Genomic DNA, 72,089 nt, shown 5'->3' with positions numbered 1-72,089 from the left:
AGTCCTGCGTTAATTTGTCACAAATGTATGCCAAAAGTATTGATTTATCATATCAGTGAAAAGAGAAAAACTTACAAACCGACAGAATTGTATTTATCTTAAAAATAAATCTAAAACATACTATCAACAAATGAGAAATGTGTAGGAATATAAATTAAAAAAAGATGATATCTTTCATCTGTTTCAATAACAGGAATAAAATAGAAATAAAGATAACAAAACTGAGGACAGATTGATATGTGATCATATATCCATCTTTCTTTTTTTCGCAAATACCAAAATCTCAAACGTGTTATAATGATATAGAACTGCAAAGATGTTTCGTGAAGTACTATAGCAACACTACCTTTGAATAAAGAATCTTCCACCAGTACTGTCGTACAACCGACGGAATGGAACCAGATTTCACACTTTTAAGTACCGATTCATAATTTCGCAATAGATTTGTTCCAAAATGTCTGTTTTTTCGTGACACGCTGTCAACAGCAGGCAAAAACATGGTTTCCAGGTGGGACTAAATCGGCCATACTGACTCTGGCTTGATGAAGGTCCCATTGAGTTATTTGCCACGCACTGGAAGCATAGTGATGCAGAAACATAGATGTATGTAAAACAAAATAAAAAGAGATATCGATCTTTGCTTAGATATCAGTCCTACATATTCATATCAGGAGCTCAAACAATGGCAGGTGACAAGTCTACAGGTATATACCTGCCAGTAGAAACCATCGATCACCCAGTTGAAGTATACCGCTTCTGCTAATAGACGCACTGGCGGCGAAGCTCACTCACAAATTGTGCTTTAATAGTTGTCATAGAGTAAATTGTTGGCGTCTGCAATTTGGATGGTATACATCCGTCAGTTAATCTCTACAGGATATTCTTGGAGAATGAATAGAAATAATGACGTAAACGCCTTCTTCAATTATCAAACTAGCTAAGTGCAAAGCTTGCTAAACTGGATACCGACACAACAGCAATACAGGAAATGACGTGTACCTAGCAAATCTATAGCTTAACAATGGAGTATTTTATCAATAAAACAATACATATGATGAAAACTCATTACATCTCGTCATGGTCTCGAGTCATATGGATATACACAAGTATTGATATGAATTACCTTTATCGGCAACTATATTGTTGTTTTGCTATAGTCACACATCAATTATTGAGAAATTGCTTGGTTGTGGTGTGCCATAGTATTGACAAATTAAGCATGCATCATTTACGGCCAGTTATCGAGATTCTTCCTTTGGCTCAGTAACATTGTTTCTAATAAGGCAGTCACCGTGTTGAAATGAAGATTACCTGTGCTTGTGACGCAAGATGCATAGGAATTCTAAACCCTAATGTCAAATGCCAAGACCAACTAACCGCCAAGCATGTAAATGTCTTTGAAAGTTTGAAGGAATAGGTATGCAATCATTGCATTTAAGTACGCCACAAAATCTGAGATGTATGCTTTAAATAGATATTTAAACACATTGCTCATAAAACGCGCCATTATATATTTGAAATATGGATAAATCCGAACCAATTTGAATTGAACAAAAAAGTGATGGCTTCAATGTATCGTAACAACCATTGGCGATATAGCATAATATAAGGATAACAACATAAGGTCAAGACTGTATCAGAATATTAACTGAGATAAAAACGAATGACGTGTTTTTTGGCATTCGTCATAAATACATCTTATATTCTGTTAGTTTGTCTATGTAATTGATAATTTCAGATGACAGTTACTTGCTTTGGAAAGTATAAGCGTAGCTACTCGCTCTATCTTATAGTAATAGAATGACAGTTGTATGCATGGTTGAGCAATAAAACAAGCGTCACTACCGATGCCGTCTGGTTGTAATAGAATGACGGCTGTACGCATGGTTGAGCAAGGCAACAAGCGTCACTACCCATGCTGTCCGGTGGTAATATAACGATTGCTATATGTATGAATGAGCAAGGCGACAAGCGTCACTACACATGCTATTCGGTGGTAATAGAATGACGATTATACGCATGGTTGAGCAAGGCAACAAGCGTCACTACCCATGCTGTCCGGTGGTAATATAACGATTGCTATCCGCATGGATGAGCAAGGCGACAAGCGTCACTACCCATGCTATCCGGTGGTAATAGAATGACGATTATACGCATGGTTGAGCAAGGCAACAAGCGTCACTACCCTGCTGTCCGGTGGTAATATAACGATTGCTATACGCATGGATGAGCAAGGCGACAAGCGTCACTACCCATGCTGTCCGGTGGTAATATAACGATTGCTATACGCATGGATGAGCAAGGCGACAAGCGTCACTACCCATGCTGTCTGGTGGAAATAGAATGACGGTTGTACGCATGGTTGAGCAAGGCAACAAGCGCCACTACCCATGCTGTCTGGTGGAAATAGAATGACGGTTGTACGCATGGTTGAGCAAGGCAACAAGCGCCACTACCCATGCTGTCGGGTGATAATAGAATGACGGTTATACGCATGGTTGAGTAAGGCGACAAGTGTCACTACCCATGCTGTCTGGTGGTAATAGAATGGTTGCTATACACATGATTGAGCAAAGAAGCAAACGTCGCTTAATATCCCACCTTATGTTTACAAACTGATGAATATATATTGAGCAAGGCAACCAAAATCGCTGCTCGTCTTGTCTGATGTTTATAAGCACGGTTGAGCAAGGGAATAATCGTCGCAATTCACCTGGTATTATGCTTATGATGGATATATATATAGGCATGGTTGAGCAAGGCAACAAGCATCGACACTCATCCGGGCTGAGGGTAATAGAATGGTGGATATAGGCACGGTTTAGTACGGCCAAAAACGTCGCTACTCATAGTCTGGACGTAGTAGAATAATGGATAACGACTTTGTAAATCGAACCAGTGGACCACGAGTATCCGAAATTGATAAAAAAAAAAAAATATGTATATCAACAATTTTCCCAAAGTTATATTTAATTTTACTTCGTAAATCTATCGATTGGCATTTCACATTAAAGGGTAGTAAGTATAGGATATAGCGTTATATCACTCTGTAATGAATAATACGGAATGAATCATCATTTCGTCGAGGAAAACCTTACTTCGAAGTATGCCTCTAACAGCTCATTATAGTATTTCACTGTTTAAGAACAACGTCCATGCTAACACCGTAAAATGTTTCTCTGTACACAAACGACTGAAGTACAATGATATAATAACTAGCGACAATCTAATGTAAGGTAATATTCATTGCTCACATGAACTTTTGGTTCAGCTGACATGAAAGAAATATCAATCGAATTGTAAAAATAATTCATGTATCGCAAGCTGCACATGATATACATCATCATTAATAAATTGCAATTTTAATATTCTTCTTTGTAATGAAAAATGACTTCATTATCAGAACAATATGTCCTGGTGGATGTCTGTCATTACAGCGAACAGGCAATCATACTCAAGTGACTTATCTCGTAACATATAAAAAAGAATATAGCAAAGGCAGTTAAAATCTACACATTAAGCAATTGTGTCTTTTTTATCTTTTGTGACTGCGCGAAATTTCAGCTCGACCTAAAAACTACAATGTTAACGGAAATTCTTAATTAGTTAAAATACTCTTATCTCAACTCTTTTCTTGCTATATTATCGCACTAGATTATTAAAGTGCTAAACCATAAAGTTTCCTTGATCATAGTTGCATTAGTTTTTTTCCAGGATCGCACGATTGATTTATTATACTAATAAAAGGAGCGCATGACTGATATATCATATGTAAATTAGAGAAGCGCAAAGTTGACCTATCACACTGTAAGATGGGCGCACAACTGACCTATTATGAACAGATTATGCAGGCGCACGCCTGACATTTCATATATAGATTTATAAATCAGAGAAGCGCAAGGTTGACTTATCCTATGTAGATTTATAGATGAGAGAATCGCATATCTGACCTATCATATGTAACGTACGCGCACGATTGACCTATTATATAGATAAGATAGGCGCACGACTGACGTCCTAAATATAAATTAGAGAAACATACAATCGACCAATCATATAAAGATTTATATATTAAAGAGAGGCACAACTGACCTATCATATATGATTATAGGTGAGAGAATCTCGCGACTGACCGATCATATATAACTAAAAGAAGCACAAGGTTAACCTTAATCACTTATAGATTTATAAATTAGAGAAGCGCAAGACTGGCTTATCTATCATATATCGATCAGACAAGCGCACGAATGATGCTCTACGGTAGATTAAACATTCACACTTTTATCGATTTTTAAAAGACTAATAATGCTTGCACTTGAACTTTTTCTTAGAATTTTTCAATGAATAGGAAACGAGAAAGAATAATGAAAGAGTGTTTTACTTTCATAAATACTCAAATTCATTAGATAAAACTGCATATTATAATTCTGTTGGACCTTTAGTGAAGATGCACGAACGACCATTATTGTCCTCATAAATATTCCTTAACCCATTCTGTCTGTATGTTCATGACACATTTAGTGTAACTGTTAGGGTAGTGCTGAAATCGTTCTTAAACAGGAAAACAAGTGGAATTATCAACATGGATCCGCCATAACAATACACGAGTTCGACTTTAAAAATGTCCATATTGCAAAAAAAATCTTATAACGACGGTAATATACAAGTGCCCTACACAAAGTGTATATATTCAAGAGATCCCAAACGGATCTTGACACCTAAAATGTATGATCTTAGTTGGTTCTTTATTTGTGGAATGTTTACCTTCTCTTTCCATTTCTCTTATTTGTTGGTAACATGTTCTATTGACAAGTGAATTCGTCACAAGGTAACATCAACAAACAATAAACCTACATATCAAATTTGAGAAACATTAATCTAGTATTTCTCCAGGAAAAATCAACGACAGATTTGCAGTGGTAAAATCAAAGATGGCAAGCATGTACAGTGTACATTGTACCTGATTGTATGAAACATAATTCAGTTTATTTTTAAGATTATTCGTTTACGTTTGTTTGGTTAGGTTGAGGATCAACACTTATTCAAACCACATGTGCTGTTTGAATAAAGACATTAGCATTGAAGCGTTTCTGATATTTCTGTTCTTGGTTATAGAAATAAAACTGAACTTAGTATTTGGTGCTATAGTACGCAGTCCATTCAACATAAGGTGAGCAGTCGTTAGTCCATGTAAAATGCATGGTTCTTTCTCCACCCGATTTTGATGATTCGTGTTCACTTTCAGAATAGCAGAAGGTGGTGTACGCAGCATCGCAAACGTGCTTTTGAGAAGTAGATTAAATAGAATCACCTGTATATAACCAAAATAACGAGATCACTGATACATCAGAAGAGGGTTCCACAATTTCTGAGTCTAATTGTGAAGTACATGGTTGAAGTGTATTAATCCATGATAAGGCCGTTTTGATTCTTCGATAATGTAACCGCACGGCAGATATTTGGTTAGCTAACCCTTGATTAAATTCCGATATATTCCACTACATACAGAGAACAATTTTTACCATTTACGAGACACAATATTGGAACTTCCTCATTGACCCGATGATACTGACATTTGACCACTTCTTTGATTATTTAACATTTTGCTTCCTCATATACTAAATGTTTACCAGATAAAAGATAAATATCAAGACAATGACCCATTGACCATTAAATTGATCAGCTGCCTCGTTGATGTCCAATCAATTGACTAAGAAAAGACTTCCTAAAAAAACCAAAGGCAACCGTTAATGTAAAAATTTGGATCCTTTTATCAACATTACGCAGGAAACGCAAAAAATGGTTTTGAATTTTAAATGATAAGAATAGAAATTCGACTATTACAGGACTACCGCATCTCAATGCGGGACCATCAATAATCCCAATCATCCCGTATCTGTAGTTATTTATTGGCTTATTCGTTTTTTGAACTGGCATTTTTTTACACACGAAAAGAATATATATGAGCTAAGATGAACAAGGGCGTTTACCTGATATTGACACAACTGATCAGAAATTTCCTGGTAAATGTAACACATTATCAAGAATCATCAAAGGGACAATATCGGAACGCAAGGGCGACAAAATCTTTTAAGAAATAACATTTCAATAATTTCAATAACAGTGAAGAATTTCATATGTTGTTTTCTAATATACAACGATTTTATAGCCTGAAGACTCGTTCAATGATAAGTACATCCGAATGGCAAACGTCATTTCGTATTGCTTTTTTCTGTTCTCTTGATTCACCTCCATTACCAAGGTTGGCAGACAAAATCGGTATATGTTCATACAGGGTGTATATGACTTGTCCTTGTGTATAGTAGATAAGAAATAATCAATATCAACAAACTATGTAGATATAAGCAAATCGTGACATTTCTAAAGATATAAAACTACCCTGAATACGTAAAATATTATGAATAAAGTAAACAGGGGCATTTTGTACCACAGATTTATATAAAGGGATATTATCTTCGCTTATAAAGGTTTAAACTCCTGTCTTGAAAAGTTTTCGCGCAATGTTAAAAAAAAATATTTAAAATGCAATCATTTGTTAAAGAAAGCATAGGAAAACACGTATAAAGCTGTTCAAATATATAATTATTATGAAATACACAAATAACGCCATAACGTCGAATGCAATGACATAGCGTATTAAGTTTCACGAAAACATTTAAAAGTACAGTGTACTGTTGGTAAAAACCACAAGCATATTTCACATCCTTGATTTTGGTCATATTAAAGGTGTGACTACCATGCCACAATCATATAATCAAGAAATATTAACAGTTCAAATCAAAACATTGATTTGTAACAATCTTAATATCAAGCTAATTTTACGATAGCTTTTAAGGCAAGACATCGGTTAACAATACAAAACACGAGAAATTTACAGCAAGACATTATCTTATTTCCACAAAGAGTAATTGTATCGATGAAGGTGATCTACCCCACAGCTCTAACATTCTAAATAATAGAATAATTAGTATGACTTGGAAGGAACCGAATCAATAATATGAAATATACTATATAGCAGTACCAATACGGATGTCAATACACAAGAGTAAATCAATAAAGAAGAGGAAAGCAGTCACATATTCATCACAACTGACTCATTAATATTATTATGTAGAAGTTTTGCTGATGGTGAAGCCAATGCAACCGAGATCTAATTACCTATGCTCATCTTTTTGTAGCCATTATTCGAAATTCAATTAAGGCACCACCGAATCTGCAGGGAACTGGTGAATCATTTTCACATAGAATAATACGGGGAAAATCTAAGTCATTGAATGACTAGACTAAACAAATTTTAACCATACAACTGGGAGATTATAACAATGATGCTATACTATACCAAGTAAAAATATCAGTGTATTGTCAAATCAACTTAAATCCCCGAGACAGCTTCCAACCATGGTACATGTAACACTTCATTATGAATCTGACATTAACAATAGGGTAGCTTCTTTCCTTGACGCAAAATACAGCTTTCGTGCAATTTTTCATCAATGCTTCAATAATGATACTGCTTTAGCCGTAAAATTTGCAACCATTCAACCATGTTCAATCTTTATACAGATGGAACCGTGCTGCTGCATGACAGAAACGTTCGTACAGCCCTGATACTGCTAGTTAAGAATCCAGATACATTTAATAGTCTGGGAACTTCTGACTTGGATATTACCTTCTAGCGACTTCTTGCTTGTCAACTAAAACGATAATATCAAATTCAATTAATAACCTTCGTAAATGTAAACTTGTCGTCTTCGGAGGTCATTCAAACACATTTTAATCATGAATCAAACTGAATAGGCAGAAGCCATTTTGTTCATAACATTTTAACACTAGTCAAGTCATAATTTGTGCATGCGTACTTATGTTTTGTATGCAAAGGAATTCATTGTTTTGCCATCCTTTATAATCAGTCTTTCAGACCATCGTGAATGCCAAACTACAGTGTTTTCATGTGGTAGCTAATACGATACGATGTTCGCGGAAGCAAGCTTTCATCCTTGTATGTTTTCAACATTCCCAATTCATTTACTTTGAAACTTCTTAGGTAATTGAAAAACACTTAAATTTGGATTTCTGCCTTTCAGTAATTACATGTTCAAGATTGGACAAGACACATAAAAGAATACCACTTTTTGAAATAAATTTAGACAGAGTAGAGCCAAACAATGAGTTAAAATGCATTATACATTATTTCGTCCTAGAAATCGTCAGTTTGAAGTAAATGTTGAAACATGTGCGGCGAGAGAAGAAAATCTAAATTATTACAAAAACCATTTCAAATCTGGATGTGGATGTACACAAGCCACATAAATCAATAGAAGAAAGTAGAAAAAATACCTTCTATTCGTCGTGTAACAGACGCTGACAGTATATAATCAATGTATCTATTTCACATGGATCCACTAAACATTAGATGTTATGCAATGTACATGACAACCATTGTTGGAAAGTAGACCAAGTAATATCAGATACAATAACAAAAAACAGTTGGTGACTTTCTTATGATCAATGTAGGATGTTTGCGATGACGTCGGAACTCGTATTTATTATCCTGAAGAGGTATGCATTTATAAATTGAATCTGAAATTTTATATGAAAGCAATCGTGTTTGTCCCATAGTATGTGTTTTTATGCTACCATACATCAACAAAAAGTGTTAGTTCAAAATCAAAATTAAACATAATGGAAAAAAGTTTTAAATTGAATCCATATAACAAGTAGGTAAATAGCGTCTATAAAAATCGTTATTCCCCTATGCACACCGATACTCTGTCACTGAAGCAGCCTCAGTTCTTGGGCTCGATAATCAATCGCTATGTATTATTAAAAAGGAATACGTGTGTAACAACTGGTATACAACAGTGGCCTCTTGGTGTCTTGTGCAACTGTATATATTAAGCAAACGACATTCAATATATCGATTCAGTTCACATAGTAACTCGAATAACATGTTTAATTATATGCTTATGAATATAATATAATCTTTTATCAATGATCTGCATAATGATCGGCATGTTACTTAGGACTCACAGAAAATTACGGACACAGTATATTTATTTACTCTAATTACGGACGCAGTATTTTTATTTACTCTATCATAACTAAGGCCGGTAAAGTGAAAAGGATTAATTATGAAATGCGGATATTTGCATATTCAATGTTTCTATGGCAAAATAAACGCAAAATTTTGTATAATCCTAAATTCATCGGAATATAACTTCTCGCAGTAACCTCTCTTACGCTAAAACTGGGTCCAAAAAACATTTCATAATGAAAGCTTGAACTTGATGAAATAAAAAACACACGATACGACTGTATGTGAGTAAATCAGAGGACTCTTAGTCTTCGTATCTTCTTTCAATGTAATCCTTGATTTATTCAGTTTGAGTACGATTTATTGTACGATGTGGTATCCATGGCTGCAAACATCGTTTGGTATGTTAAGAAGCTTTGTGTTATTTTTCAATATTAAAGAATTTGTACATCTGCACACTGTCAGTTATTATCAATGTTTGTAATTTTAGAGAATAAAATCATGGAGGTATAAAAAGCAGCATATACTTAAGTTACAATGTGTATGCCAGGTGAGTGCGTGTATTGGGTGCGTGTGTATTTTGGAGACTGCAATATGGTTGCAAACAACTCCTTGTAATAGAGCGTGACTGAAACCGAACCAATCGTGCTGTTACACAGGACAATCCAAGCGGTCACATGCAATACCACCAGAATGATGAACGTTTTATAGGCTGGTATGTCCCAGCTAGGGGACAGAACCCAATGCCTTCTGACAGAGGTGAAAGCTTAACTAAATGCCAAAAGTGGGTAAGTGTAAAGGGAGGCTATAGGAAATGGATCTTTTAAAAAAAAACACGGAAAAGGGCATTTAGTCATCTATCACTACCATGCAATGTGGACATCTGGTACCATTCTAACACTAGAAATCTTTAGTGGGAATACAAATTAGGGATGATATATAATTGCATAACCTGCGAGCACGTTTTAGATTTCTTCTGCAAACTGTCTTCTGTCCCTCGTACTTTAAAAACTAATTAATGCATCTCTATACTTGTTCACATACAACAATCTTAATGCGGTAATGGAGACACCGAGACGTAAATATATTACTTACATATACTACATTATATTCTACACTCACGCAGAAAGTCCTACCTTTCAATTTACTTAGGCATAGGTATCTCTGTTTAACTGTGATGCCGATGAATTATTTTTCCATGGCCATTCACATCACACCCTATCAACTTGCTCTAGAGGGTATATAGGGTAAACGCGAGTGAAAATTTACTACATTCTCAGTGCAGTGAAGAATAACGATCAATACAAATCTATTTGTTGAGATCCACCTTCCCAGTTCACTATCCATGTGAAATACAAACTTAGTTATTGGAGATTGGGCCTGTATACCGTTAACTATGTGTGAAGTCTTTGTCCAGTGTAGACATTTTATTTGATTTTAATGTACAGACGAACAAAGTACAGTCGTAAACCTGGACAGTATGACACCTTTAATAACTCCAGGGAGCACTATTACTGCGTTCCTCCTTAGGAGAGATTTAATACACTTTCTAATTTACCTATGTCCCTTCCAAGTCACCGATTCACACTTTAAAAAATTCTTTCGATAACAGACAGTGTTCCTATCCCTTCATAATGCCCATGATAACATGGGTTCCTACAGCTGTTATTGTAACAATTAACATACATAATGAATGACTACATGCCCACTATCACAATTTTAAAAAATGAATCTTAGAGAGAAGACCATTCTCAGTATACTCGAAATCAATTTCTTTGACCATATCATGCGATAACATTGAATGAAATTTCCTCGTTGCAATGGAAAATTCAATCCGATATCAAGTTCAACGTATAACCGGATGAAAGATTGTACAAAAATAACACAAGTGAATAGCACAATTTCATAATTTAGAGTGAGATACAGCAGAGCCAAACAATTAAAAAGCCTAAAATTTGAAGCGTTGTGGCAACAACGAAAACCCCAAGGGTTCAGAAGAAAAGTCGAAATTTAGACGGGAGAGTGCAGCAGACCCACAATTAGATAAATTTCCTGATTTTCATACATCAGATAATTCTAGAATAGCGTACGTATGTATTTTCTGAGCTGAGCAACTACTCGAGTGAATGTAAACGTAGCTAGCAAGTTACAGCAAACCTCGGATAAAAGTATGCTTAGCATTATATTTATTACACTTGAAATAGGAGAATGCACACCTGACTTAATAAATCGAGTACTTGGTTTGAGTGATACACACTCGACATTGAGAAAAAGGTTACTGAGTAGGTGATTTACGACGCTTAAAGTTGACAAATGAGTGTTATATTGTGATACAGTGTTGGTAAACTAGGACTTTGAGAATAATACGGTAAACTGTACAATGTAATGGCATACGATGTATAGGGGACGGTACAGTGACCTATATTCTTTATAAAAAGTATATCTGTATAAAAGTACGGAACGGATTTTGTATGTGGAACGACACTTGACGTCTTTGCAATCAGAATAGAGAATACAATAATCAATAAAGGAACATGAAATCGCACTGAATATGGTAAACTTAACATTGGTTGGATATTACAATAAATATTGAAAATGAAGTTTATATACAGTAGGAGCATATTTCACTTCATGAATGACATTTACCTTGTATGAACATCATGAAAAATCACGGAGTGTAAACACAACAGAGCATTAAGAACAACAGAGAAAACTCAAGAAAGCACAAAAACAACACCATGTGCTCCGCATAAGGTAGCGTCTTCTGATTCATCGATTTCCTCATTCTTTTTTGATTGTTCTATTTTATTTTGCTTTTGCTTTTGGTTTTTGTAAAATCATGTGAAATTTACGAGTTTTTCTGAAAGTAAGAACCGGAATAGAAACATTACAAGTACTAGCAAGCACCGACCCACGTAAGTATATCGCGCAAAAAAACAACGCCTTTGTGGAGATCATAATGGCGACCATCTTACCTTAGCCTTCATCAACCTACATTACTCAATACTAGAAGCTTAAAACTTTGAGAAACTTATAAACTTATTAAATTGTAGAACTGATATACAAATGGTATCGTTGCCATAAAAATGGTACACTTGACACGAATGGGGTGCACTTGACAAGGCAGTACTGAAATGAAATTTACATGGAATAATGCACACCTTACCTGGTAACCATACGAAGAGCAGGTCTTAGAAATGCTACAAGTATTAGTTAGAATACGACAAATTAAGGAAAATGCTTTAGAAAGGTAATTAAACAAAGATCAAGGGTAGATGAATAAATCAATGATTATTGAATACCGAAAAAAGAACCACGTTATATCCCAATAATTCAGTTACCTGATGGAATTTATACATTTATCTAATGGTTGTATGATGAGCTGTGGTGTATACTGCACTACTACTTTATCATATGGGTTGTCTGTTTAATAAGAGGAAATTTGATTTTAAAGATTAAAATATCACAAGTCTCACATGAATATTAACAACTTCCTTTATCACATCGATTGATTACCACGTCCCTGTTGTCAGACACAACATAGTCAATACTTTTAATATTAATTCAACCTTTTTTTAATATTAACAGATCATTATGGAATTTATCGTTTGTATCCATAAAATATTCATTTCGTATTAAAACAGCTACAGAATATTTTTAAAGACATCCTACTTTAATAGCATTCGCGAATTCATTGGTTACGCATACTGGTCTCAAATCATACTTTGTCAACCCATGCATTACATTAACTTGTACCGAATAATTCTTCAATATAGCTGCTCTGAAAATACATATCGCAAGGCACAAGACAAGTAAACACTGTCATCATGCAAACGTATTTAAAAATTTCCAAAATAACGACGATAGGTCTGCCAAGTATGACTTTGATACCATCAGCATTTGTAACCAAAACAGCATATAAACATAAAGCATTTTCGGCGAAATGGAAATGGAAAAAGTGAAGTATTTATTGTGCTCGGGAAGTTCGATGTGTTTACCCATACATATAATTGTACTGGTATGTTTACTTACTTGAAATATCACTGTGAGCAGAGAAATCCTCTCCTTGTTACAAATGCCTGCGTCTAATATCAATGTTTTGAACACCCAACTGCAGTCACAGCTGACAATTTTTCTTTCAAACGAATTTCACCAGACAGCAAACAAAATACGTTGAGATATACAAATATTCTGAGGTGATTCACTTTCAATGCTTATTCTGAACGGGATAACTTGGTACTCGTCCAGTCACACCATTGACAATGAAGGTAAACTTTTCACAATACCAACGAGCCAGTACACAAGGAATTACAACTCCAAGCATTGGTTCATTTGGTCGGTGTATAAGTCTCAATCATAAAAATATATGCTGTGTTCTATTCATTGTCATAGCAGACCCTGAACATAACGCGTCACTCGAGTTTATTCAATCCAAACTTGCGCCCCACATAATGGCTTTGGACTTTTAAACACCCAGAATTAACCTATTAGTTCTTTTATAAACCAATTTAATATTCAAGTCTTTTCCTTTTAAGCGGCTATATCGCAGAACAAAAACAAATCCACGGTTAAATGTTATAGATCCAACACGATGTCAAATTAACATAGGAATAGTGTGTCCCTCTATGTTGACGATATCCGTGCTCTACAAGTCTGAAAGTGATTATGCATGAACATGGCATTATACACATATACACTGCACTACATTATTAAACATTCTTATAATAGATGTGTACATACCATGTCAATGTCAACTTTATCTGGTAACCATTTGCTATCGAGTTTGATAACCCAAGCATGACATTCAACAATAGAAACCAACAACAAATAGTGTTAACCATATATGTGTAACATATTTGCAATGGTATCAACACGCGATTTCATTCATATCATATCACCATGATAGCTTGGACCTAACAACAAAGTAAATAAGTATATCCAATGCTTGATTCACAAGTGATTAATATTGAAATGTGATCGTATAGATATGTTAGTACAGGAAAAAGGGAACTGGGGAGATAACCAAAATATGAGAAGTTGCTGCAGGAATTTGATACCAATTAAGGCTGTTACCAAAGTAGGACCGTTCTAGCTAACACACACATTCTCAGCGGCAACACATGGAGCCCCAAGCAGGTCACCTTGAATACTACGAGCATGCGGCCGATTAAACAATTGAAAATTATATCAAAGACATACAAATGAATAGAACCTTTTAATACAGATTTAGAATTAGATACAGTTGAGCAAAAATATCACAGCTGTAGCACAGAGACGGTGCACAACCTGGACATTGCAAACATGCATTTTCGTCCAGCAGAGTTCAGCTCAAACCTAAAAGACCCCTGTCTCTTCGCTCCGCATCACAGACCACGTTGACAGGACAGTGTGTCAAATTTCCTGACCAAGGCAAATCACACCGTTCACCTCTTTAAATAGCGATCACTCCTGCAGTCGGTGCAGATCGGAATTCTAGACCTTTTCCGTCTCCGTGACTACACTGTTGCCGGGTATCGTCTCATCGAAGAACGTCAGTGTTCTGATGACATGGTCCAGACCGCTGATTAATTTAGCATTCCATACTTCATTCTTAACAGCTGTCTCTTCTACATCCTACACGAGATATTTTAAACAGATGTTAAATGCTGCATCCCACAAAATATTTCTAAACAGGTGGTCACTCCTACATCCCAAAAATGGTATATCTAAACAGTTGGTTATTTCTATCCAATCGTACACATATCTCTACACTGCTATTCAAATCTTCATCCGTATATCATGTCTCTAAAAAGCTGGTCACTTCCATATTCTACATGCATCTTATTTCCAATGCACCCCTCCATTTAGAATTTTCTTTTGATTCACCTCAGTGGCCTCCTACGGTTCGAAATTTAAGTCGGTGTGATCACCGGCGAGCCCTGGAAGGACCAAATAAATGTGTGATGCAGTTTAATTCGTTGTTTGGCTCTACTGTCTCTAAATCTAAAGTTGTATCAAAATGTCCTATCTAAATTGTGTGTTCTCTGTACAATCCTCTAAACAGCTGGTCACATTTACACCCTACACATCATTTCTCTAAATAGCTAATCCCTCCTACATCCTACACATCGTACATTTAAACAGCTGGTCACTCCTGAATGCAGCACATCTATAATTTCTATATAGCCGATCATCCTAAATCCTACCCATCGTATCTAAACAGCAGGTCACTCCTGCACAATTCACATCATATCCCTAAATTTCTTAATTGCTGGTCACTCCTACATGCTGAACATCATATCTCTAATTAGCTGGTCACACCTCATCTCTCAAAATCTCTATTTAGTTGGTCACACTTACACCCTATACATCATATTTTAAAGCAGCTGGTCTCTCCATTATATCTCTAAATCTTTATATCGCTGATCTCCCCTTAATCCTACATATATCTTTAAATCTTTTAAAAGCTGGTCACTTCTACACTCATATCTCTAAACCTCTATATAGTTTGTCACTCCTCCACCTTACACATTGTAGCTCTACAGTGCTTGTCACTCCTACTTGCTGCAAATCATATCTCTGAATCCCTTAACAGCTGGTCACTCCTACAGTCTATACATCATATCTCTAAATCTTTATATAGCTTGTCACTCCTACATGCTGCAAATCATATCTCTGAATTCCTTAACTGCTAGTCACTCCTACGGTCTACACACACCTCTTAATATCTCTATTTAGCTGTTCACTCCTATATCTTACACATTGTATCTCAAAATCTTTATATAGCTAGTTACTCCCACATCATACACATTAAATCTCTAAATTTCTATATAAGTGTTCATCCCTACATCATACACATAATATCTCTTAATCTCTATATAGCTGGTCACTCCTACACATCATATACCTAAATATCTATACAGCTGGTCACTCCTACACATCATATACCTAAATCTCTATATAGCTTGTCACTCCTACAATTGAAGCTCTATAGTGATTGTCACTCCTACATGCTGCAAATCATATCTCTGAGCCTTTTAACAGCTGGTCACTCCTACACTTTAAACATCAGATCTGTAATAATCTCTTTATAGTTGGTCACTTTTATACCTTACACATTGTATCTCAAAATCTCTATATAGCTGGTCACTTCTACACATCATATACCTAAATATCTATACAGCTGGTCACTCCTACACATCATATACCTTAATCTCTATGTAGCTGGTAACTCCTACACATCATATCTCTAAATCTCTATATAGTTTGTCACTCCTCCACCTTACACATTGTAGCTCTACAGTGCTTGTCACTCCTACATGCTGCAAATCATATCTCTGAATAATTAACTGATGGTCACTCATACAGTCTACAAAAACCTCTAAGTATCTCTATAAAGCTGGTCACCCCTATACCTTACACACTGTATCTCAAAATCTCTATATAGCTGGTCACTCCTACACATCATATACCTAAATCTCTATATAGCTGGTCACTCCTACACATCAGATACCTAAATATCTATACAGCTGGTCACTTCTACACATCATATACCTAAATATCTATACAGCTGGTCACTCCTACACATCATATACCTAAATCTCTATATAGCTGGTCACTCCTACACATCATATATCTAAATCTCTATATAGCTGGTCACTCCTACACATCATATACCTAAATCTCTATATAGCTGGTCACTCCTACACATCATATACCTAAATCTCTATATAGCTGGTCACTCCTACACATCATATACCTTAATCTCTATATAGCTGGTCACTCCTACACATATCTCTAAATTTCTATACAGCTGGTCACTCCTATACATCATATACCTAAATCTCTATACAGCTGGTCACTCCTACACATATCTCTAAATCTCTATACAGCTGGTCACTCCTACACATCATATACCTTAATCTCTATATAGCTGGTCACTCCTACACATCATATACCTTAATCTCTATATAGCTGGTCACTCCTACACATCAAATACCTTAATCTCTATATAGCTGGTCACTCCTACACATATCTCTAAATTTCTATACAGCTGGTCACTCCTATACATCATATACCTAAATCTCTATACAGCTGGTCACTCCTACACATATCTCTAAATCTCTATACAGCTGGTCACTCCTACACATCATATACCTAAATCTCTATATAGCTGGTCACTCCTACACATCATATACCTTAATCTCTATATAGCTGGTCACTCCTACACATATCTCTAAATTTCTATACAGCTGGTCACTTCTATACATCATATACCTAAATCTCTATACAGCTGGTCACTCCTACACATATCTCTAAATCTCTATACAGCTGGTCAGTCCTACACATCATATACCTAAATCTCTATATAGCTGGTCACTCCTACACATTACATATCTAAATCTCTATATAGCTGGTCACTCCTACACATTACATATCTAAATCTCTATACAGCTGGTCACTCCTACACATTACATATCTAAATCTCTATACAGCTGGTCACTCCTACACCTTACATATCTAAATCTCTATATAGCTGGTCACTCCTACACATTACATATCTAAATCTCTATACAACTGGTCACTCCTACACCTTACATATCTAAATCTCTATATAGCTGGTCACTCCTACACATTACATATCTAAATCTCTATATAGCTGGTCAATCCTACATCATAAACATCATATCTCTAAATTTCTCTATAGTTGTTCACTCCTTTACCTTACACATCATATTTCTATATACATGTAGTTGGTCATTCCTACATTTATCACAATATACTCAGGAAAGAACGAAGATTCCAGGTACTACTTACACCACATATGTATGTAATACATAAAACTAGGACTAAACATTAGAGACCATTTGAAGTAGAATTAAGATAATCTGTACATTTTCCTTCTCCTACCAAAATTCCTTAATAGAAGCTCCACACTGCATTTAAAATTTCTTGTGATACAAGCACTAATCATTACATCTTATGAGTTTTACCTAGTTATAGACAATGGTTTTCAAATATCAGTATGTCTTGCCATCCATAAAGAATATAGGCTTTTGACAATACAATAAAGACTGCATATATCTTATGCTTAATTGTTGTTCTGGTCCCAGCTTATACATACATCTTTCACACACTGTGCACCTATGATGTACATGTAAGTATATAATTTTCTATTTGATGACAATATGCTCAGCCATAGAAGAAAAGTAGGTTTTAAGTTATATGTCTATAATGATTTTTTGCAGTGTTTAACCCTATCTCTTATCCCTTGGAATGACAATTTATTCATTTATATTCATTTGTACAACTTTTGCTTTCCCCCTCTTCATGACCATATATGGTACTTAATGCTAAATTTTGATTATATACTTATGAATTCAAGCTCTTTTTGAGAAGTATTTGGTAAGCTAAAATCACAAATATAATCATATCTGACAAAATCCATTAACCACTTTAGAACAATACCTTTCCTTGTTTGATTTTATAGTTTCATGGATAAACTTTAGCAAACTTTGTGGAGGAACCTAAAAAAAGGGACTCAAAGGAGTTATGCTTTAAAGAGAAAAAAAATGTAAGCGATTGTAACACTCATAAATACTAGCAGCATTATCACTGCTCAACTTCTCTTTAGCTCAATTGGTTGAGCGTAAGACTATTATGCCCAAAGATCCCTGGGTCAAATCCTAGTAGAGGCATCATAATAAAATAATGAACTCTGGGACATTGGCATCTATCTAGGGACTACAGAATAATACTCAATTAATTGGTTGTAATACTTCAGCTTGAACTTGTACTAGTGCTTGTTAAGTCTTTACTTAAAAGAAGAGTTCACAACTTAAATGGGAAGGATGTTCTAGGTGTTGTTGACCACCCTGTTGCCAAATGCATAACCTCTGATACTGGTAATGAATCTGTTTCAAGATCTTCTATTCTATGGTATTGAATCTATATTTAGCTAATTTTTCATTGTTGTCCTTAAATGGTGCATCACCAGTGCATAATCTATATTGTTTAAGCTTTTAAAGACTTGTAACATTTCTAATCAAAACCCTCTATACTGTTTAGGATGATAGCCCCAATTTCTTTAACCTAGCTTGATGTGGTAGATCCCTTAAATTTCATACTAGTTTAGCTGCCTTCTCTGTATTTTATCGAGACCTGTACCTTGCTCATTATTTAGTAAAGGGAACCATACCATAATTGCTGTTTATAAATAGGGATGAACTAGGGGTTTGTAGTGTCAAAACAATTCTTAATTGATACATGTCAAGGTTTGAATATTATATGCCACCCAGGTTACAATTTACTTTGTCAAAGCTGATCAAATATGATCACTAAATATCAGATTTTTGTCTTCAGTTATTCCTAGATTTCTCTTATTGTTTACTTCTTCAACTGGAGTTGTAGTACTATTTTGTGTTATAGTAAAGTTTGCGTTATCTTTGGCATGTCCTGGGTGAATTTTGAGGTGTTTATACTTTTCAACATTGAGTTCCATTAGCTACTGATTTGTCGATGTAAATAGCCTTGTATTGTATTTATTAAAAATGTCTAACATCATTGGTAATATTCTAATACCAATTATTTATTGAGTCACTCAGGATTGGTATGTCACATGCAGCTATCATGATGCTGGTATCTCAAGGATCACAGGGAACCAGTTATCGCCCCCGCTTCATCATTTACATTAAAAATCCTATGTGAAATAAAAAAAAATATACTATTTTTCAATTGCTGCCTTTCGAGTTAGATTAAAAATTAAAGTTTTCTTGACATTTCTTCATTTCAGTCATGTGACTTAGTTATTTCCACTCTTTGCAATTGATAGTAAGCAGCAAGGGAATTTTAGGTATCAATGCATTATTCTAGTGTGGATGGATGCTGTAAAGATAAAATAAACAGAAAAGATGCCACCAAATACCCAAGTAAGTTTCTTTTATTTCAAACACCTAATATTGAAAAAATCTTTCAGTAGTGTAACCGAATAGTCCGTCAACTCAGAGGTCCATCCATTCAAGATTCAGTTTTAACCATGTGACATGATATTTTATACTTAAGAATTCTTTTAATGTGTCAATCTAATAAGCTGAAACTATAGTAGAGATGTAAAAATTTGTTAGTCATGGACTAAACACATGTTTATAGACCAGAAGTAGGTTGGGCTGACAAAGTTTCCAAAGGTCGAAACTAATAAAAAAAACCAACTTAAAAATTGGCTAAATCAAAAGGCAGCTTTTACCAGGCACTTTTTAATACAAGCACTCCTTCTTTCTTGAAAAAGCATTTACAACATACACACAAGGTGTATTTTTCATCATGAATTGTACGAGAAAGAAAAACTTTCAAGGGCCAAAAAGGGAATGGCTTAAAGCATAAAGAATAATAAACATTATTTAGTTATCTAATAGATATCCTAAGTTAGTAAATAAAGGGCTACCATTAATAAATTCAAGATGGTACTGTACAAGTTCCAAAAAACGCTTCAAGAATTGAACATTCCACAAATATAACATTTCAAAATCTATGTCAGTCCTGACTATCAACTCTGAAATAAAAAAAGGAAATGTACATGTACGTAATAAGGCATTCTGTGCTTATATTGTTGTTTCCTTTGTTTTAGACTTAAATACCTGCTACATAATGTATCTTATTTTGCATTTCATTTCTAATATTTAGGCAATTAAATAAATAATCAGTGATTCTACTTTCTTGATTGTACCAATATTTTTGCAACTGAATAAAAAAAAATTCTACTAACTTATCAGATATACATCAAAGCAATTAAAATGTTCTAAACTAACATTTACAATGCCCCTCCCCCTCCCCTCATATGAAATCTCTCTGAAGATAAAAAAAAAACCTTGGAGGTTAGCAAAAAAGGTAGGTTTAAAAGGAAAAGTCTAGAGATAATCTGCATGGTGGCAGCCTTTATAAATATGCTTTTAAAGGGAAGAATTCTGAATATCAATTGAGCCCTAACACAAATAAAATCGTTGACAAATAGTCAAGGCCGTTACAACTTAATTAACATCATATGAAAAATACATGCATGGGACATTTTATGCCTACCCAAAACTTAGTTATAAACTTTAATTACCTTATCAATATTCAGTATTTGAGAAGTCAGTGACAAAAGCAAGCAAACCATTTCAAAGATCAATGAATATACAAAAAAAACTTTTTTACATGCAGAGACCAGAAACACGCGACATTTATACTATTTTTTTCTTTTGCCTTTTGTAGAATAAATCAGAGACATATATAACACAGTGTTATATATGTCTCTGAATAAATATATCAAGCAAATTATTGATAATGAGAGTGGGCATTTACAAATATAGGGATGTAGCCGCCTTTTATGAGTATGAATATTATATATGTAATTATATATCAGTATATCGATAGCATGTCCAATAGAATTTAAATGGTTGTTTACAAAGTCATAAGAATTTAAGAAAATTGAATTTCCCGCCATGTGTCAGTTCTCAACAATCCACCGATTGGGATTGCTTGTTGTTGAATATTATAAAATTGATAGACCAATTTACCCAAACATACTGACACTTTCAAGTTCTTCCAAACTCTTCTTAACATTTTCTGAGCTTGTAGCTGTGTTTTCTTCTGCTATTTCGAAATGTCGACTGCTTTCTTTATCCCATACATGCGCAGTAAAAACGAACTTGGAGTCGTTGGAATGTTTGAAAGGGGCAGTAGGGAAGGCGGATGTACACTAAGCGTCCATCTACACTGATTCGTACATATGGCTGGTGTAGAGGTGAGATATGAACCGCCAGGATAGAAATGATGGATATATTGCTATTAAAAATAATTGTCAGGGCACACCTGCGATCTAACAAACATAATAATTTACTAATGCAGATGAGGTTACAACAAGTAACGTCAATCTTTGTTTCAAATAATGAAAACTCGCTTCGGCTAGGTTGACATTCGTTCATGTACATGTAGATATCACTTTCTGTTTGAGTCGTTGAAAAATTTAGATAATTTAGATCCAAGTGGTATCGAGAACATTTTAGCGCACTTTCGTCCGTGTTTATATTTTTTTCTTTTTGTCGTAAGAATAGCTTTACAGAGCTAAAGTTAAATTGTTTTAAAACACTACGTAAAATAAAGGTTCTTGTATCTTTGATATTGAAGATGAAATGGATTTGGGAAGACATGCATGTCAATTTGGTATTCAGAAGTGACCAACAGAAAATCACCGTATACTTTTGTAACATTAAACTGATTATCTGGGTTTAAAGGCAGATGAATAGCCAAACAATTTTGATGTGTATACGGAAATGAATTTGGGTGCAGGGAGTCACTCTTGCTAAGGGTCCAGGTGTGAAGCCCTCCCAGGTAGGGGATTTGAGATTCAAAGCCCCCAAAAGCTGGGAGGAAATAAATCTACATCGGTGTAAAGGTAGCTATGCATATGAAAGGTACAGTGATATATAAATATGGGGCATTACACTGATCAAGATTATAAAGTTGATATGTTATAGCTTGTCTTTCACATGCACACACACATATATGTGTAGTAAAGGATATTTTCCACTTGAAGGGATATTTAGCCCAAGTGAGGATTTCAAATAATTCTTTTTGTAAAAAAATTCACAAAAGGGCCTGGCCTACTTGTATTTTTAATGGAAAATGTATACCTCAATTCACCAAACAATTGTAGAGACAAATAATATTTAATTTGTGGAAACTATAAAGTTTTAGCTAGATTGATTTATAAACATAGCTCAATCATGATTGAGCCACAAACTTTTGTTTTTTATCAGATAAACCATATGAAATATTGGTGTATATTTGAAAATCAACAAGAAATAAGCCATATAAAGGAACAGAATTCCAATCCCAGCAGAAGTTATTTAGTAAAAGTAACAAAAATATATGAACCTCAATTTATAACCAATACTTTGCTTGAAATTTTTTCTCCAATTAATGACTAGAGTTCCAGATTCTCCAATGTACTATATTTAGACAGTCAGATTTTATTTTTATATTGGCAGGTGGTATTTCTACCAATTTTGCTAAATTGAAAGATATTTTGATGCTGACAGTATAATTTTAAAAGTCTTCATTCATTTATTTACTGATGATCCTGTCCTGTTCTCAAATGAATTAAGGCAATAATGCAACTTAGTTTAGGTAAAATAGCTTGTGTAATCTTTGTCTTGTGTAAGGCATCTTCCTAGTGAGTTTGAACTCCAGTGGGAGTAACATATTTTTCATTCTTCATTAATCTTCCCAATTACAGAGTTGATGCACTGATCACAATACATTTGTATGTAGTGTATAGAAGATCAGGAAGCTTCATTAGAGCTGAAGATTTAACATAGGTTGTGGGACAAGGACTTTGTGAAGGAGAGTGACTAGTCTGAGGTGGAGAGTAAATGTGCATCAAAAAACTACATACATATTTATAGTTTTATATTGTCAGAACATTTTCAATAACAGGAGCATCTGATGGCCTTGTCAGAGATTTGAATTTCTTAATTCAAGCCCCAATGTAGGGGCAGGATATTTTCACTATTTAAATTTTCAAAATGTACCAAAAGACAAAGCCAGTTGAAATGTATACAAGCATTGATAAGATGAGGTCATCCTAAGATAACAATTTTTGTCTCTAGCATCAACATTTGTTTGTATTCACAGGTGGAAGTACTGTTCTTTGCTAAAAGCCGTGAGTTGTCTGGTCTGAAAACCACCAGAATCAAGGTAGAAAATCCAACCAATCTTCAACAACTGATCAACAATATTGTGAGCCAATTTCCCAGGTAAAGTAAAAAAAAAAGAAACTTGTCAAAACTGTAAATGCAAAAATTATTTACTTGATTTCAATTAACAATCAATTACACATATCCTTTACTCTGATTGCCAGTGGAATTCTGTCAATATTATAACCAAACTTTATTTGTTTGAAGTCTAGAATAACAGTGTATGTCTTCAGTTATGTTGATATTCAGATAGTTTTGATCCCCAGTGTCACCAGACCATTTTCAAAAGGTTCATGCAACGGGTTCCAGGATTATTCTCAACAAATGTTGTTTTGAAAGGTCAATATTTACCTGTATCACAGGATGTGATTTAGGGCACAACAGAATTATGACATGCTTTATATATATATATATATAAATTTTTACTACTCTATGATTTTTATACACCTATCAAAACTTTGATGGGACATATGTCAAATATTCTCTATGTAAGGTGTTGTCATTCCATCCATCCATTTGTTGTAAACTTTTAATTTTTAGGAGATTTTTTCCCAGTTTTCTACCCATCTTTTCCAAACTTGGTAGACTTAATCATCATGATATGAAGTTGTGTTTTCCTGAATGGGAGATTGATTTGACATAATTGTCATGAAAAAGTTACTACTCCTTTTTGTTTTCATAACATTAATTTTTTTTTGGAGATCATCTCTATTTGCTTTTTTAACAAATTTCTTTCAATTTTGGGGGGCTTAATCACTATGACATTAAGTGGTGTTTTGGTATGGCTGTATTGGAATTAGCTACTTCCCCTTATTAATTTCATAATGTCGATCTTGTCCGAAGCTCACCTCTTAATTTCAATGGGTTTCTTTCAAGCATGATATGCAGATGTAACCATAACGTGAAGTTGTGTTTTCCTTCACAGCAGGTTGACTTGACTGTATTTAGAAGAGATATTGCCCGTTATTGTTTTCATAATGTTAGCTTAAAACCACCATGACATGAAGTTAGTTTTCCACACGGCATTTTGATTAAGATATTTTTGAAGGATTTATTGCCCTTTGTTCTTTAGCAATTCATTTGGTTGGAGTTTTTCCCTCTCTCAGTTGGTCACCAATTTCTCTAAAATTTGGTAGGATTTATAACCATTATATGAAATGATGTGTCCTTACTTGCATTGTGATTTCACAATTTTTGAAAGCGTTATTGCCCCTTTTTTATCAACTTTTTATCACATCCAGATATCCCTTCCCTCAGTTTTCAACCATTTTGTGTTATTTATTTTTTTTAGGATTGTTAGGCTTGAAATCCACAATATGAGATTATTCTCATAAATGATATTTTGATTTAACAATATTTCAAAACGTTTTTGTTCTTTGTTCTTTTCATCATTTTAATCTTGTGCAGTGATATGTCTTTTTCTTTCAGTTTACCACCAATTTCTTTAAAATTTAGTATGCTTTGATTTAATTACCACCAAAAAGAATTAGCACTATTATCCCTCTTGACATTTTGACTCGTTATTTCCATTTCCAGTTTTGAATTCTTTTTAATACAACAAATCCTGAATATTTCTTTGGCATGGTACAGGCAAATATTATTCTACTCCACAGTACAGCTGTTAAGACAGAATAAACTGTAATTGGGGAGGATAAATGTGACTGGTTATGCTTTTTCAGATGGTCTGCTTCTAGGGATAAAGGGCATATATTAGGGAATAAAACCTGTAAAAAGTTCTGCTCTTTTGGCTTGGATAACAAATTTGAACATTTGGTCTGGAGCATGACTACAGGTAAAGAACACAATGACACCAATGTTGAACAAAATACAGGTTTTGCTTTGTTCTAGAAACAGAAGCCACCTGGCTTACAGGGTTAATTGAATTGTAGTTCACTCTTCCATGGGCTTCATATCATACTTCACTTGGACCCATTAGGGAAATCATTTCAGAATTTATTTATCCTATTTGAAACTCTTTGTTGAGTGAGTAACTGAATTAGCCAGGTGAACGATGCAGGCCCCTTGGGGATCTTCATTTTGCATGCAATTGATTGTGTCTCTCATTCAAAGTTTTGAATATATAGTATCAATACATTAACCTTTCTGTAATTTAAGTAATTTGGTTATTCCTCTCCTCAAATCTACCCTCACCTGTTTTTGGATAATCTCTTTGAGATTTTGACCGCAGCGACAGAGTCTGATATATATTTTGTAGTGACAGTTTGATTGTTTCATGATCGTACAACAATGTAAGCCACTTTTGCATGGGAGCTGAGGACAAATATTGTTCCAATACATGACATTCTCGTTGAAATGTTTTATAAGAATATGTGAGTCATAAAAACTAAAAATATACAATTTTGAGAATTGACATATGCTGTGAACCATATAGAAGGAAATTAATAGAGGTCAGAATTCATTCAACCTAAATTTAATGGCTTGACAATTCTACTGTGATTATCCAAGAGAAGAATAGACAACATCTGACATTTCCTATTATTAACTTGGAAAAAATTATATTTATTTGAATTGTGTAAGAATATAGTTACTGATCTGAAACAGAACCCTGGCTTGAATGAAATACAATACATGTTTGATCCTTGTCATGTCAAAGTATAAAGTCACACTCATATAAAATTGTTCAACCAGCTTTTGTTAAAGTTCTTTTATGATAAAAGATGGTTTTCATATATATTTATTTAATGCTGTCTTCACTGGCCCAGTACTAGGACAATTTAATATCTGTATGGAATTGCCTTATATTTTACTGTGACATCAGTGTGAGCACAAACAATTATTCATGTATATATATCTCAGTACTGTTTACTGTAACGGTTGTAGAGGTTAATCATCAGTGTTTACCAGTGATTATGAGGTTGATCGTTAATGTTTACTATAATGGTTATAGAGACTGAGTGTTTTTATTGTTAAAGTTGGCTTATTAAGGTCATACACACCACAATACACCATCCTGTACATGTCTCAGATGAAAATTGAAATAAAACTTTGGTATGGTTCTGAGATTTGAATTTTTGAGTTCTTTGTACCTTAAGTTGAAAATTTTGTGAATTTTGAGTTTTGGAAGCTGTGAATCAGTTACTATTTGCAATTTTAGCCCACCGTCATTGGATGGCAGACAAGCAGCCATCTTGGATTACACCTAGTAATGTTTGTTATCCCTTTTTCTAAAGAAGTCCTGTACGGAACTCTCTAATTTCATTTATAGGTTTCCTGACAGGACAGGATTTTCACTTTGAAAGTTTGTCATCACTATTTCTAGAGAATTAATGTGTTGATCTTTTCTCAAATTTCAAGTGTAGGGGCCCCTTGGTCTGTGGTTGCTCTTGTTTGATTTTGGGTCTGATCAGAAAAACTTAATGGCCAACAGGCAGCCATCATGGATTTTGTCTTAGAAAGTTTATTATCACTATTTCTTGACGACTACAGGTTAGATTTTTCTCTAATTTTGTGTATCCCTTGTTGAGCCTGTTGATTTTTGTACTGTGTCAGGAAATGAAAATGGGCAACAGAAGGCCATCTTGGATTTTGATTTTGAAAGTTTGTTATTGCAATTTCTTGAGCAATATTGCAGATATTTATCAGAATCCAGGTATAGGTCTTTTTGCTCCTAGTTGTGTCTGTTTGAGTTTAGGACTGATCAGAAAAAGAAAATGGCCGATAGGAAGCCATCTTGGATTTCACCTTGTAAAGATTATCATACCTAATTCTTAAGAAGCCCTGAATGGATCTCTCTTAAATTTCATACGTATGTTCCATTGTGCCCATTTGATTTTGAGACTTGATTAAAATATAAAATGACTTCCAGGTGACCATCTTGGATGTGACAGGTATATACCTTATCAACACTATTTCTGCAAAGGAATGTTCAAATTTATTATCATTAAGAGCAAAAACAGGGAAGAGAAGAGAAAAGAAGGGAAAAGATCGAACTTTCAAAGAGCATCTGGCATCTCTTGTCTTCTTACTTAATACTACTGATTGATATAAACATTTCAGTCCTCCTAGTTTTAAATTACTTTAAAATGAGCAAATATACTTAGGAAATTCAAACCAGTCATTCCTGAACTCCATCGATGTTGATCATCTTTGCCATTTTTATATCAATAAATTGCTTTCCTTTATTGTTTAATTTTTGGCCGGGTTGCACATAGTACAAATCCGGGTTATAGTATGGTGAATGTCGGGCAGGCGGGGAAGAAGGGTACCAGTTTTGTAGAATCAACTTCTAGAGTTTTTGATGTAGAAGCTTGAAACTTTGTAGGATGTTTATATATATGTTGAAGATGTGCACCTCCTATTATGGAGTCATTCCGGACATTTTTCTTGATTTTCCGGGCTTTGGAACTTAGTCACTTTCTGAAACTTTTCTTGTTATCACAGTTTCTCAGAAACTACTACAAACTGCACCATTTTATAAAATACAACCAAACTTTCTCTCTTATTACAAATATTCTTCATACTCAACAAATGAAACACCCTTAACTGTCTTATAAATACCATGTAACATTGCACTCATCCCACAACCTGGCCAATTGTGGCTTTGCCCCATTTTTTAATTATTTTTGCTTATCGGCCCTTTACTGCTTATGACTGCACTCTTTGAATCTATGATAATTAAGCAATGGTACATATAATGCACTAATACAATAATTGTATACCAGAATCAACCTTGCTATGATTATGAGTAGAGATGATAATGGATCCAGTGGGATGTTCATTTACAAGTAAAGACGATATGTATGTATGACGAGATCTTGGCGTTGGGTCTATTATGATCTGTGTCAGTCCAATGAGCAGGTTCACACTAACTCCTGCATACAACAAAGAAAATCAGTTTAGCGGAAGAATATGTCCTTTAGATTTTAAAAACCATTTAATTAGAGATTGTTTTGTTGAGAACATCTTAGTACATCAAAGTATAGGGGTCACTGCATGCCTAGGCTTCGTAACCTCAACAATAAAAGGAACAAGAACAGGCACATTTAATGTTGTGTTTCTGAAGTTTGAATTTGATCTAAACATACATCCAGATGGGTTTTAAATCAGGTTTTGATGTATGTTCTTTTATTTTCCATCAAATTAATATGTGTATGTTATGTTAGAAAAAGTTATTTCTGTGAAATTGTGACAGATTATGCCTCCAACCCTACAAACCCTGGAAAAAGAAAATGTACTAAAACTAATTTGTTTTGTCCTTATAACTGATCTGCATGCCAGTTTTCATCATGGTCATTTGTGTAGATAATTTGTAAGGTATATAAATCATGTTTCATTAATTTAAATCTTCAAACAGAGTTCTCCAACATGTTCATGTCAGCTTATATATATATATATAGGGGTCGACAAGTAGGAGAACAGAACAGATAACACCATTGCAGAGAAACAGACCAAAACCATCATTAAGATCAAAGTCGTTGTCTTTAATTTTCTTCCGTTTAATATGTTTACCAATTTAATACATCAGCACCTGCTTAAATTTGTGTTTTCAAATAACAGGTCATTTCATACACCTTAATGTATTATTCAAGAAATAACTAATTAAACATTTACTTAATTAGTAACGGGTACATGTACACTAACATAATAATAATTAGTGATACTATTACGATAAAGGAAGGCTGCTGTATTTGGAGTCTTTTTTTTTTTTAAATAGATTTGACCAGTATTACCAAAAGAGTGTGCCTTCAGCTTTAGAAACAGTGTGTAATATCTTTCAAGCCTGATGTCACTTTCAGCTGAAAAAATGTTCAAGGAAAAGTTACTTAGATGTAAAATATCTATGCCTAATTTTGTATTTCCAGAAAATACTGATTTTCACAATTTAAATAAATCACTTAATGAAGAGTGCCATTTATTTGTCCAGTAGTTGTAAGTGATCAAATGTGTAATATGTTTATAATGATGGTTTTTTATATTTAGGTTTCTCGTGCCTATTTTTGAGAGACAGCATATAAAAGCGGTGTGTTAATTTGACCTGATTGAGTTATTGTTTTGTGGCTGTTACCTACGTCATTGTCATGGATCAGGTAACCATTAGCAGGGGGCCATAAAAATTGGCAGGCTAATGCAGGCATTTATAACATGGTGATTAAGTTAGATATCTTTCTGAAGGCTTATTGGAAGATGTTCAAATCGTTTGACAAAATAATTTTTTATAAACTTGACAATAAAGCTAAATTTTAAAATTTGATTAAGCAATTTGGTAACATGATTACTGGAAGTCTTTTGGCTGTAAGGTAAAAAAAAACCTGTGAATGCAGCAGTGCATGATGATTTCGTGTCAGTAGGAGGAAAGCTGGGTATTTTTGTAACATAGTGTACCAGTTTTCTGGCCAGTATGTCTTGTTGGTGTTTTTTTTTAAAAAGAGTATGTCTGTCTGCATTAAAAGGGAGATAATTATCACCCATGGCAGACTTAGTTGGTTATGTTTAATAGCATTTAAAACAAACAATGATTTCATGTCATTACATTGTATAATATGTTAATGAAATATTGGTCAGGTGAAAAATAAACAAAAATAACTAAATTAAAAATCGTTCATTTTTAATTAATTTACCAAGAATTGAATAACAAATTAAAAAGATGATATATTGGCCTGATATCAATACATTAATTCTTTGTTACCAAACCAATGACCCTAGAAATATTATCTACAAAATGATGTAGTAGACTGTCCTGTTTATGACACAATATTGCGATTAACCTTGAAAATACTGAGTGCAGCAGTGCGTATTAAGACATAAATAGAAGTTATTTGTGCAATAACTAATTTTGTAGGTCAGAGTTTAGCACTTGGTGATTATAATTTTTCATAGTATACTCAACATTTACAGCAAGAGATCGGTATAAAAAATGAGTTCTCCTCATTTTAGAAGAAATATTAATAATGTTGTCTCTACCTGTCATTCTGTGCTAATTCAGTTTCCACTTAATCACTGTTTGATAGGTGGAAATATTGAGCAGCAAATGATGTATTGTTGAATACTGCAAAGATGCAGGTCAATTTTTTTTCTGGTTCCTATCAACTCCTTTTTCAGAGTTGTGGCCTTTTAATTAAAAGAAATAAACTTGTTCTCAGTAAGTGGTCATTTTGTCAGTGCTAGAGGGGAACAGCAATTGGAGGTTTTGTTGTTTTATGAAAAAATATAGGTCCAGTTAATATTTGGTTCAAGTCTACCAAGAAGTCTGCCACTTAGAACTGAGAGAACTATAGTGTTGTGTTTTGTCCATCTACTATCCATCTGTTTGTCTGTCTGTCCATCTGTCTTTCAACACATTATCTTGTCCAGACTCTGTCTCTGGAAGTCTTTTGGCAGTAAAGTAAAAAAAAAAAACAAAAACCTGTGAATGCAGCAGTGCATGATGATTTCGTGTCAGTAGGAGGAAAGCTGGGTATTTTTGTAACATAGTGTACCAGTTTTCTGGCCAGTATGTCTTGTTGGTGTTTTTTTTAAAAAGAGAATGTCTGTCTGCATTAAAAGGGAGATAATTATCACCCATGGCAGACTTAGTTGGTTATGTTTAATAGCATTTAAAACAAACAATGATTTCATGTCATTACATTGTATAATATGTTAATGAAATATTGGTCAGGTGAAAAATAAACAAAAATAACTAAATTAAAAATCGTTCATTTTTAATTAATTTACCAAGAATTGAATAACAAATTAAAAAGATGATATCATATTGGCCTGATATCAATACTTTAATTCTTTGTTACCAAACCAATGACCCTGGAAATATTATCTACAAAATGATGTAGTAGACTGTCCTGTTTATGACACAATATTGCGATTAACCTTGAAAATACTGAGTGCAGCAGTGCGTATTAAGACATAAATAGAAGTTATTTGTGCAATAACTAATTTTGTAGGTCAGAGTTTAGCACTTGGTGATTATAATTTTTCATAGTATACTCAACATTTACAGCAAGAGATCGGTATAAAAAATGAGTTCTCCTCATTTTAGAAGAAATATTAATAATGTTGTCTCTACCTGTCATTCTGTGCTAATTCAGTTTCCACTTAATCACTGTTTGATAGGTGGAAATATTGAGCAGCAAATGATGTATTGTTGAATACTGCAAAGATGCAGGTCAATTTTTTTTTTCTGGTTCCTTTCAACTCCTTTTTCAGAGTTGTGGCCTTTTAATTAAAAGAAATAAACTTGTTCTCAGTAAGTGGTCATTTTGTCAGTGCTAGAAGGGAACAGCAATTGGAGGTTTTGTTGTCTTATGAAAAAATATAGGTTCAGTTAATATTTCATTCAAGTCTACCAAGTAGTCTGCCACTTAGAACTGAGAGAACTGTAGTGTTGTGTTTTGTCCATCTACTATCCATCTGTCTGTCTGTCCATCTGTCTTTCAACACATTATCTTGTCCAGGCTCTGTCTCCTTCACTACTTTCACTTGAACATACTTTTGGCATGGAGATCACCTGAGTGAAATGGTGTGTTATGTACTAGAAGTTCAGTTTGATCTACATTTTGACCATTGATCTACAAAGAAAAAGGTTGTTTGGGCTCTCTTTCCAACTCTACCAATCACTGGAACTTAATACTAAGATCATGGGTTGACCAAGGTGAGGCAGTGTTTGTACTTTTGACCTGAATTAGATATGGCCGATGCCATCAATTTAAATTAGTGCCATACCTTCCTAGAATACATTGTTGGTGATACCACTATTTGTTTGGGACTTCAGATAGTGCTTTATGAAATTAGTGATTTGAATTCATTCATTCACACTGAAACCACCAAATACAATTAAATGCAATTGTAAAGTAACAATATATATAATACATGGTGTCACCAGATGAAATTTGATAGCAAAATGGCACAACTTACCGGTATACATCCAGCAGATTCATTTACAATCCTTATTGATCAAAGTGGATCTCTCAATCATTCAGTGTCTAGAATTAGTTCCTGCATCAACTCATCATCACTTTATTCTTGGCATATCATTCAACATTTGGTATTTGACTGTAATTCACTGGATTGGTTTCTTATTTCTAGAGTTATGGCCCTTGCTTGTACAAAAGACAAGTTAATTGCACCTTTTAAAACAATTTAGAATTAGATAGAGTAGAGCATAAGAATGATACATCACAGATGACCAGTTTTGATGCACTGTTAAATGGTTAATAATTAAATACACGTAAAGGTACAGTGTAATAAGATTTGGTTTTTTAGCCCACCATCTAATAGATGGTGGGTTATTCAAATCGCCCTGCGTCCGTGGTCCGTTGTCCGTGGTCCGTGGTCCGTCCGTCCGTAAACAATTCTTGTTACCGCTATTTCTGGAAAAGTACTGGATGGATCTTTCTCAAATTTCATATGCAGTTTCCCCTTGGTCCCTAGTTGTGCATTGTATCTTTTTTGGACTGATTCGAATTCAAGATGGCCGACAGGAGGCCATCTTGGATTTTGGAAGTAAAAGTTTGTTACTTCTATTTCTTGGAAAGTACGGGATGGATCTTTCTCAAATTTCATATGCAGTTTCCCCTTAGTCCCTAGTTGTGCATTGTACCTTTTTTGGACTGATTCGAATTCAAGATGGCCGACAGGTGGCCATCTTGGATTTTGGATGTAAAAGTTTGTTACTGCTATATCTGAGGAAGTACTGGATGGAGCCTTCTGATATTTCATAGATATTGGGTTTCCCTTGGTCCCTAGTTATGCATTGTACCTTTTTTGGACTGATTTGAAATCAAGGTGGCCCACAGGCAGCCATCTTGGATGTCGACAGTAATACAGCACAAGCATATTGTCCATTATCCACCTTTAACTGACTGCTAACTAATAATACTTTGGGATCTTTTTCAAATGATATTTGCTAATAGGTGCTTAAGAAAAATATCTTGTGCCATCATTGAGTACATTCAATGAAGACCAGTTCATGAACATTTACAACACCTGTCACAAACAAAAAAAAAAATAAACAAATCTTCAAGAACTGAAAACAGATCCTCAAATGGTGGGCGCCAAGATCCCTCTGGGATCTCTTGTCTATATTTACCATGACATTTTTGGGCACACTTTCTAATTGTTAATAACAATATTTATGTAATTGTTTGGTGTAATAGCATTTTTCTTCTCTATATTTAACATTGTTATTCCTGTTGTGTAGTTTACAGGTGTTAGCTGATAATTTAGTGGTGTCTGTTAACGAGGACTATCTAGAGGCAGGACAAGAAGTACACCTGAATCCGGGTGATGAGGTAGCTGTGATCCCACCGATCAGTGGAGGATAGACAGGTGTGTTGTAAAAGTACCACATACACAGGTAAAAAAGTAAATAAACAGGCACTTAATATAGAGTTGGATAAACAGGTGTACCAAATTGATACACCAGCACCAAATGTATAGGTAAAACTCACAAAAAATTAGATACACAAAGCGACACATGTACAAGTATATTCACAAACAAATTTACAGGTTGTACTTGGAAGAAAGTAAATATGCAATGTGCTTTGGTGAAAGTAAAAAAAAATTGCTCAAGACATAGGAAACACCAGGGTATAGTATAGGGTGGTAGTAATTAAAAATTCAAATGAAAATTACGGATATTCAATTTCCAGTGGAATTTTAAATCCACACTTTGCAATATTCAACTGTCAATTTCGTTTCCTTTGCATTTTTTTTTTTTTTAACATTTTCTTGATGAAAATCATTCATCAAAATTCTTAAAAGTTTACAGAATGAAATCAGAATTAGGGCTTACTTCCCTCAATGATTCTTATATTCCATTCTTATTGCGAGTGGAGAGAGTCAGCTTGACTAATGATGGTGATATTTTATAGTCAACATAGTTTACAATATTAGTTAACAAGATAAAGACAGCATGATATCATACAGTCAACATAGTTTATGATGTTGGTTAATGAGATATAAACAGCAGGATATTAACAGGGAGATATTACATCACAGATTATAATTGTTAGTCAGCAGGTTATTAACAATAATCCTACAACAAGGGCTATGATATTGCTGAGCATGATGTTATAATGATGATATTACAACACCAGTAATGATATTGGTTAGTGTAATATTAACAGAGTGATACTTCATCATGGGGTATAATGTTGGTAAGTTAGATGGGTGATGCTACTTCACAGGATATGATATTGGTTAGTATTATATTAACATCGGATACTACAACACAGATTAGGATGTTGGTTAGTTGGTTGTTAACAGGGCAATACTACAGAATGGGTTATAAAGTTGGTGAGTGTGATATTAATAGGGTGATACTACAGAATGGGTATGATGTTGATGAGCATGACATTAATAGGGTAATACTATAGAATGTGCTATGATGTTGATGAGTATGATATTAACAGGGTGATACTACATCATAGGTATGGTGTTGATGAGCATGATATTAACAGGGTGATATACATCATGAGTATGATGTTGATGAACATGATATTAACAGGGTGATAGTATACTATAGAACGGGAATGATGTTGATGAACATGATATTAACAGGGTGATAGTATACTATAGAACGGGAATGATGTTGATGAACATGATATTAACAGGGTAATACTATAGTACAGGTTGTGATGTTGACTTTGATGCTTTTATTGATGTTTTATGTGTTATATTCAGGATGGACCATGTGGACATAACTGAAGACAGGATCAATGCAGACGTTACTTCTAAACTTGTATCTTCTCCAGCATGTGGAGCCATATCTGTCTTCATAGGTATGTATATAGACCTTAGAAAGTGTGGCCCACTTGTATCAGATTGAGATATTATATGATTGTAGTTACTTGTGATGTAAGTTCTTTTTCTGGGATATAGATGTCTCCAATACCTGTAAGTCGACTGTTAAGAAATCACAGGTTTCATTTTGATCTTCATAACTTTGGATACTGTGATGAATAAACCAGGCTGTAAAAAGCACAATTCTGCTTGTGTATCAGTGAACTACCCATCTAACCAAACTGACAGGAGGTTTGCCATCTAAATATAATACCAGGAAGCAGTGTATGATTATTTCATACTAACATCATCCTTTCAATGGATTTTTCTTATAACCTGTTTTCATTGAACGTAGATTGATTCTTCAAAATGTTAAAAAGATGACTTGATGTTTAGAATGGGTTAATAAAAAAGTAATGAAATGATATTTGTTGGTGTAAGATGGGATGGGGAGGTGGTCTTATTTTTAGTCTGCCAGACTCAAAGGGTCGAGTGAACTGTAGGGATACTGCGGCATCTCTTTTCTGGCATCTGTCTTCAGACATTGCGGCATCCATCATCAGTTGTCCATCCATCATGTAGTGTCTGTTAACTTTTCTACATAATCATGAACGACTGAGGGGATTTTGACCATATTTAACCAAAAGCATCCTTACAGGAAAGGGAACATTTTTGTATGATTTGTAAATTTTGCCTATTTTTGGTCAGAAAAATGGTTGATCTCACGACCCTCTGGGGCAGGAGGATGGGGCCAAATAGGGGTAATAGAACAAACATTTTTAAAAATCCTACTCCTCCTGTAAGAATGATTGTACTTGGCACAAATTTTGTTTGAAGGATCTTTGGAAGAAGGGTAATCAATTTTGTATATTAACAGTAGATCTTGCCCCCCTGAGGGGGAAAGGGCATGGTCAAATATGGGTAATAGAGGAATTTGGTCAGAAGCAACTTTGGGCAAAGGGAAATCAATTTTCTATAAAAGGTGGATCTCAGCACCTTGGGAGGGGGAAGAAATAGGGCAAATTCTTGAAATTCCTGGGCACACTCGTGATGTAGGAATTGGCCTTGGGGTCTGATCCCATTCCTAGGGACTCAGTTTCATGGTAATTAATATCTTTGAAACAGTTGAGATCCCGAACCCTAAATCTTACATAGCAATGGGCATCAAGAGATAAAAACATTCACAATGTAAGAACTGGCCCTTGATTTATAGAATTGTTTGGCAACAAGAGATTAACATATTTGTTATTCAAGAAATGACCCTTGGGTATGGCATGTTTTTTTATATAGTTGAGATACCAACCCATATACCATATAAACTCTTAATGAGAATCAAGAGAGAAAGACAGTAATGATATAGGAATTTTACCCGTTGGTCTTGTGGCTTCAAAGAGGTTAAATAACTGAGCTTTAATTTGGAAATAACACTGCTGGGTTAAAGATTAAGGTGAGTGATAAAAGCCCTATCATCTATATGTACTTTTAATACATACTCTGATGGTGTATGTAATGGTACTCTGTTATCATAAACATATGTTGTTATCATAAACATACACTGTTATCATAAACATACGCTGTTATCATAAACATACCCTGTTATCATAAACATATGCTGTTATCATAAACATATGCTGTTATCATAAACATACCCTGTTATCATAAACATATGCTGTTATCATTAACATACACTGTTATCATAAACATACATTGTTATCATAAACATACCCTGTTATCATAAACATATGCTGTTATTGTATATGTTCCCTGTTATCATTCAATCATGCCATTTCCTATATATATATAGCCTGTGCATCATGTTACTTTCCTTCCTTCATTAAACAGAGTTTCACTACAATACAATGTAGGTTTTAAGACAAGTATGTATTATTTGGTACTAAAAAAAAAATCATTAAAATCTCAGGGAAGATTTCACTTTGATATCAAATCAATGACCAATCATCAAACCCAGTCAACTTCATCCTGAACCAAATATGTAGGGGTTTAATGTTGTATGACTGTAGAATTCCTATTGTTTTCCCACTGCTCTCAGATCTCTTGTAGATAGCCCACAGATAAGTCATGGTTATATATAGTATAGGTATAATCTCTCCATCACACTCGAGAAAAACTTACTGTGGATTAACTTGAAGGAACTTCACTTTGATCAAAGAGAAAAATTAATTTCAAATTACATCAGTAAAAATTCACATTTCATTGCCAATAATAAAATAGATTGTATGTGGTTTTTCTTTTTTCTGATGCTGATTATGTGTAAGTTGAGTTCTTTGTAGTTCTTATGCATAATTTAAAAATTCTCCAGGAAAAAGTTACTTCAGACAGACAAAAACCTTTTATTGAGTGTATGAACTTGACATAATTGTGTATTGTTGTGTTTCCAAAGGCAGACATTACTATAGTGTAATCATAACTGTCATTAACAATGTAAATCCTATCTGGAATTTACTGTATAGATGTTTGTTTGTTGTGGAAAAGTACTACAAGGTCCTGGAAAATTTCTTAAAGCCAGCAGAAAAATGATAGACTATCACTGAGAATGAAAATAAAGGCCTTTCTGGAGTAATTAATAAGGTAAAGGTTATCATCAGGTTAGCAGAAAGATGTAGGTTATCATCAGGTTAGTAGAAAGATGTAGGTTATCATCAGGTTAGTAGGAAGATGTAGGTTATCATCAGGTTAGTAGAAAGATGTAGGTTATCATCAGGTTAGTTGAAAGATGTAGGTTATCATCAGGTTAGCAGAAAGATGTAGGTTATCATCAGGTTAGTAGAAAGATGTAGGTTATCATCAGGTTAGTAGAAAGATGTAGGTTATCATCAGGTTAGTAGAAAGATGTAGGTTATCATCAGGTTAGTAGAAAGATGTAGGTTATCATCAGGTTAGTAGAAAGATGTAGGTTATCATCAGGTTAGTAGAAAGATGTAGGTTATCATCAGGTTAGTAGAAAGATGTAGGTTATCATCAGGTTAGTAGAAAGATGTAGGTTATCATCAGGTTAGTAGAAAGACGTAGGTTATCATCAGGTTAGTAGAAAGACGTAGGTTATCATCAGGTTAGTAGAAAGATGTAGGTTATCATCAGGTTAGTAGAAAGGTGTAGGTTATCATCAGGTTAGAAAGACGTAGGTTATCATCAGGTTAGTAGAAAGATGTAGGTTATCATCAGGTTAGTAGAAAGATGTAGGTTATCATCAGGTTAGTAGAAAGATGTAGGTTATCATCAGGTTAGTAGAAAGATGTAGGTTATCATCAGGTTAGTAGAAAGATGTAGGTTATCATCAGGTTAGTAGAAAGATGTAGGTTATCATCAGGTTAGTAGAAAGATGTAGGTTATCATCAGGTTAATAGAAAGATGTAGGTTATCATCAGGTTAGAAGAAAGATGTAGGTTATCATCAGGTTAGTAGAAAGGTGTAGGTTATCATCAGGTTAGTAGAAAGATGTAGGTTATCATCAAGTTAGTAGAAAGATGTAGGTTATCATCAGGTTGGTAGAAAGATGTAGGTTATCATCAGGTTAATAGAAAATATTGAGGTTATCATCAGGTTAGTAGAAAGATGTAGGTTATAATCAGGTTTGTAGAAAAGTTGAAGGTTATCATCAGGTTAGTAGAAACTTGAAAGTTATCATCAGGTCAATTGAAAAGGTGAAAGTTAACATCAGGTTAATGTGAAGTTTATTATTACTAACCAGTTGATATTAAGACTTATTAAGGCTATTGAATCTTTTTTTACAGGTACGACAAGAGATAACTTTGGCGGGAAGAAAGTCTTACGTTTGGAGTATGAGGCCTATATTCCAATGGCCAAGAAAAAGATGATGGAAATTTGTCATCAGATACGTGATAAGTGGGACATACACAAAATAGCAATGGTACACCGTATTGGGTAAGGATCAGTGTGTTATACCTGTAGACTACTGACAAAATATTTGTTATTCATTATAGAAGTGATCAATCAGTTTATAATTATGAAGTATTATATTATCCATATCTTCTACCTTCTTTGCTGATGGAAGGTTACAAAACATCTACTACATGTACTAACTGATGAAGCTGATGTGATAATGTTTTAGAAGATTCGTTTTAAATTTAGATGGGTTATGGTTGGCTGTTGTTAGTCAAAGATTAAAGTAAGTTACCACCTTCTACTTGTGGTTAATCTAGTAGGTGTATTTACTAAAATGTTGATTAAACCCTTACTTCCATTATTAGGCCAGGATGACCTATTGCCATTATATTTCACTCATTGTTCGGCACTGTCTGCCATATGTAATTTTTCCATTCAAGCGACTTCTTCTCAGTTGCTGAAAAGCCTAGGGTTCTTATATTTAGCCTGTAGCATGCTGGGATGAAGGACTACCAACTTATTAAAATAAATTACCTTGGTCTACTTCAAGGTAGCAGGGGTAAAAGTATGTTAAAATCTTTGATTTGAAAATGCCCAGTTTGCTGATATTGTGCCAGAATCATGCTTGGATGGAGGACTATTAAGTTTGTTCAGTTGAATAACCTTGACCATTTTTTCACATTCACAGGGGTCAAATATGTTAAATCCTTAGCCATTAACCAGAAACCCCAGACTAAGGCTGTTGAGCCTGTTGCATGCTGGGATAAAGGGTTTTCACGTTTATTCAAATAACTTATATTGACCCCATTTTCAAGGTACCAGGGGTTAAATGTGTTAAAATCTTTATACAACTTCTTAGTAACCAAAAGGTTAGGGTGCTAATATTGGACCCATAGCATGCATGAATAATGGGCTATTATGTTTTATAAAGTGAATGGCCTGGACCCACTTTCAAGGTCATTGGTGGCAAATGTGTTAAAATTATTTAAACAACTTATTCTCAATAGCCAAAAGGTCCAGACTGCTGATATTAGGCCTGTAGCATACTGGGATAATGGGCTACCAGGTTTGTTAAAATAAATGGCCTCAACCCATTTTCAAGGTCATAGGGGTCACACATGCTGAAATATTGAAGCCATTTCTTTTCAAAAATTCAAAAGACCCAGGATGCTGATATTGGGCCTGTAGCATACCAGGATGAAGGGCTACCAACTTTGTTTCAATAAATGAGCTAGACCTACTTTGAATATCAGTGCGATCAATTGTGTTAAATTCTGCAAGCAACTTCTTTATAAAAAGATCAAAGCTATGGAAATCGGTTCTGTGATATAGTTTGATTAAGGGCTACCAAATTAATTTAAATGATTGGCCTTGACCCATTTTCAAAGTCATTTTGGTCTAATATGTCGATAACATAAGAAATGTTCTTTGAACAAGCCATTGGTCCTAGATCATGATATTTGTGTTGTAACATACTTGAGGAATAGGATTTTAAGTTTATGAACTGGCAAACTTCTATATATAAGCTGTTAATGTTAAGGCCCATGGGTCTCTTGTTGTTACTGAGATTATGAATCTTTGTGCCTTGGGGCCACATTACTCCAGTTGCTTTGGACAGCCTTCCCATGTTGTTCACTGAGATAGCTACTACAAGGAGACCCTGCTTTGAAATGACACTGGCTTTAATTCACAGGGTCATAAATACATTAAACTGAAATACACAAATTACTTGTTAAATTTTCTGCATTTGGAGAGAGTTTTAGAAGGCTATCATCAATCTGATTGTCTAAGAGGAAAAACAGTTTAGTAAATGGCACTACAGACTTGGTGTGATTCTCTACTTGTTTCGATTGATACAACAGTGATGAATAATTTAGATCTGTACACAGGATAATATATGTACTTATAGATATATCAGTGACACAGTGTTGTGAAGATAATGACGCCTGATCTGTCACTTTTTACAATATAAAATATCATACATGGAAGCCACTATACCGACACATGTCCAGTCTTACATTATCTATATCAGTTTTTCCGCAATATTTTTTGAGTCTACAGAGTTTTACGATTCATGAGGTTGATTTTACAATATAAGGTCTTCTCATTGTTATAGAACACCAATGAAAGTATAATTACCTACTAGGGGAGGTATGATGTGATAAATATTTAAAACAAATTTGAGTAGTTTTTCCAACATGGCTCATTTGTTTGTGTGTACCCTGTGACCGATGCTCTTATGATAACAAGGCGGGACTTGGCATTATCTATTCTCTTTATAGCTATTCAATGTATTATATGGTATGGTACTGTTTCATTCATTGATTTTGATGTGGACGTCTTCTCTTTCAGGATCATTCTGATTAATTGGTCCGTTTTTACTGTAGGTGTTTTAACATTACAAATGGTTGAAAATTTGATACAATTATCATAGACAATTTTACTACATGTATATATCACCATTGATGGTACAAGTTGGTAAAAGATTGACCAAGCGTTTGTATAGAAGGCTTATGTTAAGAAGGTATTGATTTCCTTATCAAAACAAGAGAAAAGTGATCTCAATTTCTTTTAAAAGTTTTTGAGTGAGGAATATAACAACATAGCTGTCAGGGATCCTCATCCACACCATCTGTGGTTGTGATCATGTTTGTTAGGTTAATTCGTTATCACGGTGATCGTCAGTTTAGGTCTGTTGTAAAGATGAAATTGTTACTGGGATGATATTCTCTATAGGTCTGTTGTTAGGATGAAATTGTTACTGGGATAATATTCTCTGTAGGTCTGTTGTAATGATGAAATTGTTACTGGGATGATATTCTCTGTAGGTCTGTTGTTAGGATGAAATTGTTACTGGGATAATATTCTCTATAGGTCTGTTGTTAGGATGAAATTGTTACTGGGATGATATTCTCTGTAGGTCTGTTGCTAGGATGAAATTGTTACTGGGATAAAATTCTCTATAGGTCTGTTGTTAGGATGAAATTGTTACTGGGATAATATTCTCTGTAGGTCTGTTGTTAGGATGAAATTGTTACTGGGATAATATTCTCTGTAGGTCTGTTGTTAGGATGAAATTGTTACTGGGATAATATTCTCTGTAGGTCTGTTGTTAGGATGAAATTGTTACTGGGATAATATTCTATATTGGTCTGGTATTAGGATGAAATGGTTACCAACATAATATTCTATATTCTATATTGGTCTGGTATTAGGATGATATGGTTACCAACATAATATTCTATATTCTATATTGGTCTGGTATTAGGATGAAATGGTTACCAACATAATATTCTATATTGGTCTGGTATTAGGATGAAATGATTACCAACATAATATCCTATTTTATATATTGGTCTGGTATTAGGATGAAATGGTTACCAACATAATATTCTATATTCTTTACTGGTCTGGTGTTAGGATGATATGGTTAGGAGTGTAATTGTAAGTACAGGTCTGTATTGTTATTCAACCAATCAATGGACCCATAAAACTGAAGTGTATTAAAAGCATTTCTGTCTTTACAATTTTGGTTCCAGTCCATGAGGGAGAAAGGTGTCTGTCTGTTTACATCAATTACCCATTGGAACTACTGTTGTTAGCCATTATAATGATAATTTGATTATGTCCTGTTTCGATTTTTCATGGTAATGATTTGTTTCAGTGGATCCAATACATTTTTTCTTTGATCTGTTCAGCAATTGATTTCTATTTGTCATCATTACCAGGAAATAGAAACATAAGAGCTCACCTTTACACATTAAAATACTCTCTCAAGGAGGAAGTAGACGAGTGTTTTCTGATCGCTGAATACCTTCACCTACATGTACACTTATGTTAAAGTGTGTACCTTATGCTTGCCTCTACACTTTCATCTGATCACATGAAGGAGTTTATTGAACCAGTTTATCTCTTGTGCCCTGTCTCCCCGTTTCTTCCCTTGTTTTTCTGCCTTGTCTCCCCATTTCTTCCCTTGTTTTTCTGCCTTGTCTCCCCATTTCTTCCCTTGTTTTTCTGTATCCATTCAGTGGTAGAGTATATCAAACCTGTCAGACTTTCTATCAGGAAGCAGTTTTTTTACAGTAACTACTGGTGCTTCAAATGTCTGAGGATTTCTAACAGGAAGCAGTTTTTTTACAGTAACTACTGGTGCTTCAAATGTGTGAGGATTTCTAACAGGAAGCAGTTTTTTTACAGTAACTACTGGTGCTTCAAATTTCTGAGGATTTCTCAAAAATTCCATTGGTTATTTCTGAATAATTTGTTCACTTACACAAAGGGCAAGCATGCTTTGTATTGCATGGTGGTCCGATGCCAAAAATTTCAAACATTAACTCCTTCTGGATAACGTTTAGACCAATCCCATAATGGTTGGAAGACATCATGCTCATTTAAATAAATGACCTTGACCAATTTTCAAGGTAATGGGGGTAATATTTGTTAAAATCTTGTAACAACTTCAAACTATGGACATGATATTTGATTATGTTAGGATGAAAGACTATCAAGTTTATTGAAGGAATGACCGTTTTCTACCTCTTTGGAACACTGTCTTCTGATTATAACCAGGAGATGAAGGATTACAGTGTAACAAACTGAAAAGAAAAGGTTAAAAGTTTGATAAAACCATGAAAGTTTCCTGATCAAAGTTATCTCCTCAGTAGCTGGACAGCAGATGAGTGATGCTGGCCATTTTGTTAATTTCCTTTGAGGAAGTCTTGAAGTCTGCATCCATATACAAGTACCTATTGATCCTGTGGTAACACAATACTCATTAAGTCTACTCACTACCTGTGATATGTTTCAAGACAGACTTACATGTGAGGACAGTTCACACTTCCATTTACTCCTCTGTTGAATACAAAAGTGTTCATGCCGAGAAAAAAGATTACAACAACGAATTCATCAGAAAGAGAAGCAAATTAATTAAATGCACACAAATGTTTATGGTATAAAAATGTAGAGTTTTAACTTCATGGAAGTTAAAGGTTGAATATAAATCATTGATAGGTTTGTTTGTGAAGTGGTGTACTTAAAAGGTGTAAATAATTCATGTGACCTACTAATTATCACCAGTCCTGTAACATTAGGGAACATATGAAGTGGAACATCCCAGTAGATGTAATTGATTGCAGCTCTTTCTTCTACTGTTTGCTTGAAGTTGGGATAACTGCTAGAAGTAGCTCATTAGGGGTGTCACGCAAGGTATTTCGACAACTTGGGCCATTGAAATCATCTGTGATCTAACATTGGTTGATAACATGATAAGTCTATATTTGTTTTCATTTCAAAAAACAATTTTTCATTAACTCATTGCAAGGGGAAAAGGGTGCCATAACATCATCTGGTTGGCTTGGTATAGATATTGCAGAGAAAGTAGAATTGGCTTTCATCCATTTCTCAGAATTTATGAAACTTGATATGCGTAATATCATCCTCGATACTCCAGGGGTTATCATGTCAAAATTGAAGGCACAAACAAAGTAATTTGATTGGTTCCAAGAGAAAAAAACTGACCAACTACAGGCTGATATGCTCTTTTGGAAGATTACAAAGGAGCGACACCCAACTACAAAGGCTTTTCGTCTTGTCCACTTGGGTGTTACACATTGAACCTTCAATTTTACCATTACATATCCAGTGGTGAAGAGAGCGAAAGTGATTGTAGCCCCTGGAATATCGAGGATGATATGATACGTGAAAGGAACTTTAATTCAACATTTACCTCAATTTGACACAAGTATATAAATGAGATAGTGGTACAACTGTACATGACACACTGCTTCAACATTCTACATACAAATTGTACATCACCAACAAACATACCTTCCAAGAGTAAGATATTATCAATCGCGGCAGTGGACTTGAACGTTGACCTCAATGTGATCTTGACCTTGGGCACTCTAGATATCACATTGACATCCTCTATTCATCTATTGGTCATACATTTTTTTATCTCAATTTGACCTTCAACTTGAGCATAAACTAAAAAATTATAAACCACACACCCTCTTTACTTCCAATATGTACTTTAAACTGTAATTGACCAATAACTTTCTACAGTGAGTAGAAAGTGATCTCCTGGACTCTGAATATTACAATTAATTTCTGTGACTTTGACCCTGACAACAGACCCAATATCAATACTTGTAAAGTTCCCTATTATTCATCATTTACATTCTTGGTACATCTTAGGCCTTTCTCTGACTTCAATTGTAACTGGAGCAAGTTTGAGGATATCTGGTGTGACAATGATTGTCAAATGGAGGGTCATACATAGTAGCAAATATAGGTTTTAATGAGATGGAGCATAAATCCTAGGCAATGGTCTTCAATTGAAGACACAAGCTATTGGTTTCAAATATATTAGTCATTTAGGTTTCATATTTGATGCCCTGATAATTTCAGTTGTGCTTGAAGTTTGAATTATTAGTTTTCAGAAAGAAACACTAAGTCAGTAAGTTAATCAATTAGGTGTCTCTCAAATTCATATACTAAAGCACATATATTGGCAGTTTAATTCCCAGGGGAAGTAATAGGTAAATTTGTACTCCCACCTGTGTAATGAATTATTCATTGGGACTCAGTAGGCACACACATGGTTTTACAAACACACAGGAAATAGTTAAGGTTTATAAAATGCACTCATTGTAACCTAAGGTTTACTGTTCTGTAAAGTTTCCTTTAAAATGCTACTAGTTCAGAATGGTAAATTGGAACATTGTTGGACCAAAGGGACTGAACATTGTGACAGGTGGCCCATTAGGCCTGTATTGCTCACCTGCTCTACAGCTTTTAAAGACACAATATTATTTGTTAATCCATGTTGTTTCTAAACAAAATACCCCTTCTTTCACTTTATACATGTTGTTGGTAAAATAATGAAAGTCAGGGGGCTCTTGGTTCATAAACCATATCAATTTGAAGATTTGTTATTGAAAAATTGTTCATAGATTTTAACACATTTGACTGATGTGACGTTGAAAGTTGGTTAAGGTAATTTTTCAAACCAGTTTTGGTAGTCCTTCATCCCAGCATGCTACAGACCCCATATATGTACCACAAATCAGCTTCTTTTAAACATTTGACTCCAGTAACCTTTGAAGTCGGTCAATAACAAATAGTAGTCTTTCATCTCTGCATGCTTCTGGACCCATAACATGGCCCTGTACCAGAAGCATGTTTGCCTTTTCAACAAAGTCTGTGATCCCATGAGGAGAGCAAAACCTGCATTGGTGAAAAATGCATTGTAAATCTAGTATATATTCTAGAGATATGACTGGTGAGAATCTCAATATGACATCCTCCTCATCCAATACAATATTGTACCAACAAATTGACTATTATACACTAGAAAGTGGCATACAGATAACAGATCTGGTGAGAACTGCATATATATGTAGTTATAATTTTTATGTGGCATGTTAGTTTGCAGATTTACATGCTGATTGTTTCGACTGTGAATCATTGGCAAATTGAGGGTATGAGATAGTCATATTTCATTAACTCCGTGCTTACTATTGCAGTGTTGTACCAGTGGAAGAGGCTAGCATTATAATAGCTGTGTCATCACCACACAGGAAAGAAAGTCTAGAAGCAGTCAGCTTTGCTATTGATACAGTCAAAGCAGTGGTACCTATATGGAAAAAGGTAGTGTAGGATGACTTATATTTTAAACTAATGTACATAGCCATTTGCTTGTTGGCTTTTAAATCAATCATCTGTGAATCGGCATATTTTCAGTTATATGCTCCAACTATTAACTAGTGGAAAGGAGCTCATAGTTATAGTTTAAAAAATGCATGAATTTTAGAAATAAAATTTATAATTATCAAAATTCAGAGTTTAACTCAAAGCATTATTTAACATTTGACCATCACTGATCTTGTACTTACTTACTGAAAGGTTGTAATAGCAGAAATAACACATGTTAGGTGACAGATGTGATCATTTGTGGGCTATAGGAATAAGGTATTGCATTCCTTGTTCTATTTCTTAAAATATTTTATTATTTTGCAGGAGATATATGGTGATGAAAGCTCAGCCTGGAAGGAAAACAAAGAGTGTGCATGGACTTCTTGATAACATCAGGGTTGTAGTGGATCAAGGTGTTAAACATAAAACCCTGATTATGTATTATTAATCAGATATTGTTAATCAGATATTAAATCTAATTAAGTGAGAACAAGACATTGATTATTCAAACTGTGATAAGTGTCAATCAGAGGTAAGAGAACTTGACAAGATTATTTTTAATCGTAACAGAACATATCAAAACCTAAAAAAAACACATAGGGAAAGGCGAAGGACTGCATGTGTACGAAGGCCCATAACTCTTACACAAAAAATTGATTTAAAATTACAGGTCTCCAAGAAAGGCATGACAAGCAATTTAACCAGAGGTGGAGATAATTTCTACTTGTACAGCATTCTGTCTCTGAAGTGGACAGACAATATCAGAGTTGCTTTTATTCCGATTACAGGAATACATATTATACAACAGTACTCTTTAATACAATGCTGATACATTTCTTATTTGACATCATTCCATGCTTTAATCATGTATTCTGTACTTCATATTTTTAGTACTTGAATTCAGTTGTCAATCCAGGTTGCTTGCATGAACATGCAGACCCCTAAGACTTGTCACTTGGGAATAACTCCATTCTCATGATATCTGTTGTCATTCAACAACCACGGTAACCAACTTTTGTGTACATTGTCACTTATCACATCCATAGGTGTTTGCGGGATTAAATATTTGGTGTCCCAAGTATGATCTAAAATGTTTACATTTTTAATCGGGATGCCTCCGATGTGTAATAGTAATAACCACTATCCAAGTAATCCAAGTAACTGATCACAAAAGTAGTAAATCATACCTACTGTGTGGCATTCAAATTCTATGATTCGTTCATTTTTAACCAATCAGAACATTGCTGAACTAGCACACACGATCTGTCGTATTATATAATTACAAATAAGGCGTGATTTCAAGTTATTAACAAACTAACCTATGATTATTTAATAGTATTTAACATTGTTACTGGCATGCATTCAATGTTTCCAAATAAAACATGGAAAAATCAATGTTATATTGTTTAAGAAATTTATTTTTTGTCAGCGCTTCTTTTTGACAGCAATATTCTCTAGGTTGTGTTGTGTAGACAACTGTAGATAGGACTGGAGAACAAAGAGGGTGTCGTCTATCTGGGTCTCGCTTAGGTCTAACCTACAATAGAGAACATAGTGTTATATTATTATAGAAAAAGGTTGTGTAACTTAATCTCCTTTAGATTTAACCTACCAAGCAGAGCAGTGTCATATAACTGGACTTAGTCAAAATACAGAAAAAGTGTTGTATAACTGGGTATGCCTAACTTGCACCAATACAAGAAAAGCTTTTTCATTGATTGCTGTCAGTTTGTTTTGAAGAGACATCAAGAAAGATAACTCCTGTTGTAAACTTGTTTTTATGTGCATTTTTGCTTTGAACTCATAATGAGGGTACACTCTACAGTGTATTGGAGCTATTGTCATACAAGTTCAAACAGTGGACCTATCCTTTTATAATGCTCCATTTATACTTTTTTTTACTTTAATTTGTTTAATTTTGTACCGTATGTTTGACCTTTTATGACTTAGTCATTCAGCATGTTTGACCTTCGGCAACTCATTCCTACCACGGGTTTGACTTTGAGTGACTTACATTCGCACGGTATGTTTGACCTTGAGAATCTGCTCCTGTTCCGGGGGACTGATAGTTTGCACAATCTCCTCCTTCTGTTCGGAGTCTGCCAGTGTTGCCACAATGGCATCTACTCTCTCCTTCTTGTCTAGAACTCGTCTACAAAACAGAGTCAGTTGGTTTGTCTCTAAAGCTGTCATGAGTAATGCCATTTTCCTGTTTACAACAGTATTTTGATAATTCATGTTGATAAGTGGGAAATTTTAGGAACCAGTTAACAGACATGCTTAAAAGTCACAATCTATAGAAGTGTTTTATTAAGAATAATTTGGAGTATTACTTGTGTTCCGCCACCTCAGCCTCACGTCGTATCATGGCATTCTTCACCGCCTGAGGAAAAAACAAAGTTTGATGTATGACATTGCTTACAAAACAAATGGAACTGTATAAATGTTTAGCTAATACTTCTTGATAGAAAATTATGTTTAGCTATAATTCTAGGATAGTAAGTCACTACTAATGGTTAGAACGGAAACCTTATTAGCTTTAATCATTTTTCTCCATGACAGTGTCATCAACAACCTTGTTATGAACTGGAATGAGAATTATTATAGGTATCTGTGTCATGGGTTAGTCTTCCGATACAGATTCCCAATCTAGGTGATTCAGTTTTGAGTTTAAATCTTAGTCTGACACTAAGATAATCCATTCTATCTTAGTTACAATTAAATTTATGTAATTTTCACAATTCTTTTCTTCCTTAACATTAGTGAAACAATATATTATCAGTTATCATTATAAGGTCTCAAAATAATATGGCGTCTTCGTGTATACAACATATGACACATAATAAAAAAAGCAGGATACTTTTCATTGGGTGTTATGTGCTCTGGGTAATAACCTTCATTACCAGTAATTTACCTGATACTTTGGAAGACAAAATAAGATATATGGTTGCTTGTAAATCACCTCGAGATAATTGGTACAGTGTTACGTAATACTGCTAGACAAATAAGTAGCCTAGAAATTCCTTCCTGGAATAACATTTTGGTCTATTTGTTTGTTTTATTATTTATTTATTTTTTTGCTCCATATTAGAATATGGCATGTTCCTGTACATGTACATTGAGATGACAGAACACTGTGTTTACCTTGAAACATCTCTGTTGAACAATTCTGGCTACCTGAGGGATGTCTACGTTGAACAGGTAGAATGTACGAGAGGGGGCATGGTCAGGAGTTTTAGACACTTCCTGTAATAATAAATAAATGTAATATAGATGTCCACAATAAACAGGTAGAATGTATGAGAGGGGACATGGTCAGGAGTTTTAGACACTTCCTGTAATAATAAATAAATGTAATATAGATGTCCACAATAAACAGGTAGAATGTATGAGAGGGGGCATGGTCAGGAGTTTTAGACACTTCCTGTAATAATAAATAAATGTAATATAGATGTCCACAATAAACAGGTAGAATGTATGAGAGGGGGCATGGTCAGGAGTTTTAGACACTTCCTGTAATAATAAACAAATGTAATATAGATGTCCACAATAAACAGGTAGAATGTATGAGAGGGGGCATGGTCAGGAGTTTTAGACACTTCCTGTAATAATAAACAAATGTAATATAGATGTCCACAATAAACAGGTAGAATGTATGAGAGGGGGCATGGTCAGGAGTTTTACACGCTTCCTGTAATAATAAATAAATGTAATATAGATGTCCACAATAAACAGGTAGAATGTATGAGAGGGGGCATGGTCAGGAGTTTTACACGCTTCCTGTAATAATAAATAAATGTAATATAGATGTCCACAATAAACAGGTAGAATGTATGAGAGGGGGCATGGTCAGGAGTTTTAGACACTTCCTGTAATAATAAATAAATGTAATATAGATGTCCACAATAAACAGGTAGAATGTATGAGAGGGGGCATGGTCAGGAGTTTTAGACACTTCCTGTGACATAAAATAATTGTAATATATATGTCTACAATAAACAGGTAGAATGTATGAGAGGGGACATGGTCAGGAGTTATAGACATTTCCTGTTTTTAATTTAATAAAGATGGAACACATAAAACGTTGTACATTAAACAGCAATAAATGATGTCCAATTAAAGTCATATTTGTAAATAAAGCAACCTTTCTATAAATGTGAGTACAATTTTGGAACATGTACACAACAAGATAATGCAACACCTAATATCTATATGCATTGTCAATACGGTAGCTGCCAAAATGTCAATCATCAATTTCTTGTTGCTTCTTTGATGTTAGAAAAGAAATTACTTTCACCTTTATAACAATTTATTTGCGGTGTCTACAATAGTGTGGTGGAGTTAAATAACTACAATTTGATATCTCTGTTCATTACACTTACTGTTAGAGTGATGAAGTTTTCAGAAAACATGTTGTATAACAGTTCCTTAGCTTCCTTGGCAGATATCATAGCATAGTCCTCAATCTGTAATACATAACACAGTCCTCAATCTGTAATACATAACACAGTCCTCAATCTGTAATACATAACACAGTCCTCAATCTGTAATACATAACACAGTCCTCAATCTGTAATACATAACACAGTCCTCTATCTGTAACACATAACACAGTCCTCAGTCTGTAATACATAACACAGTCCTCAATCTGTAATACATAACACAGTCCTCAATCTGTAATACATAACACAGTCCTTTATCTGTTATACATAACACAGTCCTTTATCTGTAATACATAACACAGTCCTCAATCTGTAATACATAACACAGTCCTCAATCTGTAATACATAACACAGTCCTCAATCTGTAATACATAACATAGTCCTCAATCTGTAATACATAACACAGTCCTCAATCTGTAATACATAACACAGTCCTTTATCTGTAATACATAACACAGTCCTTTATCTGTAATACATAACACAGTCCTCAATCTGTTATACATAACACAGTCCTTTATCTGTAATACATAACATAGTCCTCAATCTGTAATACATAACACAGTCCTCAATCTGTAATACATAACACAGTCCTCAATCTGTAATACATAACACAGTCCTCAATCTGTAATACATAACACAGTCCTCAATCTGTAATACATAACACAGTCCTCAATCTGTAATACATAACACAGTCCTCAATCTGTAACACATAACACAGTCCTCAATCTGTAATACATAACACAGTCCTCAGTCTGTAATACATAACACAGTCCTCAGTCTGTAATACATAACACAGTCCTCAATCTGTAATACATAACACAGTCCTCAATCTGTAATACATAACACAGTCCTCAATCTGTAATACATAACACAAGTATGTTAAATATAACATCAATAGGAAAGAGTGATAAACAAATAAACATGGTTTTTGATAATAAGTTCTGTTTAACTTTTTAAGGTTACCTGTTTTTGTTTTGAATGCTGCTTTAACAACAAAACTCTGAAAATTCTTAGGCACTTGGATCCAAATCTGTTCAAAATAAATTGTTTTTCATGAGAGAAAGAGCAAGAAGAAAGCTGCAATTCTAATCAAATGAAACACATTGTTACCTACATATTACCTGTAACAAGTCAATCATCTTCACATAGAAGAAGACAAAGTCCTAAAAGTATTAACAAAATACATAAACCATTATAATATTTGGTTGTGTGTTAGCACATTTTATTTAATTCTCCATCATTTTGCAAAAGAAAATTGAGACATCAAATGAAATGACAATCACTGAAGAAGTGACAGATTAAGGTTTCTGATCTGTTAGACAAAAATGGTTGAGACAAAACTGCAGTTATAACTCACCGTTCCTGTACCGCAGACTCCAAGTGAGCCTTGGCGATCTCTTGTAAACCTTTATAGAAATCTCAGCACAGTCAAGGAATTCACATGTGAGATTGAATAAATTAGAAAAACTTTTTCTCAAAGAAATTCTAAAATCAAAAGTAATTTCAGACCTATTATTGGTAAAGTCTAGTATTTTCACAGTTCCAAATGTGCCGATCAACAGAGTTCTGACAAGAGTTTCGGAACATTTCCCCGAGCCCAAAAGGATACTGACAACATACAAACCACCAGACATCTCATCAACCTTGGTGAACATTCCATTCTGTAATACAATACAAATTGACAAGAGCTGCGATAAACTTTACTTATCACTGTATAACACTTACATTTCTAAATTAATATACGAGGGGAGCCAATCACAAATTCAATGTCTTGTAATTATTTGTACTGTACTCTTGATGACATCTATTCCATTGTTATAACTTGCTTTTAATTTTGTTTACATTTGTTCTGAAATTATACACGCCTTATATTATCAAAAACAAATCTGTTACACCAAATATTACTTCAAAATTCATAAAAATGCTGAAATATTTACAATAACAGAGTTTATAGCATGAAAAATATCTATTATATTAATTACAAAATTAACAATAGTAAAACCTTCAAAGATCTTACCATAGGGACGACCTCTGTATAATATGTATAAACACACTTGTAATGACAAACACAGAACAAACTTGTCTGACCTGTCATCTTACCTTGAAAATAACTAATTATCTCTTCAAAAAAAAGCATGTGGAGTGTTCTTGTTTTTTTTAATGTCTAAGTATTAATGTGAAAAGAAGTAAATACAAATCAGAATGGACAAAGCACCTAATGACTGAATATTTTTTAGGTATAGTCACATGACTCCCGTAAGGAAAATGGCCTCCAAAATGAAACTATTGGCCGTGATATAGGAGTGTCCATATCTCTAATAACACATCCTTCGCAAATTCAAAGTCATTTCTAGATCAGCATTTGCAAAATCATGTATTCACAAATATGTCTGCAGAGGTGATTTTGTGAAATAAAGTATTTGTGAAATTTAGGTGCTTTACAATAATTTTAACCAAACAATAATCATCCCATTCCTGGCCCTATATTTCAGGCATTCTCATACAAGTATCTGCAATAAATAGTTTACAAAGATCTTGCTTTGGACTGAAACATTCAATTCTTCTACCGTATCCACTGAAAGATTTTGATGTAAGTAATTCATCTCTTACAACTGTTTTAAAATTTCGCCCCCAGGTACAACCAAAGAACAAAATAGTCTGAACAGCCTTCCTTCCACTAATACATGGAAGTAAGTTCAAATAGCCATTAACAGCTGGAAAACACAGAGACAGTCCTACAGACCAATGTCCAAAGGACCAAATTTAAAGAGCTCATGGGACCATACCATATCATCGCATAACATAGTCATGTACATCTCTAGCACATGTCTGGTCAGGAAGAGCTCCTTTGGCAAGGCACGGAACACCTGTTAGAGAGAGTAAAAAATATCAATGAGAAAGGCACTGAAGACATGTAAAGGAATAGAAAAAATATTTTTGAGCAAGACAAGAAAAGAACAATCATTAAGCAAGGTACTGACCATATGTAAAGAGGGAGAGAGAAAGAGAGAGAGAGAGAAAGAGAGTGAAAGAATAATATTGTTGAGCAAGACATGGAATACCTGTCAGAGAGGAAGGAAAATATTAGTGAGCTAGGTGTGATGCGCCTGTAATTGAAATGTTATAGGGGAAAGCACAAAATGTCTGACACAGAGAAGGTGAAATCTTCAAGGCAAGGCATGGAACACCTGCTAGAGACACAAAGGGAAATGTTATACTTCAAGGCACAGAACACCTGGTAGAGAGAGGGAAATGTTACACTTCAAGGCACAGAAAACCTGCTAGAGAGAGGGTAATGTTATAGTTCAGGCACAGAACACCTGTTAGAGAGGGGTAAATGTTACAGTTCAAGGCACAAAACATCTGTTAGAGAGGGGTAAATGTTACAGAGCAAAGCACAGAACATCTGTTAGCGAGAGCTGAATACTAAAAGATAATGTATAGTACATCTGTTAAAGAGAGAGGAAAATACTACAGGGCAAGATACAGAACATCTGTCAGAAAAGGAATGTTATAGAGACAAGTCAGGAACACCTGCTAGACAAAATGAGGGATATTACATGTCAAGGCACAGAATACCTGAAAAGATTCAACTCCAAAAGCATAATAAAATCTATCCTATTGGAGCTGTGTTCTTACAGCCTATCACACTCCTGTCACAAAACAATAACACTAGCACATACTTCAAGAACAAAGCTCATTTAATTTTCATAATGCTAACCTCTTTCCCAAAAAAACACTTGCCACATTCACAAAACAAAATACTTACCTCATTCACAAAACACTACCACTTTCCACATTCATAATACACTTACCATAACCTCATTCACATAACATTAACACTTACCTCATTCTCAAACCATTTACACATACCTCAATCACATAAAAACTCTTACCTCATTTACACTCATTGCACATGAGGTGGTAGTAGCTGATGAAAATTTTGTCTCACACAGTCTCAGAAAAGTCCGCAGCACTTCCCCAGCTTTCTGTTAAAAAAGTTTTTGATTATAGAATTATATGTATCGATATCTGATTAATTTTGGAAGTGTGAACCAAAGTATTGTAATTTCTCCAAGTAAAAGAACACAGACATTCTTAATGTAGATACTCTGTAAAATTTTGTCATTTTCTAAAATAGAGATGTAAAACAAAAATTCTATGTTTACAAACCACATGCACCTGTCCTTTGTGGCAACAGAATGGAAAAGCAAGGTCAAACAAAATGTTTATTTGTAATTACTTACCACGTCTATCTTGCTGGCAGCAGATGCTACTAAAATCTGATCCCGGAAATGCTGGTGGAACCGTTCAAAGTTAACTCTCCAATAAATACCATCATCTTTTGGAACCTACGAAGAAAACATACCCACAGAAAAATTATGATTAACAATAGGTATATGGTTTTCAGAACTTTTATGTGGAAAACTGATGTGCCAAAAAATCTTAATGAATGGCACAAAATTATATTTTTACCAATGATTTCTGACTATTCAAAGAGTAAAATCAAATATGGTTGAAAGGGCAACAGAAATAAACTATAATTCATGTGATTCTGATCTCTCTGAAGATTTATGAATTGATAGTCAATAAAACATCCTGTCGACAAGTAAACATTTAAAAACTGGAGACATGACCATCTAACTACAATAATACCTCTGACTGATCTTCCCGTGATTCTGTTCTACTCCGTTTAGCAGGAGTTACCTCCCCTTCTGTGGATCGCTTCCTCTTTCTGCTGACTTCCCCTTCAAAATGTAAAATTTTTTAAGAAGTTAATTGAAATTTCTCAGAAATGAACATTTTGTGAAATATTGTTACAGTGGCTGAAATATGCATTTCAAGTACATCCTTTTTGTGCCAAAAATATGTCACAGACCTATTTTTAGGTAAAAAATATCAAATTTATTACATGTGAATTGTAATTTACCGATAGAATTGGATGCCTTTTGCACAAAAACTAATATTTTTCCTTTTACAATGTAAATTTCTTCCTTTCTAAAAGGCACGTACTAATTCATTTACCTAATATCATTGAGTTTTACCCTGTTATTTTTGCGATGTCATTACACATGCATCCTATAGATTTGTTTGTTTGCTGGGTTTGTCACCCAAGGACAAAACTGTGTCAGGACAGAGTGATCCTTTTTCTCAGTTTCCTGTGAAACAGAACCACTTGGAGTAGGCAGGCTTGAACCACACACCTTAGGTCTGCACCTGAGGTTACGTAGCCCTACACATCCTATAGATATACTGGTATTTGCTTTCAGCACAACAACCTCTTAATTATAAATATTATTATATCACATATATCACAGAAAAACATAGGACCACTCTTAATATTTTGAACCCTTTTTTGTCATGATGATATTCATTATAAATGCCCTTGGTTTCCTACATGATGTATATTATTTCTAACTTACCATCAATATCCATTTTGGGTATCATGTACAGCTCATCCTCATTAGGTGCTTGTCTCACTGTAGAATCATCATTGACCTCTTTACCAATATAGTTAGGGCAACGCTGAATGAAATGTGTCTTTGCTAAATTCTCAAATTTCTCTTTAACTAGTCCTGCGTTTATTCTAGGATGACCTGCATAGAAAAAATCAAAAGTACATTAGTCTACAGTGAGCAAGAATGATTCAGAAGCTACGTCTTTCAATTTCACCAATTCTTTTCAGATTTGATCTTATATTTCACAAATAAACTTGTAACAATACATTCACACATATAGGTACATGTATGATTATGTCTAAGTTTGTTTATCACAGACACTCAAGATTTTTTTTGTCTTAAAATCAAAGTTTTTTTTGGCAGTTCTTCAATTCGAAAGTACAGCTTAGGCGTGAAGTGATTTGTGTGTATGAAACTGTGAGGACAAACTTAAAGGTTACATTACCAAGATTGCCAATAAACTTACCTGAGGCATCGAGGGCTTCATTGAGTTTGTCTGTTATATTGATGACAGTCTCACTCATCAAACACTGGCCTTTGTTGAGTAGGTCCTCCACCAGAAGTTCAGCTGCGTCTCCATAGAGTGTCTTGGCACAGTAGATGTAGCGAGGAAAGCGAAGTCGCCACTGGATGACATCACAATGTATAGTATATTCTGTCAATCCTTTCTTGTTTAAATGAAAGGTGACAATGTTGTGTTGTATTAGAAGACAGAGGAGCTTCTTCACCTGTGAAACCACATCAATACAATCTGCAGTTGTAAACTATTTCTTTGAACAATACAGATATACGACTTGATCCATACTTAGTCATTCTGATTAATGCTGCATATGCTGACTAACGGACATGACCAGTTTTACTCAGATGGTCATAAATTGTATCTCCTACAAAGGATAAATCATGAAATTAATGAAGTGACCAAGGTCTATATCTTCTACAATATGTATGTGGGTATTTTCCATATCTACATGGGTTTATTTGCTTACATGTTGTAAATAGTTTTTTCTTTCTTTTAGCTACATATACTTGTACACATGCATGATGTTACCAACTAACCTGATTTCATCAGGTCAACCTGATATTGGTCATATTGTGATCTGCTCAAATCATGAAAAATACTACAATCATCTGAATTTGCATACTTTTTAGGGCATGTACATTGTTACTCAAACAAATGTACAAGCTAGGGTATACATTTTGCATATTAGCTAATGTATATAAGGTAGTTAATCAGCTGGACCTATTTTCAAAGCTCTATTTTGAAATTTTCTGAAATTTTCGACACTGCAGTTGTAATAGGCATTGTCAGTTTCATCCGAGCTTTCATCAACCTAGTTAATGTGACAAATATGAACTATTATGGAATACTTGTGGTTGTTCCAGCCTCTGTATTTGTATGTCTATAGCAGTTCTAGCCTCAAGTCAGTCTGACTGTTTTCTTAGTCATTTCAGCACTTATATTTCCTTCTGTTTTTCTATATATAAAATTTTTGTATCTTTTTTTTGGTCTCCATGATTGAATAAGATATTTAATTAGGTACATGTTTTCTGGTTTGTTTTTTCTTCATAGTAACGTGCCTGTACAGTGTGGCAACAGTAAGAACAAACAGCTTATGTTTACAACACTACCACACCAAGTATAGGCACTGATATAGATATGAAAATGATATACCAATATCCGTGAAACAAAATGCAATACGTCAAAATAGGTGACTCTACCTTGAAATATATCATCTAGGTTATTGACAAATATAAATTCTTAGTCATTTGTATTGTATAAAGGAAATCAAAACAATTAAAAAAAATACATGATATCGAAAAAAAGAAGCACCATCAAATGATATGAGACTGCATATCATTACGAAATCATGTGCCAATCAACCCGTCAAATTAGGTGTCTAAGCATAAGCGTGGGTGGACTCCAACGTTACCTGTTTCAATTCAAGTGCGGATTCCGCTAAAATGTATTTCAGTACACATGACCCTTTCTTCAGTAAAACTTTAGCAATCTTCGAGACTAAGTCTCCAAATTGTTCCCGTAGGATTAAACAGCACAACGCATTTCTATCTTGTGACATTTTCACTCGGAAACACGAAATCTTTACAAGCCATGTCACGCAGACGCTTAATTCGGATGAGCGTCACTTAGGAGCTTAACAGGCATACAATTTATACACAGATGCGCGATCATAAGATCTGAAGGAGTTTTTCGTAATTTCATTTACCGTTCTAAAATGATGCAATAACGTATTATCCGCGATATTCCGTCTCTTTAAGCACTTCTGGTTTCAGCTGAGATTTCATGATACATGTCTTAGACATCAAACTTACAGACAAGTTTCACCAATCCCATCGGGAATGAAAACAAACATCTACTTTAACTTGCTTCAGATTTACAAAAGTAGTTGATTCAAAAATCACACATAACAGATGTATTAAAATTTACTGGAAAAAGATAAGTCAATATTATATCATGCCAATTCAGAATTGTTGTATCAAGACCTCCATAAATACAATTTAGGAGAGTCTGAATCATGTGCATATGGCTTGAGATTTGTAACAACAGCACACTTTTTCTTTGATTGTTGAACTTGACAGTACATTATAGTCACATTATAATCAGAGTGAATTAAGCCAATTGTTCCGCTTCGAGGCTTGTTACATGCACCTCATTCAACATCACAGGTCACACTTTTGTATATTGAATGGAGATAGCATACTGCACAGGCCAGGCTGGTGAGCGGATTGCTGCACATATGAAAAAGAGCACGAATTTAGGACTGTATTTAGTCTTTTCGCTAATTACATTTCAAATATCTTAAAATTGACAGGCCAAAGAGTAATCCCACAATAGCCATACGGATCTTCTGTTGGTCTCCCATTGCTTTAGTGTGTTGTTACAATTAATGTTGCACCTTTTACAATGGCCTAGTATGTTATATTAGGTCACAAAGTTGAAATAATTTTGACAAGTTATGATATAATCGAAGGATTCCATGATATTGTTTACGTGTATAGACTATGTTACATTTGTTTTATTGGCTCTCCTTATTTCATTACACTCTTAACTTCCAATTCCGTGCTTGGTTTGCCCAAATACTCGTTTCTGTCGTTTTTCAATCAAAGCAACTTCTCTAATAAAAATGATATTTTTCAACTTTTGAATCAAACATTGAGTTTGGCTTACTTTTAAACAAATCTTTAAAATCACATTTCATATCTTAGTGATAATTCTCAGGGTCTCTGTTGTAAATTACTCCTCCATATTTAACGTCTGTTTGTGTTTGTTTGCGCTTGACTGATTTAGACTTGTACTCATACCAGAATGATTAATGGTCCACCTAACTCAATTTATCGCTCTCCATCAACTGATCAGTCATGTATATATCGAATACTCGTCTAGAAATTTTCTGAATACTGTTTTCAAGTTTTTATTTCACCAGGTTTCACGTTCTTGTATTTTCTTCAACTATCAGAAGCATCATTTCCAGGCTTTCCCTCGTTCACACATTCTCTCCTTAAATTCCACATGTCCTTATAGTTTACTATTAACTTATTGTTCTAATAAGACTTTAAAATTCTATATTTCGCTCCAGGAATAGTTTCCTTTGAAGTTGAAATGATTGCAAAAACAATATCATTGTAATATTTATCTGTGTAACTTCACTCCCCAGTATCCCAATGTCAGATACACGTAATTTGTCACACAACACTCTCTTGTAGAAACAAATCAAGCTTTTAGCCAAAGCTTTATTCCAATTAAACTTAAAGAAATTATATACTTTATTGAGGTACTCTTGCTGCACAAAACATGCACAGGAACATGCTCTGAGAAGTTAGAATCACACTTTTCAAATATAGACACAGTTTCGACAAGGTCAATTACATTAGACTCCACAATTATGTGATCTAACAGTTTCTGGTCTTTCGGGGAAATGTCAAAAAATGGACTTGTGCACTTAGGTTGTAAATTAGTCAAAACGAGATTACAAACATTTTCTTTTTGTAATTCTGGAAAATACACTGACTGTTCGGTCGTATGAAATTGACATCGTTGTCCTCGGATTTTTACATTCATATCTCCTCTCAGTAAGACATTTGCTCTCTCAAAATACGTCAAGTATAAGCTTTCCATCAATTCTGCATGTTCACTAAACACTTCAAACGGAATATCGACTACAAAACAACACAAATTGAAATTGTCAGAAATGCAAATCTTAGCTCCAGTAGTCATAGGGCTGCCAATCTGTATCTCCTGTCTTTTAACTTGTTCTGATAGACAAGAGCAGGTGAGTAAGTAAGGTGTGCCGGACATAATTCCTTCAATATCCCAACAGAGTATATGAAACAGTTCAGCCATGCATATAACTCAGGGAAAACTTCTCTTGGTTCGCAGTTGTGAATATTAATGCCTACAGTTCAAAAGTGTTCATCTTTTTATGATATGTTCATCTTCAGCTAAGATATTCAGCTGCGCCGAGGTCGTATAATTCCATATACTATCAAAGCATCTCTACACGTTATCTTGACATTGGTTTGATTACAATAATCTCGCATTGCTGATACATGTGTTCGTTAAAGCGATTTCACAATTCAACATCCGGATTTCTGTTGTGCTGTTGTGAAGAAACTGGATTATCTTTGACGGTATCAGGAGTAGAGCGCTCTGCTTCTTAGATCGTGTTATCTCAATGACTTGGTCTTTTAGACTATCGTAGGGGGACTTGCACAGATTGGTTTTATCACTTATCGTCTCCATCACTGATTCGCATATTTATTCTTTGTTGTACTAATTTCAATGATTTCTCAACAACGGCAAGCCCATTTTCTTGTGAATCGTCAAAACGGCTGACTATCAAAACACAATCCTGCTCTTTTCCATTACCCTGCCATCTCAGTTCGTAGAGTAATGAGTTTCTTATCAGGATCGAACTCATTTTGGTAAAGGGCATATTCATTCCTATGATGGTTTTACAAGTTTATATTAGCCTTGTCTCTATTTAGTACTTCTCTTCTTTCAAGTTGTTGATATTTGCTTCATGTCAATGAATGCTTTCCCGTGACATAGAGTGTTCTATTGTCAAGCCCACGCAGCTTTTCTTTACTCTTTTTCTCACACATTATGTCATTTCCTTTCACTGCTTTCAAGTCAGGCAGATATTTCTGATTTCTCTTCTGTGCATTATCCTTTTCCTAGCATAATTTTTCATCCACTTTCTGTAGCTGAACATCTCTGTCAGTCGTTACTTTGTAGTTAACCCTGATTCACATGATTGCTATTATTTCTTTATTTAAAGTGGTTTTTTACAGTTACAGCTCACTCCGAATGTGGTCTAATGAGACAGTGCAAAACACTTCTTTATCCGTGTGTATGAATGACTCTTTAATAGGCCTACTAGTCTGTTCGCCTTTTTCACACTACTTGCTACATATATACTGAACTTCAAGTCAATGTCAAATAGGACTCCTAGATCTTTTTCCTGATCTCCTTGTTGTATTTCCTTACCACCCAGAGTCTATCTGTGCCTTTCGTTGTTGTGTCTAAAGTGCTGTCACGTTTTAGACCTATCTTCTACGTTGTCCAAGTCAACTGACATACACTGTTATTGTTGTTACTTGTTCCTTATGTCTTTGTATCATCTGCGAACTCAAAGGACTTGTATGAGATGTAGTGTGGTTGATCTCCCCTTGCAAAATCCGTATTGAATATTATTCAGCAGGTCTTTCTGTTTTAAAGTATTCGATGATGCTTTCCCTATAATATTGATTCAATAGTCATGTATGTCACACTAACAGGTCTATAGTTAACAAAATTTTTTAAACGTTCTTAGTTAGCTTTCCTCTACACCTCTGGTATCGTTACTTCCTCCAGAGATTTGTTAAATATAATATTCAAGGATTTGCTTATGTAACCCTGGTAAGTACTACCGCTCGGCGAGAAAGAACTTCTATTTAGCTCGATCGGTTGTGCGTCAGACTAGTAAGCCAGGGGTCCCGGATTCTAATCCTAGCGGATGCAATTAAGTAAATAATTACCTCTGTTACACTTGTTACAGCTCTTGCTTCACACAATATTATTTTAGATGAATTCTATCTGGACTTGGGGCTTTGGATGTGTCCAATTCGGAAAGTTTTGTCGATACGTTGTCCTCAGTGATATCTACTCGTCTCGTTTGAATATTTGTATTATTGATTGAAAATAACTTAAAATATTCTAAATAGTGAATATTTTGTAGAAACACTTGTTACGAACTTCATCATCATCCGTTGCCATTCTACCATCGTCTGCCTCTAATGTAGAGATGTCTGTTTTTGTTTTTGTCTTGGTTTGTCTATATTTCCATAAACTTTTAGCGTCTGTCTTGAACTCGTTGGCTATGTTTTGATCATAGTGTTAAGCAGCCTGTCGCTGTACATTGGTGGCGTGGTTACTTTCTCTTTTGTTATTTTCGTGGGCGTTTTCATTCCTATTACCTCTGTATTAATAGCATTCTTTTCTTTTTCTCTTCACGGTTAGTATTGCTGTTTCGTTCCTCCACGGGTTTCGAGAGTCTCACACAGACGACTTTTGTTTACTAGTATCCATTTTCCCATACACTTCATAACTTTGTCAACAAAGTAGGCCTATAATTCCTCCAGGTCCATTTCATTCATTTCACCCCACCCGTTTTCATTCAGCTCCAGGCACATCTGTTTATAGTCCCACTGTAAAAACAACAATGCTTTTCTGGTGTATATGACTTGGGCTTTACAATACGAAACACATGTTTAACATTAGAGTAGCTTGGTCTCTCTTTCCTAATAGTTGTCAAACTATCAAATCCTCCACCATTCCTTCATCGTTTGTAAATATAAGGACTGAAGTTGACAGTGTGCTTTCATGTGTGTATCTTGTGTAGTCAGTATCATGCTGGTATAGATTTCTGGGTTGCAGATTTACTGAGTTCTATTGCAATTTCCATGTACCAATTATTCTCTTATAGGTAAAATCACTAAATATGAGAAGATATGAGGCTCTGGCTCTTGCTTCTTGTATCACTGCCTGCAGGTTTTCTGAGTTTGCTCTACCGCTGGAGTTTGTTAATTCCTTGTAATTTAATGTTGCTCCATACCATTTCTTTGAAGTCTAATTGCGTTAAATTGTAAATTACGACTCCTTGTCCCTTGTCACTTATGCCAATGCCTCCGATTTCATTTGGCAACTTTCATTTGGCAACGTCTTTGTCAATTCTACTATTGCTGGGTTTCCCATACTAATAATAGATCCCAATGTATGAAGTTTATCAAGGAGGCTATCACCACTGCTATATAAAATCCTGAACATCGAGATTTTTCTGTGTTTTGAGTTGGTTGAAACTTGCGTCCCTGTAGTGTTGCATGTCAACATCCTGGTTCTGACTTTATATAATTTTCATTTCTCCGTCTTGTCTTCCTTTCCCATCACCGAGGTTACTGGTGATGATTGTGTCGCTTAGTGTGGAATTGTAGTAGGCAGACGATATGATATCTTCATTGTTTTCTTGTCTCATTACCGGTCCCTGATCTGCCTCCACTCGAAGATTTACTGAATTCACATTATTTGGACTGCTTGCTTCTATCCGGCTTCAGTATTTAGGTGACTCTGTCTTCTGTTTCTGGTTTTTTTCTGACCCGGTGCTGTTTTTTTTTTTTTTTTTTAATTTATTTTTCAAGCGATCCATTACTATTACCTTGACTTCTAGTATCTGTCCATGTTACTGTCTGATTCCCTGTTATTTTCACATCCTCACTATTTCCCCTCCTTCTCTCGTTAGATCATCCATAGATTTTTTAGTTATCTTCCCTCTGTTGTGGGGTATAATCTCTTGTAAAAATAATATCTCTTAAATGTTGGTCTTTAAACATCCGAATTTCCGTTTTTAACAAAACTGTTGTAAACTTATTTACAGGTTCTTTTATCCGTGTTGGTAGCTCCTGTTTCATCTCTTCAACTTTCCCCTCCACCTCTATTAACCTGTCATCAGTGTTGACATGAATTTGCTTTAAACTCTCCTCCATCCTGGTGAACCCCGGGACATTTTCTTTGCATACATTATATATCCACGTTAGTTCGTCTGGTTCATTATCTTTGTACATTTTAGATAGAACCATAGATCACACACGTCACACTGAATGGCCATATCATTTTCTTTGATTTGGCTGTCACATTTTGGACATTTTTACGTCAGTCTGCCTTCTTTTTGGCGCTGTTCCTGTCTGCCATTTTTGTGGTAGGTTCTGTTCCCACTTAGCCTCAGCTTTAGTAGTATGGTAGAGCAATCTCCACTCATCAGATAACCTAGATATATATTCTTAGTTCATTTTCACATTAATAACTCTCCTTTCACCAAATTATTGTCCCTAGTCTTCTGGTCCAGTGTTAACTTAAATTATGACTTTGGTGTACTCCATCATTGAGATGATTGAACACAATTCTCTCACGTTTCACCCTCTTTTCTAAATCCACACTGAACTTTGGTGCTGATACTGAATTGTGCTTTGCCAAGTTCCTTATGCCAGCATTCAGCTCTATGATCCTATTGTTGAGTATTATCTGGTGATCCCTGTTCTGGATTAGTGTGGCCCTTAAGTTCAAATTATCATGGAGTAGTATGAATATTCAAGGAACACAACCTTCAACTCTATTAATCTTTTGTAGTGATCAATGATATTTTCAAGTAATTTGTCATTGAAGTCTATAAATCTGCCTCTCTTTGTGGTCAAGTTGCACGTGCCTGCCCACAGTACTATTAACACATAGCCGAATTCTTTTATGAGTGTATCCACGTTTTCAACAACGAGATTAACTGCTGTCGTTCTTCCTCCATGACATAGCTGTTTAAAAATGTATCTTCGCAGCGTGATTTCAGCCTCACTCCTTCGCTATCACCGACAAGTTTAATATCAAGGTAATTGATTCAGCGTGAATTGTTCATTGGTGCTTTCTAAGTAAATGAAACCAGACATTCTTATGATCGAGCATCGTCGTATTACATATCAGCACTATGCGTACATAATATTACACACTTATTTGTATTGGTTGTTCCTAGGGCTTTACTTTAAACGTTCATATCCATCTTTCAAGACCATGAGAAAAAGCCTGTCTATGGACCCAAAATTTCCTTATGTCATCTCACCCACCTGTGATTTCATTCCATTATATCCATTACCGTCGATGAAGGTTGATTACTGATTAACTGTTCTAGACATCTAAAAACTCCGCCTTTTCTCGCGCATGCGGACCTGTACATTTCAGATCATGCAAGTCTCTCTAAAAATATCAAAATTTTCAGTGAGAACTTTTATCCGTACTATGTTATCGTCAGAGAATTTCCGGAAAAACACTTTCTGTCTGTCTACTTCATGTTGGTACAACCCCCATGATATCTGCGTTGTACTCTTTTGCGGACTACTTTTGCACTAAAGCTTGTTTTCCTAGCTTCTAATCTTTCCCTCAGACACCCTTCCCTTACCAGTAAAATTTTTTGCGCGCTTTATTGAATAGTTCCATTCTAATAGCTTTCAAGTCAGAGTTCAGTCAATCATTATATCTTTTGCAATGTCATTTATCTTGTCACATGTTTTACATGAAATGTGATATATCAACTTTTGACACAAACACGTTGTTGGTACACAATCTTCACCTTGAGACACGAGGCTTGTGTAAGAAACACTACTGTCTACAGCGTCGTTCAAAACGTGAGGCACTAACACTTGTCCATTCAGCCAAACGCTATTACAGTCCTGACATCTTTATGGGGATGCATTCAATTAATTGTACACTATCGTGATTGGTAAAAAATCCCTTGTTTCGTATACTTCTCAACGTTTTTACACCGCACTTAAAAAAACTTTCCTATTTAAGACATAACTCCTAAAGTTACATTTTGACAGCTTTTAATGTTGGATAGAGAAATCCATAACAACATAATCGTTATGCAGCATGGTGGAAACACTGAAGTATCCTCTGGGGGAAAGCAGACCAGATTGGTATCGTTGTTCATAATTTAAGAGTGTCGTGTCGCTGATTTCAATTTCTGAGGGGTATATACATGTACGACAGACATGGTCAATCAATTTCTTTTTATCTAAAGGCAAGGCATCACCAATATATCTGATGGAATTTAAGGACTTATATAATTGTAGCAAGACATCTGTGACCTGTTTCGATAAGTCATCAGAAAACAATAATATTTCAGACAAGAGAACGCATTCAGTTCCCAACCTCTTATAAGCATACCAATCGATCTAAAAACCCAAGGAAGAAATTATCAATCAGAAATGCATTAAAAATCCATATCTTGTTCTCAGTATTTATATTGTCTTGGCTTAGATAACAAGTCGAATTTTCAACTAGACATCATACCCAAAAATTCCTAACCGACTTCTTGTATGTTTTCCAACCAGGTACTTTTTTCATCAGTGTTACTTCTTTATTGACAAATCGGTATTTTTGTCGTTTGCCTCAAAATTGATGACTTACCATTTTCCACTCAGGAAAGACAGGTTGATGCAATCGCTGGGCGATGTTATATAATATTATCAAGATATAGATCTTTGATGAGAAATCGAGTCGTTTTCCGTGCAATGCTGCGTGATAGCGGAGACGTTTTAAAGTCACTGGATCTTACGACGACCTTGGAGTTGGCATGATTGGAAAGCGACATGGAGTTACCCGAGGTGTTTTTTGTAACGAAACAAACAATCAAGCTTACACATGCAGAAGGGAATGTTCTATTAGTAATGTGTTTTGGAACCTTACCTTTATTCTTGACTTCTTTTTACAGATTCAATTACATCTGATATTCTCATGAGTTTTATAAAAGGTCGCGATATTGCTCTTGATCAAGAATTCAAATGCAACTGAGATCAATTTTTAATATAATATGTCTGTTAAAATGTGATGTACTTGTAAAATGATGATCTCTGTACGTCACTCGTCACTGTCTCATAAAAGTAGCATGATGTAATCCTACACACCATATTCTTATTGTTTAAGACATAAGAAACCTTTGATGATATCAGAATGATATGAGGTCTCTTCCCCTTTTCAATATTTCATTCAGTTCCTTTTAGCTTTGTCGTCATGGTTATACATTTGTAATTCGTTTCACTACTTGAACTCCGATATTCTCTCATCGTTATGATAGTGGCTTTTCGTTTTGCGATTGGCCCTGGGGTCTTGTTTGGTTTGCATCATATTGACCAATTGTTGTATCATACGAATTATCGGAAATCTTAGTCTGTACATATTCCAGTATAAAAGGTGATATAATCCTACTGGATTATATCTAATGTCAATATCATTGTATAATCAGGTATCATTTGTTTCGTTAACTATTTAAGAGTTCTTACAAGAACCACGGTTGGACAGTATTACGCATGCTACTCGTATGATACCTGCAAGTCGACCACTCGTTAAAGTGTCGCTCATCATCTCTTCGGAAATGACTTGTGCCAACGTGTAAACGAAACAGCATCTTAAGCAACATATATCAGTGTGTGTTTGAAAAGCGAAAATAGTGGATAGTGAATCCACTATGCTTTATAATAAGAGTTGAAAACCAAGAAAATACAAACATTTCAACATAATCATACTCAAAAACTCAAATTCAATAAAACTAGGACAAAAGAGAGAAAAAATACACCCCTGAAAAAGTACAATGAGAATGAGACCGGGTGTTCCGAAAGAGTAAGAGTCTCCTGCTTCATCGACGACACCCGTTATGGAAACCTAGGTCAATCCAAGTAAGTAATGTCATGTTCTCAAATGAGAACAAGGTATACAACAACGGAACCAACACAGAAACTAACGAGCAACATACACGTCCAGCTAAATAATGAAAAGAAAAAGTAGAATATTTCTCAATGTGATCACTATGACGACTTTAAAACTTCCCCATAATTTTAATTGACCTCAATCTTGATTCCCTGAGTTATGAGTTTGTCGGTCAGTTGCTTGACCACTTCTTGCACGAAAATCGTGATAATGGGAACAGGCTATTGAATATCGAATTAACTGCATATGTACAGACATTATGTTGTGTTACAGGTATGTTGCTATCCAGAAATGTAAAATTCACAATAGGGAAATTGAAATCTTCACCCTTATCATACAGCATGTGTTCCTATCGTTGTAGGAAAAGATAAGCGACTTGTGTAGAAGAGTCTGTCTTGTCGTGTCTTTGTTTTCAATTCTGGTGGGAATATATGATAGACGTGGTCTATAAATGTCTTCTAATTTAAAGACAAGGCGGCATCAATACATCTGAAAAGTGAAACTAAACGACTTTGCAAGGTCTTTGTGGCCTGCTTTAATAAGCCTCATATGAAAACAAACACTAGCCAGCAGTCTGTTGGAACAGAAAGACACAGTTCATGATATCGTTGTATATTTCTTCTTTGAATATCCTTCAGTATAGTTCATAACCATGAAATGTTCACCTTTCGTGGAAAAGAAAGCTCTCTCGGAACAAGAGAACTAAAGCGTAGAATAGGGTATGGGCGAGCAGGGTGGAAAAATCAAATACTCTTAAAGATTATTTTTTTAGTTCCTGAGAATCTGCATGCTATTCATTCCATTTCTTAAGTAAACAGTAATTCAACAAGATTGTAACCCAGAATCGATAGCATCAAGAATGGTGGTTAGTAGTTTTGACAAAGACTTAATTGAACAGCAAAACGAGCCGGCAATAAAACGTTGATCATTAATAAGCAAGCTGAATGATTTTAATACCGAGGCGTGATTGGCCAGTTTTTTTGTCTTAGGAAAGATTGCAGAATGATTAGGTGGACTTTCTTTCATTATCAAACAAGCCTTGATATTTTTTTTAACACAGGAAATATGCAATAATGGACGCCTTATTTGCAGACACAATAACATACCTCTCATTTGTTCATTTATTGTCAGGATCGATGAAAGATTATCTGTTTGTGTTTTCATTTTAGATTTTAACATATATCAGCCGCATGGATTTAACCAACTCAAAAAGTGAATCGATCGAAGTATGTTCTCGTTTCTTTATTCTCTGGTATATTTTTCAACGGAATCCTTAAGAATTGTGAAATTCATATTCCAATTAACTAACGGAGTTTCACGATATTTAGAACCCTTCATGAAAATCTCTTATAACATAACATTTAGAGTAATGCTTAAATAAGCAGTTCTCATGTGCACAGCAGGACTATAGTTATACGCAGAGGTAGAACAAGGACAAGCTGATGATAAAGGATTAGTTCACATCTAACTTCATATAACAAATGGAATGGACTATTTCCAAATGTGACAACAATGCCAATAACAATACCTGCTGGTTCCGTTGTAAGTGAACATTGAAGTAAAAGGGTGCTGCAATGAAATCGGTAGGGGTCTTGGTAACAAATTCAACGTGGCATATGCGGACGACATGATCTGATGGTATTGGAAGACAATCGATGTACATTTGTATTTATAAACATGTAAGCGTGAATTGTTTTCGTCTGATGTCAATATTTAGGCAATCTAGCTTCATAAGAAATAAAGTTGACCAAAAGAACAGATCTGATTACTCTCATTGTGATGTAAATACTTTAGCCAACATGTAGTGAGACAGGATGAAGTTTTGAAAGACAATTTCTCATAACCTTTGTATGACTCGCTGTATATTTTAGATTAACGAAAAGCTTTCTTTATTTCCCATTTGGATTACATCTGTGTAAAGTCGTATTGCTTCTGTGACCTTGATTTTGTTGTGATATGAAATATAGTAATCAGGAACTTGGATTAAGGATTGACTAAGCAAATGGCCGAGCCAATAACGAAACGTTCTTGATAAGGATTCACTGTGAAGTTTAGGAACCCATATATAATCGATAATCTGAAAGATATTGTAAATTTGATATCTAACATTTCAGCTTGAGAATAATTGGATAGTGTTAAGTTAAGGTTAGAAGGGGAAAATGTTTACAGAAAGGAACCGTGTTCTTACACAAATAGATACAAATTCATCATCCTTATCGTTGAGTGTCGTTTGGGATGGTGGTCATATTGGTATTCGGACCGATCCCCCGGGGCAGGTGACCTTATATTGACTAATAATCGGGAAGTCTTGCAGTTTTTTTTTTACATTTCAATAATGCATGTTCAAATGTGTCACTTTTTTATATTCATGATCTTGATAGATGACCATAGTAGTGAGAATGTGTTGATTAAATCTGCACTGCAATCACTGTAAATTTGTATTTTGTGTCAGTTTATCGTTATGCATCAAGTTCCACGTATCGTTATCAAAATAAAATGTTTATTCTTATGTTTTTGTCATTGAGGCAATCGTTAAAAATGTAAAATCTTTCGCACCTGTTTTGTTATTTAGATATACTTGGTCTATTGGTATATATGTATATTGTATATATAATGGGTCTTACTGGAAATTTAATCTACGTATAAGAGTGTCCATGCCTTAATATTGTAGAAAATTAGCATGGATATTAAACAATTGTCTAAATACGTTAAAAGTATAGATTGTATTGCTTTTTGATCGGAATCGTTGACTACCAGCATTACTTCTCTATATTACTTATGAAGATAAGAGATAAATATGTTTTCGTTTTGAATTATTTGGAAAATGAAATGTAGTTTATAATTCTGTTGTGTTAGAATGTATCCTATTGTTGTTAACCAAGCATTTTATGTCATTCTATAGTTTCCTATTTTTTCCCCAAGGAATTGATTGTGTTTTATATTGTTATCAAAGCTTTACTTTTAGAACCTTGATTTCAGTGTCTGATAATAATCATTTTGTTTTGACCTTCTAAAACGACATTTTTGTAATGTCTAGTCCATCTCCCGGTGAGACGACTTAATGACTGCTTCATTTCTGTTAAGTGGAACGTACGTAGATGTTGTGTACCAGGTAGAGTTTGGAAGTTACAGCTTCCTTCGCCTGATTCCGAAAACGAAATGTTACGACCATTAACTCGAACTGACGACCCACCTTTAGAAAGAGTGTTCTTTTCTGCAATTCATCAATATTCATGAACGATTGTAAATCTTCTATATTAGTGTCTAGCTTCTATTCGAGGAAGCACGCGCGTCAGACTGTGTAATTCCGGAAGTGAATGTAGTGAGACGTTT

The 72,089-nt window shown here is 34.7% G+C and overlaps 2 protein-coding genes across 3 annotated transcripts; one reads left to right on the top strand and one right to left on the bottom strand.

The window, feature by feature from the left end:
- The first annotated feature begins 23,767 nt into the window (after window positions 1–23,767).
- On the top strand, window positions 23,768–48,453 carry LOC132553369 (molybdopterin synthase catalytic subunit-like). Of its 2 annotated transcripts, XM_060217605.1 has the most exons (7): window positions 23,768–23,826; window positions 29,707–29,813; window positions 33,917–34,044; window positions 35,401–35,498; window positions 39,252–39,402; window positions 46,890–47,013; window positions 47,383–48,453. In XM_060217605.1, exons 4-7 carry the CDS (start codon window positions 35,402–35,404, stop codon window positions 47,443–47,445), a joined length of 435 nt encoding a protein of 144 aa, XP_060073588.1. In that variant the 5' UTR covers window positions 23,768–23,826; window positions 29,707–29,813; window positions 33,917–34,044; window position 35,401; the 3' UTR covers window positions 47,446–48,453. The 2 variants fall into 2 exon arrangements, with proteins under 2 accessions (XP_060073588.1, XP_060073589.1); XM_060217606.1 differs by lacking the exons at window positions 23,768–23,826; window positions 29,707–29,813 and having other exon boundaries at window positions 34,001–34,072.
- On the bottom strand, window positions 47,647–59,046 carry LOC132553368 (DNA-directed RNA polymerase III subunit RPC3-like). Its single transcript, XM_060217604.1, has 15 exons — window positions 58,891–59,046; window positions 57,426–57,687; window positions 56,924–57,097; window positions 56,157–56,248; window positions 55,748–55,852; window positions 55,397–55,489; window positions 54,287–54,367; window positions 53,110–53,161; window positions 52,858–52,918; window positions 52,464–52,530; window positions 51,441–51,524; window positions 50,203–50,304; window positions 49,392–49,441; window positions 49,073–49,210; window positions 47,647–48,595 (listed from the first exon to the last, which is right to left on the bottom strand). The coding sequence occupies exons 1-15, from the start codon at window positions 59,035–59,037 to the stop codon at window positions 48,484–48,486; spliced, it is 1,620 nt and encodes a 539-aa protein (XP_060073587.1). The 5' UTR covers window positions 59,038–59,046; the 3' UTR covers window positions 47,647–48,483.
- Window positions 59,047–72,089: the final 13,043 nt, after the last annotated feature.

Source organism: Ylistrum balloti, unplaced genomic scaffold, assembly GCF_031769215.1.
Source record: "Ylistrum balloti isolate Yb309-2 unplaced genomic scaffold, AGI_CSIRO_Ybal_v1 Utg370324, whole genome shotgun sequence".
Lineage (NCBI taxonomy): Eukaryota > Metazoa > Mollusca > Bivalvia > Pectinida > Pectinidae > Ylistrum > Ylistrum balloti.
Note: the sequence above shows the minus strand (reverse complement) of the source record. Positions and strands in the feature narration are given on the sequence as shown.

Excerpts from the sequence above, each read along its gene's own strand:
- LOC132553368 (XM_060217604.1), bottom strand. The coding sequence starts at position 59,037 with ATGTCACAAGATAGAAATGCGTTGTGCTGTTTAATCCTACGGGAACAA. Across the intron at positions 52,919-53,109 it reads TGGTGGTTTGTATGTTGTCA|ATTTCTATAAAGGTTTACAA; the intron begins GTATCCTTTTGG and ends GACTGTGCTGAG. Across the intron at positions 51,525-52,463 it reads AGCATTCAAAACAAAAACAG|ATTGAGGACTATGCTATGAT; the intron begins GTAACCTTAAAA and ends TATGTATTACAG.
- LOC132553369 (XM_060217605.1), top strand. The coding sequence starts at position 35,402 with ATGGACCATGTGGACATAACTGAAGACAGGATCAATGCAGACGTTACT. Across the intron at positions 35,499-39,251 it reads AGCCATATCTGTCTTCATAG|GTACGACAAGAGATAACTTT; the intron begins GTATGTATATAG and ends CTTTTTTTACAG. Across the intron at positions 39,403-46,889 it reads GCAATGGTACACCGTATTGG|TGTTGTACCAGTGGAAGAGG; the intron begins GTAAGGATCAGT and ends TTACTATTGCAG.